At 34.6% G+C, this 57958-nt stretch overlaps 7 protein-coding genes and 2 long non-coding RNA genes across 9 annotated transcripts; all 9 read right to left on the reverse strand.

Annotated features, from left to right (window-relative positions):
• Positions 1-8581: 8581 nt before the first annotated feature.
• Positions 8582-10004, reverse strand: LOC136816433 (uncharacterized). The gene is made up of 4 exons (XR_010847929.1): positions 9940-10004; positions 9507-9561; positions 9088-9236; positions 8582-8716 (listed from the first exon to the last, which is right to left on the reverse strand). It is a non-coding gene; the product is annotated as an uncharacterized lncRNA (long non-coding RNA).
• A 462-nt stretch (positions 10005-10466) lies between these two features.
• Positions 10467-23950, reverse strand: LOC136816434 (signal transducer and activator of transcription 5B-like). Its single transcript, XM_067072758.1, has 27 exons — positions 23743-23950; positions 23119-23209; positions 21485-21541; positions 21064-21153; positions 18933-19130; positions 18752-18833; positions 18502-18554; positions 18170-18250; positions 17639-17787; positions 17201-17252; positions 16869-16978; positions 16361-16492; positions 16116-16157; positions 15870-15909; positions 15562-15615; positions 15406-15447; positions 15024-15098; positions 14674-14766; positions 14078-14225; positions 13366-13418; positions 13155-13249; positions 12747-12877; positions 12470-12539; positions 12267-12349; positions 11836-11890; positions 11659-11737; positions 10467-11312 (listed from the first exon to the last, which is right to left on the reverse strand). Exons 1-27 carry the CDS (start codon positions 23874-23876, stop codon positions 11088-11090), a joined length of 2514 nt encoding a protein of 837 aa, XP_066928859.1. The 5' UTR covers positions 23877-23950; the 3' UTR covers positions 10467-11087.
• A 925-nt stretch (positions 23951-24875) lies between these two features.
• Positions 24876-26543, reverse strand: LOC136816435 (uncharacterized). The gene is made up of 3 exons (XM_067072759.1): positions 26164-26543; positions 25926-26018; positions 24876-25738 (listed from the first exon to the last, which is right to left on the reverse strand). The coding sequence occupies exons 1-3, from the start codon at positions 26489-26491 to the stop codon at positions 25212-25214; spliced, it is 948 nt and encodes a 315-aa protein (XP_066928860.1). The 5' UTR covers positions 26492-26543; the 3' UTR covers positions 24876-25211.
• Positions 26544-28094: 1551 nt separating this feature from the next.
• Positions 28095-28632, reverse strand: LOC136816511 (interferon alpha-inducible protein 27-like protein 2A). The gene is made up of 2 exons (XM_067072853.1): positions 28475-28632; positions 28095-28291 (listed from the first exon to the last, which is right to left on the reverse strand). Exons 1-2 carry the CDS (start codon positions 28608-28610, stop codon positions 28095-28097), a joined length of 333 nt encoding a protein of 110 aa, XP_066928954.1. The 5' UTR covers positions 28611-28632.
• Positions 28633-30227: 1595 nt separating this feature from the next.
• On the reverse strand, positions 30228-31207 carry LOC136816436 (interferon alpha-inducible protein 27-like protein 1). The gene is made up of 3 exons (XM_067072760.1): positions 31123-31207; positions 30732-30890; positions 30228-30543 (listed from the first exon to the last, which is right to left on the reverse strand). The coding sequence occupies exons 1-3, from the start codon at positions 31181-31183 to the stop codon at positions 30275-30277; spliced, it is 489 nt and encodes a 162-aa protein (XP_066928861.1). The 5' UTR covers positions 31184-31207; the 3' UTR covers positions 30228-30274.
• Positions 31208-32237: 1030 nt separating this feature from the next.
• LOC136816512 (interferon alpha-inducible protein 27-like protein 2A) lies at positions 32238-34411 on the reverse strand. The gene is made up of 3 exons (XM_067072854.1): positions 34402-34411; positions 33726-33797; positions 32238-32489 (listed from the first exon to the last, which is right to left on the reverse strand). The coding sequence occupies exons 1-3, from the start codon at positions 34409-34411 to the stop codon at positions 32281-32283; spliced, it is 291 nt and encodes a 96-aa protein (XP_066928955.1). The 3' UTR covers positions 32238-32280.
• A 54-nt stretch (positions 34412-34465) lies between these two features.
• LOC136816439 (uncharacterized) lies at positions 34466-42510 on the reverse strand. The gene is made up of 3 exons (XR_010847930.1): positions 42382-42510; positions 35436-35511; positions 34466-34492 (listed from the first exon to the last, which is right to left on the reverse strand). It is a non-coding gene; the product is annotated as an uncharacterized lncRNA (long non-coding RNA).
• On the reverse strand, positions 36295-40904 carry LOC136816438 (uncharacterized). The gene is made up of 3 exons (XM_067072761.1): positions 37464-40904; positions 37116-37217; positions 36295-36910 (listed from the first exon to the last, which is right to left on the reverse strand). The coding sequence occupies exons 1-3, from the start codon at positions 37672-37674 to the stop codon at positions 36465-36467; spliced, it is 759 nt and encodes a 252-aa protein (XP_066928862.1). The 5' UTR covers positions 37675-40904; the 3' UTR covers positions 36295-36464.
• Positions 42511-45451: 2941 nt separating the features above from the next.
• LOC136816514 (tRNA (adenine(58)-N(1))-methyltransferase catalytic subunit TRMT61A-like) lies at positions 45452-52614 on the reverse strand. The gene is made up of 10 exons (XM_067072855.1): positions 52516-52614; positions 51433-51540; positions 51028-51190; positions 50302-50404; positions 49887-49984; positions 48319-48377; positions 47450-47537; positions 46896-46984; positions 46108-46170; positions 45452-45917 (listed from the first exon to the last, which is right to left on the reverse strand). Exons 1-10 carry the CDS (start codon positions 52573-52575, stop codon positions 45516-45518), a joined length of 1233 nt encoding a protein of 410 aa, XP_066928956.1. The 5' UTR covers positions 52576-52614; the 3' UTR covers positions 45452-45515.
• Between the last annotated feature and the right edge of the window lie 5344 nt (positions 52615-57958).

Raw genomic sequence — 57958 nt, forward strand, 5'->3', positions numbered from 1 at the left:
TTGTTTGGAACGCTTTATTGTCGTATAAGTGTAGTGAAAAGTGAACGGAGGTTTAGATATCACGTCTGGCTACCTTTCCAGCTATTATTGAAAAGGATTTGATGTGACAATGAGACTACCTAGAACTTAGGCAAATGAAGGGTAGGGGTATGTGCCACCTTTAAGGGCCCCTTTTTGGACCTTCAAAGTTTCGAAGTGTCGGAAAAATCACATTTTCTAATTTTAGCCCCCCCCCCCTTTCGAATTTCAAAAATCGGACGATAGGTAAATGTTTTGTGGGGGGGGGGCTTTTGTGGAAAGTGATATTAGCTAAGCCGCTGTTACAATTAGCCCTATAAATAAGAACAAGATAAGAACAATGTGGGGCTCAAAGTGCCAAAAAATAAGAACAACCGAGAAAAAATTCACTGATTCCTATAAAAAAGTGTAGTATATAATGGAGGGTTATTCACTTACTAATTACAGATAACGCCTGGGTTTGCTGCATAGAAAGGCCATGCGTTTGTGATAACGTATTCGACATATCTAAAGTAAAAATTTCAATAACAACATCAATGAATAGCTGAAGACCTACTGTTTCCACCAAGTTATTAGGTTAAGAAAGCCCCTCTTAAGGCTTAGTCAAATTAATTGAGTATTGATTATTAATCGGTCCCCGTGAATTAGAATAAGGGCCTACCTTAAGTAACTGCAAGAATTCATCACACTTACAGGTTTAATAAACTTCTTCGTTAATTTGAGCACACTTAAAATATGCTTTTTCGAATCGTTTAATTCGTTAGAATAATTGCAAAGAATACAATAGAAAGGTGACGTCATTCGTATGCAAAGTAATGAAAAAAAATTTAAATTTTAAAAATCTTTCTCTTAGTTTTCTACTCCTAAAAGTATAAGAAGCACCGACATCAAAGCCTACGATTTAGAGTTATTGTCAGATACATATAAAACCAACCATATGATTGATTTGTAGGACTTTAGGGGGAAAGGGATATGGCAATTTATACCTTCTTTTTGCTTTGCTACGATTGGTTCATAATGTAGTTGCATTTTGTGCAAGTGAATCATTCCATTTATAGATGGTGCTCCACTGCACGGCTCAACAAAGCTGTTCTGGATGAAATCAGTACCGTCTTTAACCCAACTAACAACAGATGTTTTAGTTGCACTTGCCAAAGCGTTTAACATCATGTCAGATATTCCGTTTGCATAGCTCTTATCTTTCAACGTCTCTTGAATTTCGTCAAAATAATCATTTGATCCCGTGAAGAACTGTTTGTGTATTTCTTGGTTTGATAAGAACTCTATCTGTATCATATCAAGAAGTGAATTATAAGACGGTTTGATTTTACTGGTCGATGAAGCTGCTAATGCGATTTCCCATGAATAAATTATACAATGACCATCCCCTGGTACTTCGATCACAGCATACGGATCTGGCAGGTGAAATTTCCTTGAAACAAATTTTAAAAATCTTTATTTAAACTATAATAGTTTATTACACTTTTTTCTTTCATAAGAAAGATTTTATAAGAGCAATGAGGCTCAATATCGCCAATAAATAAGAACAATTTAGGAACAGGATTGCCCTGAGGGCAATCCTGAGCCTGAAATTACTCAATTTCAAGGAAATTAGGGGTTAAAGTAGTAAAAATTGAGTATAACACCTAAAATACCTCAATTACACCCTATAAATAAGAACAAAATTTTACTGGTTCTCTATAGAGGTTTTTTATGGAAGCCGAGAAGGGACAACCAGATTTTTTTTTTCTTTTTTTATTGCTCCAAATTTTTTTTCTGCTACATTTTTTTTTTTGCTCAATTTTTTTTTTTTTTGCACCATTTTTTTTGATAAGAAATTATGAATTGAGCAAAAAAAAAAAAAATTTGGAGCAAAAAAATAAAAGAAAGGCGAAAAAAATTGGGTTGTCCCTTCTCGGCTTCCATAAACCATGGTTGCGCCTTCTTCATAGTCACTATATATGGTGGACCCTTCACTTTTTGACGACCCTAAAAGGGTCCAGATTTTAGAATTTAGAAAATATTTTAGAAAATCCCTTCATAAGTTCGGTTAAAACTGCTTGAAAACAGGAAAAAATTGTAGTTCCTTGTCATTTTTTTTCCAAACTGAGGCTGAAGCATGTTCTCTTATGATGTTCTAAATTTACTTGTAAACTAGGTTCTAATAAAAAAGCGTGTATTTTTTTAAATGAAATTGCGAGTTTTGAACAAGAGTCCTGTTTATTACTTACATTTGATAAAACTCAGTAACAATTATTCAAATCAAAATGGACGCATTTCAAAAGTATGATAAAAATAACTCACCGTTGTGATTCATGTTGCGTAGGTGGTGACGACATCTTGCAAAAAACGTTGAAAAAAATCTCCAAAAAATATCAATTTATAAACAAAATAAAGCAGTACTCGCTGTCAAAAATGAAATGAGATGTAAAAAGTGTTCACTCGTTACAAACACTATACAACATGTGAGAGAGCTACCTAGACTACACAATATATTGCCGAATAAAATTTGACAATATCGTTTTCGGACCGTAATGTACGAAGCAAAAAACTGGTGCTCTATTATAAAAAGGAATTTTCTTTCTGTAAAAATCCCCCTTCGCCCTATATTGTTGGAAAATTAAAGAGACAAACAATGGAAAGAGAAAATAGTATTTTATGACGAAAATTGAAGGTGAAAAATATACGCCACTACCCACTTGTCCATGCACGTGGGTGCAGAGCTTCTTGATAAAGTTTTTTTATAAGCAGACAAAACATCGAAAGACATCACCATTTGCCCTTTGATATTTTAAATGCATGTTTAGGTCTGCCTAGGTAGGAATGGCTTATTTTAGGATAATATTTCCAAATCAGTTTAGAATATCCATGAAGAAATAAAAAGCACTATTCTTATAAAAAACGTACAGCGGAAACCTTGAATGGTACGTCGAAATTGAATGATACGCTAAAATAGGCCTTCTTTTTCATGAATTATTTTCAGTGCAATGAAACAATTACCAATGTAATTAAATCCTATCCTTTGAGACTTCAGGTCGTACTTTTTATAAATTTTATGAATACCTCTGAAAATCTTTAATTATAACCCGGGGGGGGGGGGCAGCTGGGCAAAAGGACCGACGGGTATGTGCGGGTCCTAAGGGTACCTTTTCCAATATGTTTAAAATGCACTGTAAGGGTAAATATTCAGAAAATTCTTGAAAAACCTAGATATTTTGACCAAAAATGCTAGAATTTTGACCATTTTTTGCACGAAAGGGATCGAAGATTTGGGGGAAAATGCACTCTAAGGGTATGATTTTCACTGATTTTTGCTGCACTGTAAGGGTGCAATTTTAAAAGCCAATTTTTGGCCCGCACATACCGTCAGTCCGCAAACCCAGTGCCCCCCCCGGGATTATAACCCAGGAACATCTTGAAAACTAAGCAAGCTTTAGGGATAACTTGGACCCCCCAATATGGACCCCCCTAATATGGACCCCTAAAAAATACCACATGTTTAATTAACTGTGCTATTCATTGTTACTAAAAAAGGTAGCACATGGTAACAGGGAGTAACGAGGTGACAGGTGAAAATTTTAAGAATACACTCTTTTTATAAGAATAACGTTTATAAGCCTACTTAGGCTCAAATTCGGTAAAAAAAGCATAACGCTAAGTATCTAAACATATATATATAAAGCTGAAAATGAGATTTTGCTTTGTCAAGAAAATGACAGGTAGACTACTGCCTTTCGCGTGGAAGAAACACGTGTATCTCCTTCAAAACTTTTAAAGTTATGTAATGCTCTGTTCATATAAAATGAGTTTGGAAACTATTCTAGTCGCGAGTTAGGGAGTTGCTAGTTTCGAGTTGGGGAGTTGCTAGTTTCGAGCTGGGGAGTTAAAAAATTACCGGCTACCGAAAAAGAATAACATACATCAAAAGTACGATTTTGAAAGTAAATGTAATATGAGAGTAATATATAAGACATATAATACGTATAATACATATACCACCTGTAATATGCTTATTTGGCTTAAACACGTGCGCTGAGAGCATGGAAAGCTATTTTCTACTGTCAATTCATATCCATTTATATTTCCTGCATCACATTGAGTATAAATATAATTCTTGATTAAAGTGACTTTAGAACCATTGTATTTTATAATGTGATCAAAATTTTTATTAAAAAGTGTCAATTCCAATGATAAAAATGACAAAAGAAAGTGTCATTATTTTTCTAGCTCTATAAGCTATCTCTACGAATATTTTGAGGCTAAGATGACTGTCAACTTATATCCTTTTATACAATAAGCATCACTTGCAGTATGATCAATATTTTTTGGGGAATTTGTTTGACAATTATTGTATTTAAAGATTTTGTCAATATTTTTACAAGAACGTGTCATGTTGTCAGCATTATGACAATGCCATAACAGTACTAAGTATTTTGGCGTTGCTAGCCAGCACCTTACTATTTTCATGATCTTAAAGTCAATAATATGTTTGATACTGGCTAATTTGAAATTTGTACTTTTGGGCTACATTAGTTTAAATTAAAAAATTTTCGGTCGCCGTAAAGTTTTACGAACTCCCCAACTCGAAACTAGCAACTCCCCAACTCCCTAACTCACCAACTAGAACATTACCTAGACTCATATAAAATTAATAAAATAATAATAAAAGTACTACTATTTTCATATCTCTAAAACAGCTCTCTTGGAGCATTTAATGTTTTCATTGCATGACAATCTATATCCATTTGCACCGCCAGCATCCTATTGAGCATGAGAAAACATCTTGTTGTAAATTCGTGTATACACCTCATATTTTGTGATAATGCCATTATTTACATAATTTAAGTGTCATTACATAAAATAACCTTGAAAATGCTTTCCCGCTAGTTTTGAGTCCATATTGGGTCCACAATGGGGTCCATATTGGGGGGGGGTCCAAGTTGTGTCATCTTCTCCCCCAAGCTTTACCGAAATTTCGGTAAAAATTCGGACGAGCACGCCGAAATTCGGATGGCACGCCGAAATTCGGATGGCACGCCGAAATTCGGTTGGCACGCCGAAATTCGGATGGCACGCCGAAATTCGGATGGCACGCCCGAAACTCAGATGCACGCCGAAATTCGGATGGCACGGCCGAAATTCGGATGGCACGCCGAAATTCGGATGGCACGCCAAAATTCGAATGGCACGCCAAAATTCGGATGGCACGCCAAAATTCGTATGTCACGCCGAAATTCGGATGGCACGCCGAAATTCGGATGGCACGCCGAAGTTTTAATGGCACGCCAAATTTGGATGGCACGCTGGCACGTTGGCACGCCAAGGCACGTTGGCACGTGGCACTTGGCACTTGGCACGTGGCAATTGGCACCCATGGCACGTTGGCACGCTGGCGTTGGCACGCCATGGCACGTTGGCACGCTGGCACGTTGGCACGCCAAGGCACGTTGGCACGCAGGCACGCATGGCACGTAGGCACGCTGGCACGCATAGCACGCTGGCACGCGTGGCACGCGATTTAGCAGACTCGCTTCGAGAGCATCTGGCAAGTTCAACTCTGCTCGTTGTTCGTTAATGGAGACCTACCCAACTGGCTCTAACGGTGGCGGCGTCGCAGAAGCCACCGAAGCGGTCCACAGTGACGAACAGAGCGACGTATTCTTAAAAGACACGAAAAGTAAATCGAATTTATCAATTTTTCGACATGGCGATTTTCGATATCGTAAATCGATTTATGCGACATTATTTGCAGTATTTTTCATCGCTTCGATTTTGTTTTTGATGTTGTACTTGAGGTGTTACGATTCTTATGTTCAATTGGCTGAACAAAAAGGTATATCTTCTTATCCTTAACTCTTCTTATTTATTTTTGTTGGTTTATTCTGAGGAGCAATTATATTTGGTTACAGAAATTTTTTAAAATTGGAGTATAATTTTCCAAAGGAAATATCGTCCATATTTTGGCTAAATCTTTGGAATGGGAATGGGTCCCAACAGGCCTATGAGAAGGGTTTTACAAATGAAATTTATCACATAGTATTTTCGTTTGTTTGTCTATTTCATTCGGATTATGGTTTTTATAAGCACTAAATGGTCGTTGTTTTAATAGTGAATGCAAGGTCTTTGACTTTCAAGTCGTGTCAACTCTTGAAATACGTAAGTCATTTTTCTAGCGGAAGCAACCGAAAAAAGCCAGGATTTCACCCCTCTCTGTTACGGTTTTTTTTGGGTGCTTCTGTTAAAAATTATGACGTCATTTTGACTTACGCATATATTAAGAATTACCCAGATGATAATGGACAGACCTTAATTTTTCTTTGAAATCTTAATATTAAATATCTTTCGTTTATTTTGAATATTATTGAGATGGGACTGACCTTAGTGAAATGAGTCATTTAGAAAAACTTCAAAAGTAACAGGATAAACTCGACAAAGTCTCACCTCGTGAAAAAGTTCAAAAAAGAAAGGTCTTATTCTGTGTTATAAAATTAAGTAAAATAATAACCAATCTCCCCTTAATATTAAAATTTGACCCTAACCCAGATCATAAAAAGCCGAGAGGGAGGTCAGTGTTTATCAATTCAATTTATCTCTTGTCACTGAATATATAAATTATTTTTAATGTCCCTCTCATCTTGACTCCCTTTTCTTGAAAAAACGTGTTTTCATCAAATGGGATATTTTACAAATTCTTCTACTCCCTCCTTGTTCGCTTATTTAAAATGAAAACTATTGCAAACTCTTATCTGGAGAATCTATTTGGGATAGTTATACTGTCTTTTTATTTTCACCAGGACTCGACAAATAAGTAACTTGGAGTAGTCAAGGGGATGGCCTGTTTCGGAAGAATTGTCTTTGAGGATAGGGACTTTTTCTAGCGTGATTGCGTGATTTGAAATTTTTTTCTTCGTGATTGCGTGATCAGAGGTCAAAACGTGATCGTGATTTAAAAGACTTTTGAGCCGTGATGCGTGATTTAGACATTTCCAAAGGGGTGCGTGATCATCCAATTTTTTTGCTGTTTTATGCGTGATATCGTGATCAGAGTTACTGCTGGGGGGAGGGGGGCTCTAAGCTTACCAAAAAAAATAGTTTAGATAATAGTCATGAGAAGGTAAGATAAGGCACGTTTTGCTCTTGATACCTACAAACTTACTGTCTAACAGAATTGAAAATGTGTTGTTTGTTTTCAGAAATTTTCGAGTTGCGATATCAAGGGTGTATCGGTTGTTCGAGTTCTCGATCGTATTGTTCGAATCAAACGGGTGAATATCGATGTCATTGCAAACGAGGTTACTTCGACGACAATGGGGTGTGTCAATGTGAGTCGTTTTAAAGTCGTTTTAGAATCGTTTTAAAGTCGTTTTAGAATCATTTTAAAATCGTTTTAACTCATTCTAATAATCAGGGTCAATAGATCTTATAGGAGTTTTTGATTTTTCTAAGAAAAATGCATCATTTCATTGTGGGATTGTTTTTGGAGTATTACAATAGAATTCTCTCGAGGATGAATTCCTAAGAGATTCAAATTCCAAAGATTCAAATTGAATTTTCTTCTTCTTTCTAGATACATCATTTTCGATGAAACTCGGTAACAAAACACACAATCTGCCCATCAAAGATGAAGAGAAAGACAAACAAACTTCTATTCTATCTGTTTGTTTTTGGATACGCGCTGAGAAAGGAAGTTCAGATTCGACTCTTCAAATTCTACAGTCTAAAGATACAGACTTCTCACTCAGTGTAGACGGGGCTGGAAATCTTCAAGTTAAATTTCCTTCCTTTCGAACGCCGAGGGTCGTCGATTTGCGTTCTCCTTTGAATCGGTGGACACATTTATGTGTTTCAATGAGAAGACTTTTATCTGTTTACGTCAACGGAAAATCACATCGTAGTATGACCATTGATGTGCTAGGAATGACCAGTATTGAATCACTTTTACACTTTGGTCAACGGAATAAGGGTACATATAATTGGGACATTTCAGACTATTACCTCTTGCGACAAGAACTTCAAGGGAGAGATGTTTTGAATTTTTTTCCATCCAACACAGGGATACATCCCTATGAATACCTTGTCACTTGGAATGATGTGGTTTCTTACGCTCAAAATAATTCCATACCTTTGAGGAAATTTCTTTTGTGAGTATCTACTTTGAAAATGATCGAAGCTTGTATTTGGTGTGGCTAATATCGAATTTGTCATTACTTTGATATATACCATTGAAGATTAAAGATCGAAACGTTAAAAAAAACCTTGTGTGAAGTTTTTGCTTCCTTGTGAAGACATTTCAACAAGTAAAAGTGTTTGAATTTGTTAATCACTGTTATTTTTCTGGTATACAATCATGTTGTTGTAGATATGTTCAATATGGAAACTTTAGACGCCACGTGCGCAAACTAGAAAACTTTGTTACTACTTATAAACACTATCTGTTGCCGGAAAGTGCTGATGGCCTTATAGGATCCTCATATGTCAATCAAGAACAATTTGTGTCAAGGGTAGTTTTTCCTCCCAATGAGGTATCACTCATCCTAAATGTGGCAATGAAGAAGTCCTTGGATTTAAAGATTTGTATTTTGTTTTATTCCGGTCTGTTATTTATTTGAATTTATCACAAAATAATCATATTTTATTACAAAAATTTATATATTTATATTAATTGTCAAGTTATTTCATAAACCATGTGTAGTCCAAGCTGAAAATAAAAATGACATAGAATTTATCAAACTATCATTCATGTTTGACTATCGCAGCCCGTAATTTTGATCTACATTCTATTCAGCGTGCACTTAACGAGGAAAAAAATAACCATGGTAATCATCAATCCTGGATTTGGATTGAATGCCAGGCAAACACAGCTTGAAAACGGAGTTTATGCGGAAATAAAATGATCTACCTTAAGCATGCTCTCACGCGTTCTTCTTTGCATACTTAGTTATGATATTGAGACAATCGCGATAAATTTCATTCAGTCTACTTTTACAGCTTTAAATTCAGCTAGATAACTATAAAGTAACTGTTGCACTCACGGTGGTACTCGAATTGCTATTTGAAAAATCAACTTACTGTAGGTTTGTATTAATTGACAGCCTTCAATTAATCCTCTTCTCCACACCCTTTGTAGTGCGGTCCAGAAGCGGACGCGACGCCATTTGGGCAACATCCATATTCAGTGTGATCGCACGTGTCTCGCCCGTCGTCCCCTTCGGCGACCGCTGAAGATAAAAAGGTTTAGTTGGTAAATAATTCTACCTCTCAGTATGAATATATTCAAATATTTGATCACAGCGTCTCATTTGGGATAGGAGTTTCTTAGTCCTTTTCTCAGTTGAATCAGCTTTGACAGTCTAGCAGTGATGCCTTGAATTGACGAATTTCATGGGCTTTCTTAATACGGGAAAATTAGGTTAATTATTAATTAAGATGCTGAGAAATAATAGATATACACAGGGAGTGACTGCGCAGTACACAGATATATGTCATACCTCTTGGTAGATCTTCAAGTTTGGAGTCTTGCAATGATTTCCCTGCTGACGATTCCTAAAATAAAAATGGAAAAAAATCAAAGAAAGGAAGTCATGCAGATTTCCTCGAAAATCTTACAGATTATTTTCAACTACGAAAAATCAACCCTTCCAGATTACTCGTTTTACCTGTGGCGCCCTATACATACGCCTATGCAAAGTTTATCCGAGCTATCCTTTGGGGTATGGGCGTTTTAGTTTGATGTTCGTATGAGACACTCGTTTAGAAAGAACCCTTTTCCAAGGCAATGAGGTTTTTAAATATTTGAACAATGGTTCTAGTATTCTGCGAATAAATTCAGGTACAAATTCCTTGATATGATTGTTAGATATAAAATGATTGGTTTTGTAGCCTTGATGAATTATGATTTTTTACTGATTGAGGAATTCTTACCTTCATGAATACCAAAGAAAGGATAAGAAGTCCAATTACCAACGATTTCATCATTTCCAAAAACCTTTCTTGTTGTTTCAACCTGTAGAAACTTCAACACTGAATGATAGCAAGGAAAAAGATAATCCTAAACCAAAAACCCCGACGAATCCCACTTAACAATGAAAAGAAATATGAGTAAAACTCCAAGATGGAGTACTTTATAAGGTCTGAAGCAAAGAAAACCTTACTATTTGACCCTCCATCGTGCAGCTTGTTGATTCAGCTGTTGAGTTAGCAAGTTCATTCAAATGAAGAATTTTTAAATCAAAAATGAAAAATAGGTTAATTTAATATGGTTTTAATTACAAAATCACAAGACTAAGTTATTTTTTCATGTTGATATGATTTTTATAGTTTTCGAATTGTTATGTTTAAAGGAATTAAATTTACTGATAAATTAATACGAGGAAAATATAGTAGGGTTGCGTAATAAAGCGAGTTTGAAGGTGGGAAAATTACGGAAAAATCAAGAAAACTTATTGAAATGAAGTTCTTACAGCGCAATTTTTTTACCCTCTTTACTACCAAATTATAAAAAAAAAACAGCAACTAAAAATTCGTACGTGACCAACCAATATACAAGGTCAATGAAAATTATCATATAAAATTATTCAAGGTGAATTTAGAAATAATAAAAAAAATGATGATTCCTAAAATAAAGCAAATCGAAAAAATGAAAAAGTTACTGGTTTAAACCGCATCGTCTTGCTGTTAGTCAGCAGTGTTCGTAGGAGTTTTAGTTTGAAATTCTTTTTACAGAAAGAACTTTTTACTTAAACTGAGGAATTCAAATGAAAAATATATATATATAAAACAGGCCAGACGACTTAAATTTATTCAAAAAAATATAATAGTCCATACACACCATGTCCATCGAAAATTATCATTTTAACTTTTTGTTTCAATGTTCTGAAAAGTGGACGATTTTCACGTTTCTGCAAGTATTTTTGTGATTTCGCTTAGAAGAGCATACACAACACAAAAAGTGTTGGAAAATGTCCTCTTAGTACTGCTGTTTTTCGTTTCTTCTCGTAAAACTTTTCATTAAGCTTGCCAAATGAGTGAATCTGTTGCTCAAAGTATCACTCTAATTCCGAACATACATTTTACTGACTATAATTGTTACCAACAGGGAAATAGCGAGCGAATTCCATATTATTGGTCATATGAGCGTCATTACTGGCTTCCGATATCATGTTATTATAATCCACTCCACTGGAATCAGCAAAATCTAATTCCGCATTAGGATTCATGCCGCCCATCTCAGTACCTCCGCTCATCTGTGGCGAGAAAGCGATCTGTTGGTTGCTACCTGGAAATTCTGGTGAAGCCTGGGTATGAAAAGAAAACCAAACACCGTCAGAAAGGATTGAATAGTTATTGCAGAGTGGATTGATTTTGTCTTTGACTGAACTAAACACTATTTTGATCATCTAGCGATAGTATGGTTATGTTGGGAAGGATTTTCGATTTCCTACGGGATATAAATTTAATATTTTTTCAGTCAAGCAACTAAGTCCATTTCAAAAAAAGATCTCTCACTTTGATAGATTTCAAACGTTCACGAGTTAGCAGTAGAAAAGACTCTATGAAATTATTTTCCTTTCTCCAAGTGGTTGGGGGAGGAAAAGGGAGTCACTCTGGCAGTATAGAAAGTCAGGAAGATGGAAAGTTTACCATTGGCCATTGCTGTTGTTGGGGAGCTCCTGGTGAATAAGGATTTTGGTTCATGTAAGCTTGGTCTTGTGTTGGCAAACTATAAAAGATCACAACAGACAAATTTTATAGAAAAAGTTTCAAGTTGATTAAAGGTGCAATTTAAATTAAACAATATACAAACAAAGAGATACATACATTCGAGCGATGATACCGGCAGATACATATCCATGTGGGTCGACATCAGTGGCAACTAAAGAAAGATATAATGTATTAATGCCAGAAAATTGAATTTACATTGTTCTTGAGTGTATACACAGGAAAAAGAATTATAAAAACTAAAACGTTTCCAATTTGTTGTGTATTGACATTCGATTGGAATTTGAATAACTATAGCAAGCTGAACAAACCATTTTAAGCCGTCGAAGATCGTAACTCTCAGTTGGCTTTGACGAACGGAGAATTTGGGCGAAGGAAGAAAATGATGACAAAATGATGTACAAATAACTATAACAAGTCCAATATCGATCTCACGTAACTGGCCATTCTCGGTTACAGGAGGATGGAGAAAGTTCACATCCAGTAAAGCATGAAATGTATCTACAATGAAAACATAAGTCTTTATTTACCCTCATTCGACTTGAAACGACCAAAAGCTTGTTCTTTTCGGATGTTGGGGTATAAATACGTCAGCTCTGGAATGTCGAAGATCCTGAAAGAAAAAAAATCATTAATCAGATACCTTGCTCGATATACACGAAAATGATATAGCATTTAAATCATTCTTTTATCGGAATTTCACTCAGATTAAAAACAACGAATTCTCTCTCACCTGTCGGCTAAGTTTCGGATAGAGAAATCTTTGGAGCTCCATGGTTGCAAATACCAAATCTCCTTTCGTCCTGAGATGGAAAATATCATCATCAAATTCCGAGTCATTAGAATAACATTTGATTGGTTGGTGTGAATAAAGATATTTCGCTTTCATCAAAATGATTATGATGCGTGCTTGATTATAACGGCGTCTTATACGGTCGCGGTGACTCCACATTCACCAAAGTGAGGACAACCTTAAAAAATAACCTCAGAAGAAAAAAAACCTTCCATACCATGTCTTTCGTTACACCAGGCGATAGTTACAGCACCGAGTTCACCATCAGAAAATCGGATCAAGAAAGTGCCAGGTGTTTTTTCTAATAATTTTTGATGAGCAGTTTGACGTGACATGAATTCAAGAGTTCTGAAATGGGAAAGGTATTTGATTCAATTATATCAGGGAAATACATTTTTAGTAGAGCGCTATTTTGGTGATCAAGACATTAGAGTATCTCAATTTACAGACAATTCGATGGTAGCTAACTAAGGATAGTCTGTTCACTCAGTGTTATAAGAAGGTAAAGAATGAAGAGAGGAGGCGGTAAACAAAAATTTTGTTTAGTTGCCACATCCAAGGTTTGTATTGTCCATTTGAAAAAAAAAGTGAAAATGGAACCTCAGGATAGATGGAATCTACTTACGAATCTTTCCAGTGTTCTTTGAGATTTTTACGAACAACCTCAATGGCTCCATGGAACCATTCCCAAAATGTGAAACTCCGTCCTTTCAACGGCTCCTAAGAAAACAAGGAAATATTCTCCCAGTGAAGCATTAAGTACCTAAAAATTGTTAAGAATTATTTTCTGCCACCATCGAAATCAAGGGAAGAAGAAAGGTTCAAGAGCAACATACCTTATTGAAGAGAGCCCAAGGGATTTTCGTTTCTGGTGTAATCATTTCTTTATCTAAAAGTAATTAAATGAAAGTTTGACGTATCACATGAAACATTCATAGCTGAACTACCTGATATATCACACAGCAAGGAACACTATATCGAATTCACCATGATAAGATTTAATACTTTCAATCTAATTTTTTGAGAGTTCTTTTTAGAGTAGTTTGCCATTTTTTTTTTTTTTTGCATTGGAAAATCGAAGTAAAATTTCATGGGTCATTTATTAAATTAGGTAAAGATAATCGAAAGCTATGCTCTAAAGAAAGCTGCGTAGCCAGTATAGTATTCCAAAAGCTGCAGGCGGTAATCAAATCGTAAGGTGCGGATTCAATATGGGTCATGTGAGAAACTCTCCTCTTCAAGAACTGGTATATAAGATTTATAATGCAAAGTTCGACCGTCCATGATTGTTTGTTTGATTGATTGTTCGCGTTTTTTATAAGAACATCCAAAATTTTCAAGCCTTCATATGTTCTTGATTTTTTTTTTTTTTAAGCCTAAAAATGTTCTTAACCTGTTCTTATTTTCACCATTTTTTAAAGTATTTTTGTGCAATTTCTTAAGAACTGGAAGTGTGTGGTGAGCCTAAGGGGCCATCGTATTTTGGCCATCAAAGCCTTATGTTCTTATACAAAAAGCGTGTATAACGAATGCAATACATTCACTTACCGGCAACGTTGGAGAAGATTTTCTCTCTCAAATACATCAAATGATCAGAATGAAGTTCATTATCTGACGTCATCATCCAACGAGCGTTCAAAGCGACCGACATGTCCTTCCACGTCACTTCTTCAGGGACGTCAAATGGCTCACGGTCCTATGGTGTATATAAATACAATAGTCTCTCGAATGTATCTTTAATTCGAAGAAGTTTTCTTGTCCTTTCATTTAACATCCATCATCATCATCCTTCGACCGTTAGGTCGGAAATACTGAGTATCTCTCTCTCCACAGCTCACGGTCTGACATAACTATTTTCAGTTCTTCTAACTCGAGCCCTGTTTCCCGCCTCAAATTATCGAGGAAAGTTCGCTTCCTTGATTGTCTGGGACCAATGGGCACCACAAAATTAGTTAACAATGCTTTTTATAAACCTTACGCCATAACGCGAAATTTACTCAAACAAATTTGTGTTCCCCGTGCGTGTTCGACTCGACAGTACAGGAATTTTCAAGGATTTCAAGCTCATAGCATATTTTTGTATGTATTATTAACAATTTCAGACTTGAAAAGTATGTTTTTAAAATGACAATAAGGAGACTTACAGGTCTAGAGAACATATTATCCCAGATGATGGTTGCTTCAGAATTTGGTCCTTGGTTGCCATGGACGACGACAACGACAGGAACTGACATGCACTAAAATTAAAAGCGTAAACTGATTTAAAGTTATGGGCTAAAAAGTTCATCTGCACCTATTGGTCACAACTGCTGTGCAATATCCTAACATTGGCTAACAGTACAAGAACACCTTAGAAACCCTAGACTAAGCTATATCCACCATCTTTGATCGGAGTTTTTAGAAAAGTGGTACCCTAGTAACTCAATGTGAATCAGTTTATCACGATGCAATGATTATCAATGAGCGAATGTATTTTCAAATATAAATATGTTACCAGCACAGGTAGCTCATCACCACTGATGTTCAAGTTAGCTGAAAACACCAATGCACTCTTCGCTTCCAACACAGACTGTAAACAAAAAAATAACGACCATGAAGACTTTTTGTGGTAGTTTAAGATTCAATACACCTATCAACTGGAGAAATTGGAAAATTCTATTCGACATCGGTATTGAAAACATATATGTAAAAGCGCTCTTGTGAAAAAGCCAGATAAATAGTTTGCACTCCACCACAAAGTCCAGGAAAAAGTCTCTCTCATTATGGAGTTTTGGCGGGAGCCGACTACGCCGGGTTGATAGTGTATAGAATGGGTCAAAACAATACAAGGTCAAATGAGATTTATTTTTGTTTATTGGGTAGATGTTCATGGTTACCTCTTGACCTTTACGATCTTGACGTTTGATCTTTTTCAATTGCTGGAATGATAAAGAATTGAAAATGTTTTGAAATCTATGTAAACAAAACAGATGGAATAAACTAAACAAGTAACATTGTAAATATAATTATAAAGAATTTTTACGAATTCATACCAAGTTTTTGAATTCGGCTTGCAAGTAAGATCTATCTTTGTTCAATTCCATCACCTAAAAACAAAAAACATCCATAAAAAATAATTAATATTTAAAGGACATTATATAACATATCTCCTACCATTTGCTTGCACAGCATTTTTGAACAAAAGAAAGAACCACTTTCTTCCCTTTCGGCAGCGCGCGTGTAAAAGTTTTCAGAAATTCTATTGTTGATTCTGCTTCGTCAGCATAGCGGTGCGCCTCCTTTCCATATCATAAAAAAAATTCGAATAAATATTAGTGAGATTGTCTTCTATTCTACTTACACATTTCTCATTCAAGATTTCTCCACAAGTTCCAATTTCCCTAAAAGAAAAAAGATATGTATAAAGAAAGATTTGCATAAAAATTCAATTCGAGAGAAATGGTTTAGGATATCAGGAAGATAAAACTACGTCGAGGGTTAAAAGAACTGCGCCCGTGGTCTGTAAGAAGCAGGAAGGGTAGTGCCTTGTTAGAATGAGTGCAATGTAGGTACACGGTTTAAGACGAAAAACAAAAATGATTCTCACGATAATTTCTTTCCAGCTGCCAACTCTTTGCATTGCTTTTCACTAGAAGAAGAAAAAACACAACGTTTACAAGTCCTATCAAAGGATACTCCCAAAGCTGTTCATTCTCTTACAAAGTATTTTATTTAAGAAAGTTTCTATACGGAATGTATCTATAGAGGTCAGTGGGTGAGGCTAGCAAAGCTGTAGGGATTGGAAGTTTAACTCAGTGACAGAAAATGTAAAAAAATAACTGTAATTATTACCTCAAGATAGAAACTGTCACTTCCGTGCTCATTTGAAGGTTTAGCCTGGATCCAATCAATAAACGAACAGAGGCTTGAAACTTGGTTTGAGTTTTGAGTACTTGAGGTGGTTGCTTATCGACAATGAAAGACCTAGAAAATCAAAGTTAGTGATATCAGATTAAGTTCTTTTTTAAATAAAAAGGAAAAAATGATAAAATTGAGGCGCAAAACTAAATTCCTTTCGCAATTCAAAATAATTGTTTATTTAACTGGTAATGAGTACACAAGGAACAAAATAAAACGAAGCAAATGATAAAATTGCGAAAAACTAACTTCCTTTTAAAATTCAAAATGATGGTTTAATTACCAGTGGTCAAGGCAAGGTTCTTCGTCATGGATTGCAATGGATTTTTCACAGCAAAGTAGCACATATTCTTGAAATTTTGGTGAATTATGCAGAATTTTGAGACAGAAAAGCCTCTCTTTATACTTCACTGAGACGGATGAACTTTGAACACTAATTTACCTGGTAATGAGTGCTGTTAGCGTCCGTACAATTTCTTTCAAAAGTTGTTCAATGTTTTCCTTTTCTTGTCCGTATTTCGTGATAGGAAGCATGTCGAATAACAGTTTGTACTGAAAGTTGAAATGCGAAAAAGGTAAGGAATGTTTACGGTGCGCTTAAGAACGACCATAACAATTATTACTTATCGGCAAAAAAAGATATAGATGATAACTATTCTATGGAGAGCTTGCAACCATATTTTTATAACAATAAACAAAAAATGGTTTAGGGACAAACAAACTAGATACTGTTCAGATAAGAGTAAACAAAAATTGAAATCAAAATTGAAATACTTGTGTTGCAAGGGAGTAGAAATGCCATAAACTTTCGCTAATATTTTCGAACCTGAAAAAAGGAGAAATGTTACTGTTAAATCAAGTCCGTAGCTTATATTGAAGGTCAACCAAATATATGGGATTGTTCGTTTTTGAAATTCAATAGCACACCGCTATACAAACGTCATAATTATTACTTTTAACATTTGACCGAAATTCAATCCCACAATCCTTTTCATCTTGATTCGTAATGCGTACAAGTTATTACTTTTGTATAGTCAATAAGTTTAATTGACTTGCAAACGCAATTAATGCAAAGGATGATGGGATTAAAACTCGGACAAACAGTAATTTTGATGCCTTTTTTCAGAATCACTGCGGTATGCTATTAGCGGACTCTTGCCGCTGAAGCAAAATATAATGATTTGATGTAAAATAATTTGAGTTTTATCTTACGCTTCTTGTATATCGTCAAGAGATCCAGGTTTAGGAGCTCCACTCAACGATTTTTGTTGCATAGCTCTCCAGCTGAAGATATCTTCAATGATCTTTGTGCTGAGCTGTTGGACGCTTTGCTGAAGGTTCAACAATGTTTTCATGATGATCTGTAAAAGACAAAGGGTAAGTTATGCTATTAAAATATGACAAGATCTAATGAAGAAACTTATTTCTAATCCAATGTGGTAAAAAAAACACCGGAGTGAAAGTAAAATCTACCAAGACTTCGAGAAACGTGCCACGCGAAAACTTGATTTAATCCATCGTCCGAAATGAAGCACAATTCTTCACTTTTTCTAGCTTGGGAAGGGTTGAACAAAACAATTTTCTCTAGCCCGGCCTTTAAACGTGATGGTTCAAATATTATATTCGCAGTTAAAATACGAAGTTCTGAGTTCTGAGTTCTGGTGTGAGCAGGGTTTTAAATTTGGTTCAAGTCCCTTATATGGTGAAAGATTTAACACTAGTTACTAGAAGTAGGGAACATACATCTCTGTCTTTTAAAAGCTGTTCTGCTTTTGTTCTTAACATATTCTCGATGTCTTCCTTCCGTTTCTGCATCATTGCCATCTGAAAGAGAGAGGGAGGGGCTATCTTATAACGCCATCATTTAAATCGTTCATTCACTTGCTCAATTTCTAATTCGTTCCATTTCTCTTTCATTGATTCATTCGTCAATTCAATTATAGTGTAGAGAATTGGCCTAAGAATAATCAAATGATCCCTAAGCTCTGACATTTTATGAAACTTAGAAACTTTTGGCCGAGAGAGGCAAAATCCACAGGGCATTGGTATCCCTTGGTAACTATTATTATGTATACCTGTTGCTGGATTTGCACGCTTTGAGGGCGTTGACCGAGTTGATTCAAATCAGCTGAAAGAGAGAATAAGAAGGTTTGATTTCAACAACCTGTTTTTTATCGTCTCGTTGATTTTAATCGGAGAATTTCATTTGGGAATTCTTTTTTAATCAAGAAAGGAGCTTTCAAAGTCTCTTCATAATTAATATATCAGAGGTTGGTGTTAATCAAAATGCATTATGGGTAAGAGTAATGGATGGGCGTTCGTTACCTTCGACTTTGCAGACATCCTGATATTGAATGATGAAATCCTCTTGTCGATTACGATATTCTTTGATGTAAGCATCCAAACTCTTCAAATGAAAGAAAAATCAGACATTGAAATTTTATGCACATTAAAATGGAAAACCGAAAGGGAGGATATCTGAAATTTAAGACAAATTTTAACATACCATAACGTTGGATTTCAACTCCATTAAGGATTGTCTGACGTCACTGATCATCCCTTGCTGCTGTTGTTGCTGCTGCTGCTGCTGTTGTTGCATGGAGGTTGTGGAGTCCATGGGTTGTTGTTGTTGTTGTTGCGGGCCACCTTGTCCTTGTTGTTGGGGTGTCGATACTCCACTTTGAGAATTCAAGTTTACCTCCTCCTATTGATATACAGAAAACCATAGATAAAAGTTTTTTTACTTCTATCGTGATCTCAACATGCAAGTTTTGCTTTGTATACGAAGCGCTGGGGATTTCACAGTCAGTTCAAAGAAGTTCTACACAAAAACATCAGAGAGAAATTTTATTCCGCGAAATATAAAGATCGAAATATTTTGTAGTACAAAAATTTGATTTTCTAAGGGCTCAGTGAAAAGCATAACTTCGATAGAAATCAAAGTTGAAAAGGAATTCCATAAACAATCATGCGCTCATTCATATTTCGGACAGCTCAGAAGGACTTATTTACAAAAATCTTAATGAATGATATACGATACAAAGTGTTTATTAGTAAGTCCTAGCATGTGGACTACCTCTATAAATTCATAAATATTTTCTATTCCTTGCTTGACAAGCAGTGAAAAGTGTACATAAAATTTTGATTAGACACATAATAACTCTAGCAAACTTATCGATGAAACATAAGCTTATTTTTTCTCTACACCAGAAATAAGTTGATTTTATGTTCTTCAAAAATCATGACTGAAAAAAAATTATTTTTGAAAGTTTTTGTATGTTTTGGTCCCGGAGAACACCGCAAATCACGTGTGATTTTTCTTTGGTTTCATGATGCTTCTACAGAAAAAGAGTGACAGCTTGACGAAGCTTTGAAGGAAACATTTTTGGATAACTAAAACATCGTAAGAATACCACAAGCTGAAGCTTTTCAGTTTTAAACTCTTCTTTTAAGAACATTTTCACTTATTTTTAAAAATCTAATGTCTGACCATAAGAGAATGCAGTTTTTTTATTCAGGGTGGCCACGCTTATTTTAGATGAAAATCCAGCTTTTTTGGTCAAAAACATCCTTTTTTCCAGGTATTTTCAGTTGGAAAATGCACCTTTTTCCAGCCTTCACTCAAAAATCTGTACTTTTTTCCAGCTATAAGCCAGTGCAAAATTATTACCCAGCGGATACCCCTCAAAACCTAAAAAAAATAGAGGTACCCTCTACCTGAAAATGTAGGTGGAATTTTAGGCCGAAACTTTTTGTGTTGAAAGTACGCTGTCTGTGGTTCCTACAAAATGGTTTTTCTCCGATAACTTTTTATGAAATAGTCCTTTTGGTCTCCAATTTCGAGAAGAAAAAAATAATTTTTTTCATACCTACTATAAGTATAGGTACCAAAAGATATAGGTTTTATGACCTTAAATTCAAATGTGTAATTTCAGCCGAAAAACTTAATTTTTTGAAGGGATTCTTGATAAAATTTAGATGACTTTGAATTTTATAACACTTTGCGATAATTGAAATTCTCGAAATTAGGTATTTTATGAAAGTACATTTATAAGAGGTTGTAAAAAAGTGAACTAAACAATAATAAATTAAGTTTGGTGGCTAAGAGAGCCCATAGTGCATCTTTGTAGGTTTTAAGGGGTATCCACTGGTACTTCTAGATTTTCAAAAGACATTTCTTTCAAATCGGTCATAGAGATCTATGCTTTGACAAAAGAACGTCTGATGGACTAAACTGAAAATGGCTAAACTCATACTAGATAACATCTTATGAAAATTATATATGTATAATCACATAATGATTCTAACCAATTTCTGACATAAAGTTGAAATCAAAATTTCAAAAAAGTTTTTCCAGTTTTTCCAGCTTTCCTGTTTGGAAAATGTACCTATTTCCAGTTTTTCCAGCTGGTTTTCAGAAAAAGGCCATTTTTCCAGTTTTTCCAGGTTTTCCAGTTTTTCCAGCATGCGTGGCCACCCTGTTATTGCTGACTGGATATTTCAGTGTCTTCTTAATTTATACCTTTTAAGGATCGATTCAGTAGACAGTTGCTACAGGATTGTCTAAAGAAAACTTAATCCTAACTACCATAAGGTGTGTCTGTCTGGAAAAAGGGACAGGAAGACTTTTTTCATACCATATGTTTGACAGCCAATAGTTCTCGTTCATCTGTCAAAATATCTCGTACTGTTGCCACAAACAGTTTGGCATCGCTACCAAAACTATCCTGAACATTCATAAAAAATAAAAAGAGATTTACTATCAGTAAAAGTACATGTAATCTTAATAATATAAGAACGATTTTAAAAGAACATTTGGGTAAACTTTTGCCAATTCAATGAGAAATATTGAAAATAATCTTGACCCTCAAAGACGTCAGAAAAAGCATGATCAAGCCCAATATAACTGACTCCATAGCAGGATGTGGGATTAACAAATAACACCTCCTTTGAATTGAAGAAGTTAGTCGACATGACTTATCGCCTCGCATAGTATATTTGCAACTTATGGCTTCAAGGAAAACCACAAGGAGAGGAAATATAGTGATTAAAACTTACATTGAAAGTCCTCTTGGTTTCCAGCAGACGCATCTGGCTCATCAAATCTGCTGGTGACTAAAAAATGAAAATCGAAGTTACCGAAATCCATATTATCGAAAGCGTTAAACAACATCCTCTGATTCTAAACTCTAAATTATATGTAAAATTATTATTTTATAATGCTTCAGTTAAAGTATACCGTCCTTTTGCATAAAATTCCCATTTCCGCACTAAGATTCCTTTGTCACTTTTCTATCGTAACAAGTGATACTTTTATGGACCTACCTGGTTATGCAATTAACACATATATAATTGATATCTACGTGAGAGTGACCATTAAACAATCATTCAGAACACAAATAGTGACGATCTATTAAAATTAGTCGTTTGTTTCTTATAAAAAACGTTTAGAAACCAAAATTTCATGCTCTTGAAATATTCTTTCATATTCAAGACTTTGTGAGCAAAAAAACGTCTATCTCATCAAAAAATTAGTAACTTGGCTAAGAACATTGATGTATGCTTATTAATAGTGATTCTTATACGTAAAAAAGTAGATAAACATGCGTTTTTTGAGCCAGCAAGATTTTTTTGAAAAAATCTACTTGAGCCATCTTTTCCCTATGATGGTACCCTACTTTCATGCAAAAAATGAGAAAAAGTTAAGGATCCAATTTTTCACAAAGTCCAAAAAAACCGTTTTTTGGCCCAAATTTGCCCCCCAATTTTTTTTTTGAAACTCGGGCTCCGTCACATTCGAGGGTTTATAGTTATGCATCTTTGTGCAAAAAATCATAAAGAATCAAAGAGCGTATCTCGAGAAAAGCTAATACCTAAGTAATTGGTAATGTGCTTATAAATAAATATCGAATTTGGCCAGTTTTTCTATAAAATCACGCCAAGCAACCTAAATTTCATGTCTAAACATACACATTCTTCAAAAGTAAGCCCTCATGAGCAAAAAAAACATCTATCTCATAAAAAAATTGAGTAATTTAACTAAGAACATTGATGTATGCTTAATAATAGTGATTCTTATAGATAAACATGCGTTTTTTGAGCCAACAAAATTTTTTTGAAAAAATCTGTTTCAGCCATCTTTTACCTATGATGGTACCCTACTTTTATGCAAAAAATCAGAAAAAGTTAATGATCCAATTTTTCACAAAGTCCAAAAAACCCGTTTTTTTAGCCGTTTTTTGGCCCAAATTTGCCCCCAAATTTTTTATTCGAAAATCGGGCTCCGTCACATTCGAGGGTTTATAGTTACACATCTTTGTGCAAAAAATCAGAAAAAACTAATGTACCAATCACGAGGAAAGCTAATAACGAACGAACGAACGAACGAACGAACGAACGAACGAACGAACGGACGAACGGACAAAGGTTAATTTATAGGACCTCCACCCCACCGGGGTAGGTCCAAAAAGACTAGGACTTCGGGTAGTTGACAAATAAACCTTCGGAAAGTTAGGCAGTTTCGTGAGTAAACACAAGAACACGTATCTTTAGTTAAACAAAACCTTTCCAGTCTTGGGAAAGATAGCCGAAAGATTCCGAAAAAGTAACAAAAATCTTAGTGCAGAAATGGGAATCTTATACAAAACGACGGTAATCCACTTTAATCATTCACTAAAAACAGTAGCATATACCTTAGAGCAATGTTCATCAATTTTCTTGATCAGAGTAGATAATAATTCTTGGGCACGCATCGAATTTTCTGGAAGTTGCTCTTGGAAACTCCTACAAATGAAAAAGAACCTGGTCAATCGAGACCAATACAATTGTTGGAAGCAAAAAACAAAGCAAAATAATGAAAGTTTTGTACAAGCGATTGTAAATTTAGAAACCTTTGAAAAAATGGCAAAATGGAAACGCTGATATATAAGTGTTAGATATTCCAAGAATACACCTATCAAACCCTTAGGCCTAACGCTCCGAAACGAAATGAAGCCATTCTATTGGTTACATTCAAGTGTTACGTCACTTCTAACCAATAGAATGGCTTCATTCCGTCACGTGCGAACATGGCCTTAGGAGCGCTTTGGAGGGGACTGGTGATGAATTTACAAGTCAATTTATTTTCAACGCTTAAAAAGTTGATTAGGTATTGATTGTACTTAATTCAAAGTCTATATTTTCAACATTTGACAGCTAACAAGTAATGCCCTTCTCTATAGATTGTGATTCCAGTACTTGCAATGGCCCCATTTAATCACTTTTAGGATAGAGGAAATTCAAAGAAAAATATATAAATAATGAGTGAAAGTTGTTACCAATCTTGTTCTTCAAACCAGCCTGCAAACATATCCCGCACTTCAGTTGGGAAATTTCTTTTCTTGTAAATTTCGCTAAGTTTGCGAACACTTTCTTCGCTTCGCATTGATCTCAACTCGTTCCACATACTCATCTTGAAAGTCTTTTTCTTATTCTCTTTTATTATTATTTTGTTGTCTTTTTTTATCTTTCGTTTTTGTTGTTAGTTCACTAAAAGATATACGAAGAAATAGACATGAAATAGCTGAAGAGAAAAAACTTGCCGTGACAAGGTATTTAACAACACCAAAATCGAACCCCGCAGAATTTATCTTGAGGTAAATCTACACATTGCAAGATTACCAATGTAAACGAATAAACCTCAAAAATTTTCTTTGTTATATATTTCGCATCAAAATATTTTTGAAAAATATTTTTATAAAGCTTTTCTTTAAAAATGAAATAATTTATCTCTGAGAAAAAAAATCATAAATTAATCCTCTTTCTTTTTCCCCAAAAAAAGAGAAGATAGTTTTAATAATCTGACAACACAAAAATGTGGTAATGTTTATTATAAACTCTACAGTAAGTAAAAATTTCAAATATCTATCGATAAATAATAATAACAAAAATAAAAATACTAACAAATTCTTGACATTCATGATGTAATCTTTTATACGGAAACACTTATCTGATATTCCGATGGCGGATTGGCGGCCGCCCACGCTAAAGCTCTAAAGGGAGCGGGCCAATTTCCCATCGGAGAGGAATGATAGTCGGCCTTTGATGTACCGCACCCCCAGTCGGGTTCAACAGCCCTTGACCGTAAACCTAGAAGTATTTCAGTTGGACCCGCAAATCCCCGAAAACGAGGGCTGGGTTACCAGACCCCCCGCTGCAAACCTTCCAGATGTTGAAAATTTTCCCGACCTTCAGAGCTTTAGCGTGTCGGATGAAAATTTCACCATCTGTGGGTGCCAGATAACGGAAACACCCGAAGAACACCATTTGTGGCAAATGCCCGGTGTTCTTCAGGTGTTTCCGTACAAAAGATTACGTCATGAATATCAAGAATATAAATAAGATTCTGGCAGCGACTTGTGATGGTTTGAAACAAACTATTTAGTCTCTGCATAAATATGGCTAATTTTAATTTCTATTGTTTAATAAATTAGTTTTTGGTACGTGATTTGAATTGTTTCATTTACAGACACGTAATTTGTGCAATGTTAACAGTTTACTACAGTAATGTCTCTCTAAGGTATACTTTAGCATTAAAGGGAAGTAAAATCCTGAGCAAAATCTACATAAATTTTTGTCTAACTCTTTTTCAAACTCAACTGTTTGTAAAATAGTGTAAAATATTTGACCGTTTTAGAAATAATTAGAAATCATAAAAGAAAATCAATCTTCGAAAACAAACTTACTAGTTGTTCATAAAACTCGATGAATGAAAGCGTCACTTTCCTATTTCATTGGAGTGGTGCTTTCATAATTTTGAAGGATCTTTGGGCAAAGCTTTTAAGATTCGCCATGCTTCATTATTAACGAGATATTCTTTTGTGAATTGTAATGACAGAATACCACCGGGTGCTATTGGAAGCTTCCTCTCCTCTTTACAAAGTGAATTGAAATCATCTTCCTTTTCCTTAGTAGATTCAATGCCAATAAGATTTTTACCTACATCCATTTGTTCTGTGTTTATTCCAAAATTTGTTTTCACGTATTTTGATACTGTTGAAAAGTCGTCCCATTTCTGACCTTCCCTGTAGAAAATTACCAGCTTCATATTCAGATCTGGATTGAATACTTGTTCTTTAGCCTCGTCAGTTAATACAGCTCCGGTGATTTTACCTCCAGCCACAACTGTTGAAGATGCTGCACCACCAACAGCAACATTTCCAGCCACGCTCAAACCACCAGCACCAGCACTTTGTAGCAAAGAAAACACACCAGTTGTTGTTCCCTTGTATAATATCGGCTGAATGGTTGCTGCCAAACTGTTTGCTGCAATGCCTGAGATAAAGACACAGAAAGAATACTGATATATTGTATTTAGAATGTTTCAGCTTATTTTTTCAACAAAATAAATAAAAAGTTCTTCGATATTAATGTGAAAAATAAACATGAATTCATAATTTCCATTAGTTAAGAATTATTACATGGTATATTGTGTCTGAGAATATGATTTAAAATCTCATACCAGCTTTTGCAAATCCAAGTGCACCTAGACAATATGGAAGAACAAGGGGTGCTGTGACTCCAGCAAATGCCGCAATACCTATCCATTTCATCCCTAAGAATAGAACATGTTAAACATCAAAATGATTTCAAAAAAGATTGTGAGAGACTGCGCTAGATATTGAACTCATAAACTTGTGTGACCAAAACACAAATGCTGTATACCTCATATGCTACGGCCACTACCACACAATACTTACATGAATAATCAGCCACACTGAAATAGATTGCAGGGTAATGAAAATCTGATTGTGCACCAGAGACAATTTTGGCGAAGTCAGTTTGATTGGATTCAGAAAACTCCAAATGACCAATATCCTTGTAACCTAACTCATCTAATAAATTTTGAATTTCTTCAATTTGATCTATTGGTGTTTTGTTAACATGAAATAAAAATGGCTGACGATATCCAAGCCATCTTTTTGCATCATTGTACGTTGTATCAACTCTATCTTTCAGATAATAGTCATAGTTTTGTCTCACGTAATAATTATAATTATCTTTTGTTGTGTTCCAAAGCCATTCCATTTTTTTAATCTTTTACCTAAAAATCAAAAATTGTGATGATTTGTAAGCCACTGTCACTTCTTTAAAAACAATAACTTTAAGAACACTGTATAGCTAAAAAAAATAGAATAATTAATAAAATAAATGATAGGAAAATTAAATAGGATAATAAAATGGTCATAAATATTGTTACATTTTGCATTTTATATCATTTTTTTTTAATCATAACTCAATAAAATTCTATTACATAAATAAAAATATAGAAGTTTAGACAATAGACAATTACATAAATAATATGATTACAACTCCCATACACACAACAAAATTAAATACATCTTTAGAATATGTTAGATAAGATGAGCAACTATTCACTTCAGTAAGATTGGATGACTGTATTTACAATTTGGCATTTGTACAAATTTGACTTTCATAGAGAAAGTCACTATCGGACTCATTCACATATACCCAATCATAAAAAAATGGGACCAAATACTTATCAAACCGTGGGGGAGGGGGCGCTCATACGCCGCCCTTAAGGGTAGAATTTTCGAGACCCTCGAAATGCATTGTATCAAGTACACTCTTGATAGAATGCACTACAATGGTCTTATTTTAGCTGGATACACTGTAAGGGTGTGTTTAGGGACTGCTGAATCGCAAGTCTGACGGTAAAAATCTGATCATATCTTTATAGTCCTGACTCGCACCCATTTTGATTTATTTTGCACATTGTGTCGACACTTAAATCAAACTACACTGTAAGGAAGAGAAACGTTCGGTAAAATGTACTGTAAGGATACTTTTTCACTGCTCAAAGGCTGCACTGCAAGGGTCCGATTTTTGGAAGCCATTTTTTTGGCGGCACATGACGTCATTTAGAAATCGAGTGCCCCCCTTGTCTAAAATACTTTAAACACTTTTTAACGACCCGAATCAAGAAATTTTATTGTACATTAATTCATTTTCCACACTATTTTACTTTATTTTGATGATTGTCTAGAGATAGAATTAGAGACTTCAAGGGGAGAACCTTTGTGTTTGAAGACAGGCACAACTTTAGATATTTTTAGAGGGAAAAATACCACTGAGAAAGGAGTAGTTTATCAGCGCCGATATTGGCACAGAAATATCAAGTCTTAAAAGTTTAAGGATTTTTATAGGAATACTTTCAGGACCACTTGCTTTATTTATTGAGAAAGAGCCAATCACCTACGCAATTTCTTGATAAGTGGTTGGTGCTAAGAGGATGGAATGCAGATTTGGATCTTTCATGAAACTGCTGAAGTGATTGTAAGAAGGCGGCATTTTTTCACGAATAGAATCAGCTATAGTAGTGAAAAAATCATTGAAGGAATTGGCTACTTTCTCAGGATCTGATGTCAAAGAGTCACCTGTGATGATTGAAATGGGTGATTCTGAGTTAGCCCTATTCTGAGATAGCTTAATCTCTACAACAGATCTGGTATATTATACTTTTTGTATGATTGCTACTTAATTGCTATATGAATAAAAGATCAGAAACACAAGAAACTACATACCTCTGCCACCCTTTCTACCACAGTCAACAAAAGCAACAAAATTCATAATAATCTTATAAATCACCTGGAAACACTACACCGTAGATCTAGGTAGATGTTTTGTCTTTAGAATCAGTGCCTAAAACTTTGCATGTAGCTGCTGCACCAGCTCCTCCAATCACTACTTGTGTAGCAGCACCCATACCAGCAGCACCAGCACTTGTGGCAGCAGAAAACAATCCAGATGTTGCTCCACCATAAACTGCACCTTGAACCCAAGCTGCAGCACTTCCAGCAGCAACACCTATAATCAAAAGTAAATCAAATTATTTTTGAAAAACTGAGCTTGTTAATAAAACAGACAATTCTCTTAGAATCACTTGAATTTATCTTACTTTTATATCATTGAGTTTTTCGTTAGGGATCTAAGACATCAGGCATTTTCTAGTCAAAAATAGTATCATCTTGAATATTCAAGTACACCTACCAGAAGCTGTAAAACCTGCAGCCGGTAAAGCTACCGTGGCCAATCCTACAGCTGCAACACCTCCAGCAGTTGCCTTAGCAACATTCCTAGCAGTAAAATAATCCGACCAACTAGTCTCATCCACTTTTTCAGCCATCACTATAAAAGAATAAAAAGCTGGTTTATATTTCTTTAGTTTAAAAATGTATTACAAATGTTATAGAAACACTTTCGGCGACAATGTTAATACCTCTATATTCTAAAAAAATAAAAAGTGTCAACAGAAGAAGAGATTAATTGTTTGAAACAATAAGAACGTACCTATTTAGCCCTGTGATGAGCAATACCAGTCTTTTAATATTTCTATATACTTTTAACTTTTACCCCTGCAAAATAAAGAAATAAAACAAATTTAATGGAATTGATCATTTGCATTTTTCTAAAAGAATGACAGCGAAAAGTATCCTAAGATATTTATATTCAAGAGATTTTAAAGCTCATTTCAGCTGATTAGAGGGAGAATTTCACTATCTCGTCATCAATTCCCTCATTTGTCGATTTTAACTTCACTCAAAGCTTTTGAAAATAGCTGGTTATCTTTTTTGAACTTAACCTATTTTATACTATTCTATAATTTATATTCAAATCATCATTCTTTGTTGTGCACGAATTAAGCCCAAAATTTGCACTTTTTTGAGTTGTTCACTATCTCTTATTAGCTTTTCCATACTTTTACCTGTTATAACTCGAAAACCTACAACAATTACTAACACATTATTTATCTATAACTTAACTATAAGTAACGGCCATTTATGATGTACCATTTTAAAACTATTGCTATAGTAACCAAATTAAAGTTCATGCAGAAGATGAGATGTTGATAAACACAGAAAATATTTTTCATTTCTAAAATATTCTCTTGCTATTGCTGAGGTCGATTGAATAAATTGTTTGTTTTGGTTCGATTTTCATTCGAAAGACACTATAATCAAATAAGAAACAACTTGAGTGATAATGAATTGAAATGACTTGATCCATTCTGAGAGCTGAGTTCTAACATGAAACAAAAATGGCTAGCGGTATCCAAGCCATCTTTTTGCATCATTGTATGTTGTATAAGCTATATCTTTCAGATAATAGTCAAAATTATGTTACACATAATAATTGTAATATTTATTGCACGGTACCGAGTACATTATGGGATAAATTCGTCGAAATTTTTCTCTACCTTTACCTCTAGACAGGGGGAGGATTGTAAAAATTCTGAATAATGCACGAAAAGTTCTGAGGAAAAATTCTGAAAAAAAATTCAAAAAATTATGAAAATTGCCAATTTTTTAGTACCAAATTAGTAAAAATATTCTCAAATTTTAGTCTGGATACCACCTTTTTGGTATTTTAGCAAGATACGAAACTAAAAGGATTTTTAAGTTTTTAGGGTATACCACCACGTCATTAAAAATTATCGTAAAATTGTAAAAAATATGATCTCTAGCTTACCAGAACCCATTTTTGAAGGCGGTCTTAGCTAATCAGATTACTCGTATTTTTTATGTTGATCATAATCGTAATTATCTTTGGTTGTGTTCCAAAGCCCATCATTCCATGTACGTTTTATTTCTTACCTAAAAGAATAATTATTATGAAAATTGTACAATGCAAAAATCAGGATTATAATGTTTGAGAAAAATAAAAAAATTTAGGAAACTAAATTATACGAAACTATCAAAAGCATAAATTTATTATTCTAATTACAAAATAAAAACTCAAAAATATGGTAAAGTAAAAAAAACACAATTACAAAAAACATGGCTACAGCAATCAACAATAAATTGACGATGCAATATACCTTATTACACGAATAAGGAATCCAAATAAATCAAACTCATTCCATTTCTTTGGCTTTTCCTTCTTTTTCATCATCTCCCCAAGGTAATTGCCAGCTATACCTCCTGTCAATCCAAGAGCACACTTACTAAAAATACCTAACCCACTCACACCAGCACTTTGAAATACAGAAAAAGCACCAGTTGTCGCAGCACCATAAAATGCACTTTGAATTCCAGCAGCAAGACTACTAGCTGCTATTCCTGTAAAATAAGACAAATCAATGAATCACAAACTGCTGATTTATTTCTGACAAAAATTAAAGAAAGTTTTATTTCTCAGTTAAATGTTTCCGTTTCATACCAGACACATATTTTATATCAGGAAGGTGTCTACCTATATGATATGATGTGTGATATTTAAACTCTTATTTAATAACAAAACCTTTAACCTGCAGAAGTGAACCCTAAGGCAGACAAAACAGCTGGGCCAGCCAAAATAACAAGTCCACCACCAATAACAGCACCACCAGCTTTATACAAGAGACGGGACTCTTCCTTCTTCTGCAAGGACCATACTTCTTGCTTTTTGTTTTGCTGAAGTTTGTACACTGAAAAAGAAAAGAGAAATGATGGACAAGTAACAAATCAAAACAAAATTAACCTGACGAATTGAATTTTTCTCGTAAATCTTTTTGTGTAACCGAATTCATTGTATAACAGCTCTGAATTTAAGTTAGTCTATGCTCTTTCTAAGGTCGAAAAATTTAGAATCCAATTTCAAACTTGTAGTACTTAAAATAATTTCTTTTTTGAAACACTCAGCACGTTAAGAATACAAACCTGTAACAGCAGTCAGTGGTATTGCAAAACAAATGAGTGCAGTTTTGAATATTCTTTTCATCTTTTTATATTTTCATTCTGAATTTTCTCTAAAAGAAATATATTGAGTATATATAGTCAAAGATCAAGCAAAGTGATAAAAAGTCATCTTTCTATTATTGAAGTTTGAAATGATAAGGAATGATAACTATTGTCCTTTCTTTAAGTCTGCGATCTTATTTCTACCACGTAGAAACCACCCTCAAGGGAATTACTCTGACACGGGAACAGCAACATTAACATGGTTTTCACATGCTAGCAACAAACTATGCTTGTTGACGATAAAAAAAATATCATAATAATAAAGACTCACCAAAGTTAAAGTCTGGAAAAACAAACCAAAAATAACAATAATTATATTTCAAGATAATCACAAAATTTACAAAAAGTATACAAATACACACCTCAGACCAGCTGAAAATGCAAAAATATATCAGTAACAATTTTAAGAAATTTAAATTTAAACAACAACAAAATAACTAGATTACTGATTTAAAGACTGAACATGGATTTCTCGGGGCGATAGATATTCTTAATGCTGTCAGTGAGCGAGTCTCAAAATGAAAACACAACAAATTTATTAACACTATGTCTAAATGTCTATGTTTATGTTATGTTTTACAAAAATCTAATTCAAGTAATTCAAGTAGAATTTGGAAAACATTTTAAAAGTTGTTGTCAAGTTTTTTGGTCCCTGAACAACGACAATTAAGTTGCAGATACTTTCACCAAGGTAACAAAGTGCAAAGGAGACCATCAACAAAATCAAATTTCTTGGTAAGTTGAAAAATATTAAACTACAAAAAAAACATTGGAAATCCAATTCGGTCAAACAGTGCCACATATTGAACATCATCTTAAATTAGATGATGGTCAGTATGTGACGTCTACGTTTTGGAAACCAATGTTCTCATACATCAGAGAGAAGACACTATGTTGACTTTTATCCAATAAACAAAGTCATGCTAATGCCTTCAAATGTTTGTGTAGACACCTGCACCAAGCAGATCAAAATATTGTTAGTATAAAAAAAATAAAGAGTGACCATGAAAATAAATTTAAATTGAACAACTTTTATGCTAAGTACGAAAAAAAAAGAGAAAAATTAATAGGAAATTTTCATTCTTTGTCACATTTTTCGGGCTTGGCATCACATGAAGAACCAGCAAATTTGTATGTAGCTGCTGCAGCAGCTCCTCCAATCACCGCTTTTGTAGCAGCACCCATGCCAGCAGCACCAGCACTTGCAGCACCAGAAAACAATCCAGATGTTGCTCCACCATAAACTGCACCTTGAACCCAAGCTGCAGCACTTCCAGCAGCAACACCTTTAATCAAACCAGGGTAAGCATTGTTAAATGTTTGAATTTAAACTGTGTAGTAGTAGGGGGCAAACCCTTAACATCCGTGACATTTTTTATGATATAGAAGACAAACTAAAATAAGATAAACAATGTAGAGGACTTTTAAGTGGATATAGTCGATTTCCCAACCTACCGTTAACTGCTCTAACTTGGGACGATTGGTCAAAACATGGGACTGTTGATAATCTGGCCTATATTTTCACTTACTGTTTAATATCTTTGACGACAAATTTGTTTTGATAACTCCACCAAGTTTATCAATCATACCTTCTGTCATAATATGTCACGATAACTTTCACTGATAGCGCTCCCTTTTTAACTTTTTTGTTTCCATTCAAAATGAACAGACGTTGATTGGAGAATTAGAGAATGCCCGCCGCCTAACCGCCTATTGCCCGATGGGATAAACAAATGATGAGTGTGTAACTCGTCGCGCGAGTGACGTCAATCGCTCCATCGTGATCCACTACAAATTTTTTTCATATTTCGATTTTAAAAGCCTACTCGGTGCGAAAGAGAAATTGTGTATGTTTTAATACGCCGTTCATTAACTCAAATTAAATGACTTTGGAGGTTCGGTAAAATGGTGACCGAATTGCCGTCCCATGTTTTGTCAGATAGTCCCAAGTTAGAGCAGTTGACGGTATCTTGAGAAAATTAAAGTCAAAGTTGCGTTTTGATGTCATTTTCAGTCGATTTACTCAAGTGGCGTTTGGAAATTGACTATATCTACTTAAAAGTCATCTATATCATTTATTGATAGCTTTTGGTTGGGTATTAGTGGTTTCAGGTTTTGTTGACTTTGAAATTTCGTCAAATTTTTTATGAAAAGGGGTTTTGCCTATGATTTCAATTTTTTAGTCCTAAAAGGTTTTCTTAGGCCAAAGTAAAAAACCCCTTCACAAAAAATTCTTTAAATACTTCAGTCTTTGAAATAGACCAGGTTTGAGTTTTGTATAAAAGATGCCACAGGTCCTAAGGGTTTGCCCCCTACTATTAATGTTTCTAGACAATTGCTGTGTTGATACTAGAATTTGCTATTCACATTCCCTTTATCGCAACAGGGACTAGCCCTAAAAAATGATATAATTTATCAAATTCCCATCTGAAAAAGAATTGTTTTGCCGCTTCAACAAAAAAGTTACAATTCTTTAGTTTTTGAAACCAATATCACACTATCGAAAAGGAATTTAAACCTACCAGAAGCTGTAAAACCTGCAGCAGGTAAAGCTGCCGCGACCACAATTGGAGCTGCAACACCTCCAGCTGCTGCTATACCAACATTTTTAATGGTACAATAATCCAACCAACTACCGGGTGACCCACGAAAAAGTTCGGACCTTTCTCGGCGTCTTGAGGCCGAACAAATATCCCAAAGTGCTCGTAATTTTGGTATTTAAAAAGTAGATATCCTAACTTAAAATTTGAGCTATCACTTTTTAAATTTGACCAACTAGTTCTCTACTTATGACCTTTAAAACTCAAAATTCACTTTTCGGAAAGTGTAAAAAACACGTAAAAAAGAGGTATTAAATTAATGCAATCAATTAGAAAATCTCTTATAAATTGACTTATTTAACTAGTTTTATGACATTAATAATTATTAAAAACACCTTTGAAAGTAGTTTTTGTTTAAAACAAGACTAGTTTTTATCAAAATTGGCACTTTCAAGGAATTTTCTCAAAAACTGTATATCAAAAACGTCTAAAAATACCTAATTTGATACCCCTTTTTTACCTGTTTTTTACACTTTCCGAAAAGTGAATTTTGAGTTTAAAAGCTCATAACTAGGGAACTTGTGCGTCAAATTTAAAAAGTAATGGCTCGGATTTTAAGTTAGGATATCTACTTTCTAAATAATAAAACTCCAAGCACTTTTGGACATTTTTTCGGCCTCAAGACGCCGAGAAACGTCCGAACTTTTTCGTGGGTCACCCGGTACTTGTGTCCTTTATTTCAGCCATGGCTATGAAAAATGTTAAGATGTAACTTAATCTTTAGGTAGCAAAAAAACTTTTTCGGTGGTACTTTTAATATCTTACAATCTTAGGAGAATAACAGATTATTTCAATCCTATGGCCCCCAAAATGTAGATCGTTATTAAAATGAGGGTTATAACCCTTCGATTAGTCAGAATCAGACGATTTCAGTTTGTTTTGAAAGAATGGTGGTTATATCTAAAAATGAGTATGTTTCTGCAGGTTTCTGAAGATTTAAAACAAATTCAAAATAACATATTTTGGTCTGAAAGAAGTATTACAGCACCAAAATTGGATAAAAATTGCACATAACTTACTCTAGCTCCTTGAATATTGAAAAAAAAACTAGAAAATGGAATATAGAAAATTAAAGCATTTGTGACTTTAGAATATGAGTAAAAGATATAGCATCTTAAAGGTCAACTAGTATTTTGGGGGCCCTAGAACCAGCATTGAGAAAACCGAAAATTCTAAAAATGAGCAACAGCAAAAAATCTTTGAATTCTGTTCTTATCAAACTTGGCTTAATAGTTTTATAAGAAAACATTAACATTATACATAAAAATTTTCACTGAATCATGAATCAGCAAAAATGGCAAATCCTGTCATTTTTTTTGCAAAATATAGGAGAAAACTAAAAGGGTCAGAATTTCATATTCTCAATTTAAAGAGGTCTCTAGATATCACTAAAATTGCAAACCTATGTTTTTAGGACCATTTGAAAAAAGCTACCCATCTTTAAGCGATCAAAAATTGTTTTTGAAGTTGAAAATTTTGAAAAAGAACTTTCTGGAAATAAAGTAGAGATGTTAAAGTTTTGCATGCAGCAAAAATCTTTGTAAAACTTCTTTTCCTCTGCATTTGAGAGAAATCTTAAGTTTGAACGACGTTTTAGGGGCCATATACTGTAACAAAAAGAAAGCAAAATACCTGGTCCTGTGATGAGCAATAACATGAAAATGAATGTAATTGATCTATTTTTCATCATTTTGATATTGTCACTACACTATAATAAAAAGTAATATCATTGTATTGAATGGTGACAAAATAAACATTTCCCATAATACACCTTCTTGGCAACCAGTCCTTTTATCTACGCCCTTGTCTATTTTAATGCATTTAAAGGTTGTTATTTAACCTAAATAATAAAAAAGACAATCTTAATTTCCATGCACAATAAGATTAAAGATTTAATATCATTATAATATAAATTATTAAAAATACAAAAATATGATTCGACCCACAAACAAATTCTGTCAGTTTCTTGAGGTCTTGCAAAGTAACAAGTGTCCTACACTGCTTGAGAATACAGTATTAAAATAAAAATTGAGTTATTACTTTATAACTTTAACACGCAAGTACTAAGTTCACTTTTCTCGATAAGTGTAAAAACTTAAAGATTTCATAGTAAAAACATCTTAAATTGTGAAAGGGTACCCTTATATACGAAATAAATCTGAGTTAAAAATCTATCTGTAAAAATATTTAGTAAATAGTTAGGCTACCATAAATATAAATTTATAATAATTTTAGGATCAGGATCATGCTCTATAATAAAATGTATATAATAATTTTCTTTGAATTGACTTTAAAAATGACACTAGAAAACGTCTCCCCCTCTCCTGGGTGTCAAAAGTTCAACAAGGTTATGCAAAATCATCTGAAAGTGAAAGTAACACATTATGCTTTTTATCTAGGATCAGATTTAGCAATTCAAGAATTCCTCTAGTTCTCTAATTTCTCTATTTCTGGATTTAAAAAAATTATGAGCTACTCTTTGAGTATCTAATAAATAGAAACTTCATTAAAAGAATCATTTTTCTTTACAAAAAAATTCAACACTGACAGCAATTTCGTTAATGTACATTGGAATAAGCTTCTTTTGATGTATAACATAGTACCCCTAAACTAGTCCGATTTGTTTGCATTGGCTCACAGAAAAGTTGGACGTGCCAGAACTCACTCGAGTTTAATATAACTATCTTTAAAATATACCAAAACTGTTGGTTTCAAAGCTTCAAGAGACCCTATTGCTGTTTGAAACAAATCCTTGGCCATAATACTCCAAGGTACATAATTTGGATCTTCTTTAATTCCCAACTTCTTATCTGTAAAAGTTTTAATTTTCTTTTTGTCTTCATTTTTAACATTATTGTTATTTCTAGCCCACCTAGAAAGTATACCAATCACAGCAGGTTTTCTAACTAAAGCTGTTTCATTTGCACCAGCTCCTGCAGCTGCTGCTAAACCTGCACCAGCGCTAGCACCTGCTAAACCAATAGCAGTATTCCCAAAAATTCCAATGCCAACAGCTCCAGCACTTTGAAGTATAGAAAAAATTCCACCAGTTGCACCTCCATAAAATGCACTTTGAGCAGCTGCAGCAGCACTTCCTGAAGCAACACCTAGCAAAATAAGTTTACCTTTTTAATAAAATACTTTTTCAATATAAATAACTTGATTTGAATTTATTTACTCTAAAAACTGAAATAGCACGTCACAGAAAATCTCTCATTCTGGAAAGCTGGAATAACAAATTCAACGAAGAAGTTAAAATTTGGCTCTATCAAACCATAAGAAAACAAAACAACAAAAAACCAGAATCAATACCTCCTGATGTAAATCCTGCTGCTGTGAGAACAAGGGGTGCAGCTACAACAGATGCAAGTCCTACTCCAAATGAGATACCTGCTATTTTTCCAATACGTTTCCCTAAAAAGGACCAAAATCAACAAGGAAATAATGCAGTTGGCATAGGTGATAGTTAGTCTTTTATGTATAATTTCATCAATTTATTTATTTATAAGAAAATTATTGTTGATCTGAAATAAACCTTTTGCTTTTTATTGCACTGTCACGATTCGGCAAAGTAAAAACAAAACGTCATTGAACATAAGACAGTGTTCAAAGCATAACTATACTAATACTAAAGAAAAAATTTCCGAAATATTTACTTACAGTTTACTTTCCCTTCTGCACAAAACAAAATAAAGGGTGTTGTCAAGTCATTGCATATTTCTGTTTGAGCTCTTTCTAATTCATCTTCGCTCAGCTCTATACATTGCACATTCTCATTGAAGCCACCTTTTTTCAAATCTTCCAAAATGTTTGGGATAATTGGTTCATCAATTGATAAATAAAAAATAGCTGGGTTTTCAAATACTTCCATGCCTAGTAAAATCTTTTAAAAGTAAACAAGCTTTATTCTTATGGACCTACATGATAATAAAATTAAACATTTTTGAGAAAATAATTTGGAAATTATAATGAAAGCATACATCTATTGGGAGAACCTTGATTGGGAGATTTTTGAGAAGTTCCTGAACATTCCATAGTGTTCCTGGAACGTTCCAGTACCTCCAGGAAAAACAGGTACAGCTTTTCCTAACCGAGGATTTGAAGAGGTCAGGCTTTAAACTGACAATTGAATTTTAATTATAAGTGTGTGCACCAATTCAAATGTTATGTTATCATTATCATTGTCTTGATATATATCAATGTCTTCAAAATTTTCAGGGTGGTATAATAGCATAAATAGAAAAAACATAATTAAAATTTGAGAGGATTCTGTTTGACAGAACTTAAGAAAATTTCAAAAAACCAACTTTCCCCAAGGAAACACAGGCAAAAAACGGGTTTCTCCCAGAGACCAAACTGTGGAGAGCAACAAAATATGCACTAGTAACCGTTTTGCAAAATATGGGAAGTGTATTATGTAGCGAGAATGGGCCTTCGGGCCTGATGTCACTTAAATTTATAGATAGATATGGATTATATTATCTATCCAGACATTGTCAATCAAACAAGTTCAAAAAACAAAAATCACAACACAATAGAAACAATCGAACGGCCGATTACTGGATAATATTTGATTGTGTTTGAACAACGTTCTATTTGTTAAATTGATTCTCAATTACGTTTGATTGTGATGCAATATTGTTTGACAAGATTGATTACAATTAATTTGGCCCACTCCTTTAGAGCATTAGCGTGGGTAGCCGCAAATACCCACCAATACGTCATTGGAAAATCAGATACAAGTGAACGGATAAGTCAGTTAGTCACACTGGGAAATCAAGCTTTCAAAAAAAACAACAGTCATCTACAGGATGTATTTGCAACAACGAGGATAAGAGTTGCCTAATCAAGTTCAAGATCCCAAGACAATTAATTAAAACTTGAAAACTTGAAACAACCCAAAATGACAGATTAACAACGTGCAGCAGCCAGCTAACAAACCAACCAAAATTTGTTATTCAATTCCTAAGATAGCTCTTTGATTTGTTAGGCCTTGATTACAGGCTTAAGTAAAAATGAAAAATAATTCCACACACGTAAATAGGTTAGTTAGTTAGTTACTTGGCAAGTTGTTCTTCAAATTAGTAGTTTAGGAGAGCGCAATGATCAACAGTAACTAATTACTCCACCTAGATTACTCTCCCCCAGTCAGTATAAATGTGATAAATTATCGTGGCCCTAGGTAACTGCTGTGTTATGAAGGACAAAACAATCATATATATGACATTATCATTAAAAATATTTTTGGTGGGTTTTGCTGGAGTAATTAGTTATTCAAGAGACCGTTGCGTTCTCCCGAACAACAATTAGTTTTCAAGGTTGGCTCTGATCAAAATTTCTTATATACGGCTCAAATTTTAACTTCAGTTTTTGAAAATGTTAACTTCTTTAAAAAAAAGTGCCAGTTTACTTTTTCCTGATGGTGGTGATCCTTTAGACAGTCACGGAAATCCTTGCATTTGCACAGGGTTCGACATGCAGCAAATGCAACAGGTCAAAAACGAAAGTGACAAAAAAACACCCGTTGCATTTACACAGAGTGGAAAAATGTTTGACTTGATTATAAAAAAATGCACAGATCAAAATTTTAACTCGTAGACAAAAATTTTCTAAAGGCTAAAGAAAAAAATGTAAATGCCATTTGTCTTCGTTTTAAGTCATTTTCATTTTAAATTTGAGATTTGTTAATTTTCGCGCATTTTGCTTTACACCATAGTGTCCTCCCCCCCCCCTTTATAAAGGGGGGGGAAATCAATTTTCCAGTTTTGAATGGGTGAGGGGGGAAAATGAAAATTTGAATAGTAAAGGGGGGAAAAAAAAGAGGGGGGAAAACATCAATAGTTGGCAAATTTGGTGGGGGAAGTGTGAAATCACTTCAATTTTATCTCAGCAACCAAGGTCAGTCCACATGATATCATGTGATTAGATCATGATTGAAAATTAGCCAATTTTCGTCTATTTTGTCTAGTACTCCTTTTGCAGCAAAATTTTACGTCTGTGTCAGGTTGAAATTTGAGAAATTTATACGGGTATATGGGGGGAAATGATATTTTCAGAATTTTCTGGGGGGAAAGCAAAAAAGAGGGGGGAAACTAAAAAACTGAAAAGTCATAGGGGGGAAAAAAAGAGGGGGGAGATTTAAAAAAATCAAGAATTTGGTGGGGGGAACAAACCCTGGAGGACACTATGTACACGTTCTAGCTCATTTGCACAGGGTTGGAAAAAATCGATGAAACCGTTGCAAATGCACACCCCGTGCAAATGGGCCATTCCAGAAAATTTTTGTTATATACCCATCCGTCGGACGACATGCATTTTTAAATTTTTTCTAGCCTCGGAAATAATTTTTCTTTCACAGTGCCAGACGATCTCAATTGAACGGAATCCACGATCGAACCAATCGACCAATTGAAATTCGATTGTTGAATGCAATCGAATCTCAATCGAACATCAAAATTTTGGGTAATATTCAATTGGTTCGATTATTGTTCGACTGGTTCGATCTTTTATTCCGTTCGATTGAGATGTCTGGCTTTATTCTTGCAGCTTCCCAACATCCAAGCTCTCAATCATCACAAGCCGAATGAAATTACTTTCGATTTCCCGTAGAAATTATGCGATGAACAATCCGGGATCAATGAATCGACGATCGAAACGCAATCAAACGCAATCGAACATAAATCGAACGCAATCGAATATCAATCGAATATCAATCGAATCTGAAAATTGCGGTAATATTCGATTGAGATTCGATTGCGTTCGACAATCGAATTCTAATCGGTCGATTGCAATCGATTTGGTTCCACTGGTCCGATCGTCGATTCTGTTCGATTGAGATCGTCTGGACAGTGGTGGTCGGAAATTCCGATAAAAATCCATGTACTTTTGCAAAATGCATCGGAAATTCCACTCTTTTTTTCCTTTTTTAATTCAATTGCCTTGGAAATTCATACATTTTCTTCTCTCGCCTTGGAAATTTCGAATTTTGGTGAAAACTTTTGCCCTCGGAAATCCTGTGTCTTCCACCCCCCTGTCAGTGTAGACCTAACTCTTCACACAAAAATTACGGGAAACGCATGTTTGGACTTTGTACCCTATGCTGCACTCAAGCACTTAAGCCAAAGTCCCGCAAAGGCGGGACAAAAATCAGTTTTTTGAAGTTTGCAAAAAAACGCCACATAGAAGATCTTTCAAATTCAGTATGTGAATAGAGCAGTAAAAAATACAACTTTTCTATTTTTCCTTTTTTTTGCAAAAGTTCTAGGAATGAAAATAAAGGGATAATGATGATTGAATACTATCCATTGATGACCCGCGGCACTATCGTACAGCTAGAATCGCTTCGCGTACTCTTCGCTTGAGAAAATGATTGACAGATTGAAGTTCTCGCCGGCGCTGGAGTTCGCGGTGCGTTCTTGGCTCAATCCTCGGACCGCGCTAAAAATGGTAGACTGAGCTGTGATAGATCATTTTGATGGAAGTTGTTGGAATGTTTACAAGGCTCTTGACAGAAAATAGTTTGTTTTATTGTCAATGATGACAGTGTGGTTATTAATTTTGTTAGATCTGACAAATTGACAGTTACATCAAAATGCCTCGAAAATGTCAATATGAAAATTGCGTAATCAGAGAACGTATGTCTCGCTCATTATAAAAAGGCTGAGACAAACTTTCAATAATTGGATTGTAACATCGAGTTAAGTCTCTTTTGTTAAGTCACCAGGGGGTAAATAAAACAGACCTTGATACATTTATCGTTCGTTTCAACTTGATGATTCGTTTAAAACTCAGCCTCCTAAATATTTGGGGTAGGTAAAATATGTACAAAGAAATTCATACTTTTCCAACCCGGCGAATCTTTAAAAAAGAAGCGAACAATAAAATATAATTACCCTTTCCAAATAAACCTCTTCGGTGGCGAGCGTAGTTCTACTCTGACGTAATTGTAAAATTTATGTGATGGAGTTTGACATAGTAATATAATGTTGTTTGGGGAATTATGAAGTTCTCTGGAATTTCGATTGCATTTATTCAGGTTGATTTTTTATGACTTCTAATGGTACTTTTTCTAACGAGTTTGATTACTCTGTTCTCACACTTATGTCTTTTTTTTTCCGTCCTTTTCCGTGATTACTTTTATTTATATTTTTAAAGACAGGTAAGAAGGCATATTGATGTAACTGATTGATGTTTGTAAGTGCACTTTATAGTTTTGATTCACATTGAAGAATCATATTCTGGTTTTCATGTTATTAGATGCTGGCTTAGAGCTTTAGGTCTACACTGCCTGTTACAGACAAATTCTGGAATTGATAATCTGATAACGGCGGTCAATTTGTTCGATTGACACACCCTCTGGATGGACATGACATCCTGACTAAAATTGATTCCAAATGTTTATGGTGAGTCTTGGGTCCTGATCAAAAAAGATTGAATGTCTATGCAAACAACGAATCTGAATGAAAAGCAAAAAGTTGACTAAAAACGTCTATAAAGTCAAAGAAAAAACAAAATGTCACAGTTTTGATGAAATCTGATAAATTCAGCCATAATCATATCAAAATAAAAGCACACTTACCAGCTTACAGCCTCACCTAGAAAAGTGATGACGAGTAATGAAAAAATCATGAAATTTTATGAAATTTCCATTCCCAGAATTGATGAATTTTTTTTCCTCTTTTCGTATTTTCCACCATACAAAATTGAGGTTTCGACGCCATTTTACCAACTGCGAGAATTCTTGGAAAAATTCCCTTCCAAATCGTCCATGTGCGCATGCGTCGGGGGAAAGTACCGCATATACACGGGCGAAGTAAATTTCGTTTAGGCGTTACGCCCGCCGTAAAGTGCGTTGACGACGGTTGGACCGGGGTATATATGGTGTGTGTGGCGCGAATCTATTATCAAGAGCAGCCGCCGGTAGATTTGTTTGAAATATATGTTCTTTTTTTCCAGGAGAGTAAATTTTAGGGATAAATCTAGGAGAGACTTTCCTCAAAACACCCGGTAAAATCCTACCGTGAGTATCACAGCGCGAATAAATTCTCTTTGAAAACTTGACCTCTGATACTCAGGGTAGTAAAATCCAGGGCATCGCCTTAAAAAAATCCAGGAGCACATTTTGAGGAAAAACACATACAATTTTCCAGCGGACAATCTGTTCAAAAAATCCAGGAGCTAAATTGTAAAAAACATAACCAGATGCAAGATTTTTTTCCAGGGAGCTTCATAATTTTCTTAAAAGGTCTCATTTTCTAGGAGCATTTTAACTTTCTTAGAGAATAGCTGTTATATTTTCCCAGGAGCATAATCAATAATATTTCTAGAAAACAGATATACATTTTCCAGAAGTCCCATTTTTTCCCGGAACAGATGATATAATCCAGGAGAGCCCAGGACAGAGCAGATAATTTTTCCCAGGAGAAAGGGATCTTAAGATATTTCATACTTCCTAGCCGGTGACTGTTCTTGTATGTATTATTTATTGTCACGACACACAGCACAAAGAAAGTTAAGGGGGAGAAAGAACCAAAGTCGCAACAACAAAAAATCGATTACAAAACAATCAATAAAGAACGACAAATTTAGCCATCCCACCCAACCCACGATTGACCCTAGAACTAGAAGTGACATCATCCCAGCGATTTCATCATCCCTCTTTGTTTGTTCATGACGCGGGAGATTAACTGCAGGATGGTAAAAGAACGATAAAATACAGCAACAGCAATATGGCTTCTCCGGGGACGGCGTACTATGGTTTGCGAAGTGACGAGCCACAGTTATTAAGGGAGTGGTCATAAAGTATCTACTAGAGGGGCTGGAGGATTTTCCCAAAAATCGGAAAAAGGTTTCACCCCCCCCCCCTTAACCAAGCCAAAAGATTTTCGCACCCCCCCCCCCTAAGAAAAAATCTTAAATCCCCCCTCGTGCATCCTTGCCTTGTTCATAAGTTAAATGAAAGTTGCTGAATTTGTGAAATTGGATGTCAAACATCCCTTCCTGAACTTTAGAATCTCATTTATATCCTTTAATTTTTCTGTGTTCTTTTTGGAAAATTTTTATCGTTGTAAGTGTTATAACCGGTTTGCGCTAAAAGACAATATTTCAAATTTTTTACTTAACCCTCTCATTTAGCTAAAACCTGAAAATTTATGTTCTTAAAAAGCCTATCAAAAAAAATATTAAAAATGACTATAGTGCAGCGCAGTGCAGGGACAATGCACCCCTAGGTGCTTCCTGTTGATGCGGAAGTTATTGAAAATAGGACTTAAAAATTGATTTTTGACTGAATAAATATTTTTCGAATTTATGACGTTCTAAGATTGAAAAATCTCTGATATAAAAATGAAGATCATAGCATTACACGTTTTTTTTAAGAAACTAGTTTTACCAAGCAGCCTCAATGTTTCTAAACTTTTTGACATAATCAGCCTATTTTTCAAGCAAAGAAAAAAAAACATTTGTTTTGATTGGAAGGTTTAAAAAAAAAAAGAATTAAAAAATTTTCTCATTCTCAGCCTCAGCATGTTTATATATTTCTTAGTTTTTAGGCATTCTGAGCCTCATGTTTCTTAAAAGTGTGTTTCTTAAAAAAAAACGTGTGTTCTTCAAAAAGTTGATTTTCTTCTTCTTCATTTTTCTTATTTATATTTCCATTTTCAAAACTTTTCTTTGTTTCAAATATTTTTTAAATCATCTGCAAAAGATTGAACTATCTAAAAATTTTCGGAAAATTTCCTAAATTAGTAGGGGGAATTTTGTTCGATTTTTTGGAATCGGTCGACTGTTTTGTTAGAAGCACTTGTTATACATTTTTGGAAAGCTAAGGGGTAGGGGAACTAACTCGAGAAATTAACCCTTGAAAACTGTGTTTTTCAGCCAGAAACAGCTATTTTGTCCAGTTTTTGCGCTTTTTGAAGCTCAATATCTCGAATTAGGTACTGAAATCACCTATACTTGCAATATATCTCTAATCTTAATTTTTTGAGAGCTTTCCAAAAATATACAACAGGTCTCCGTTTTCTCGAGCTAAAATTTTCATTAATTTTTAACCCTATGATTTTTGCCTGAGACCGTCATATTTGTCCGAAAATCACACCAAAGTGTCCGAAAAAAAATTGGAAACATCGTAATTTCGATTCCCTTACCCCTTAGCTTTCCAAAATGTATAACAAGTGCTTCTAACAAAACAGTCGAGCGATTTTACAAAATGCCCTCTACTAAATTGGTGTATCAAGAGTTATGACTCCTTTTGTTTTTGGGATGAAAAATTGGTCAAAAGCCACAATTTTCTAAGATTTTTTCCAAGATTGTAGACGAAACGAATGGTGGTTACTATTTATCAAAATTTCAGGTCAAAAACTCCAGCTCCTGTGTTTCAGTAAGGGCCAATGTGTATTTTACAGGCCGGTCTGCAAAGTAGCAAATATTGCTGGGACCAAAGTTTTTTTGTCTTATTTATTTAACGAACTAGCCTTCAGGAACAAGTTTTAGTCAAATCGGACAAGCCAATCTGTTAGTATGTGATTACATCTCAAAAACAGTTTTAAAAAGTTACTATGTCGGGTTAAAGAAAACAAAGAGATAGATGCGTACCTTCCGTTAAGAAACTATAAAAAGGAAATATAATAATATCGAATGAGAAGATCTAAGAATATCGAAACAACACAATCGCGAGTATTCATTTTAAATGGATTTTATAATATATAAAAACTATTCTTCTCTCTTAACTTCACTACTACATGAAGGATACCAAGATGCAAAAGTCAGATAACCTGTATGACCAGGCATTTGTTTTCCAGGTTTACTCGTCAGAACATTGATATTACCAGGCTTTGTTCCTGCAGTTAGCTTAGCTACCATACCATTTGGTAAAAGTCCTGCAACATTTTCGCTTTGTACTTTTGAGGATTGTTGATTTACCGGAGAATTCTTAGAATTTTCAGACGATTCTTGGTTAGAATTCGTATTAGCGTTCACGTTTTCATTTGATTTACTTTCGGTTTCATTTTTATGATTCGTCTCATCCATTTGTTGATCGTTTTCACTTTTCGAATTCTCTTTTGCTGTGTCGCTTGTGGTGATTCTGTCTGACCCACTTTCTGCATCTGAGACCTAAACAAGTTCAATCATAATTTAACAGGAGGGATTCTTATCGTGTTGACCGACACCACAGAACTTTGTTTGTGTAAAGAATGGGCATTATACCCAACAAACCTTGTCCTTTCTCGTTTTACAAAGAAGTTATCACTAAACTTTTTTATCCATCAAAATAAATTTGAGTAGAGATATCAATTCAACTTACTTTTCTCATTTTAGATAGTGGTTCATCTTCGCTAGTTATGCTGGTCGTCTTCTCCACTTTTTCCTATATAGAGAAAAATGTGATATACAATGAAATATAAAGAATCATTAAGTGCTCAAAGATTAGAGAAAATGCCCAGCGAAATATGGTGAAATAAAGAAGCAGCTTACGATTGCAACACGATGTTTCATGCATGAAAAGAGTATAAGCAATAAAATAAAGTGAAGTAATTGTGAGTTATTTCTTTATTTTTTGATAAAAAATTGGGCCATTCCATTAAATTTCCATACAGGGGGGGGGAGTGGATGAGCCTTTTCAAATCAAAAAATATTTCTTGGAAATATTCCCTGGAAATTAGAAAATTTTCAAAAAATCCCTTGGAAAATTTATTTTCATACCTTAAAGTGACGGTGGACGAACTAAAATCAGTCTTTTTTTTTACCCCTTGGAAATTTTGAAATAATTTTAGACCCCCTGGAAATTCTGCTCAAGTCACCCCCTGGAAATGTTCGTCCACCCCCCATGTATGGACATAAAATGGAATGGCCCATTGATAATAGATAGATATAATTATAAAGAAATTAACGTTTTTAATTTAGAGGTATACTCAATTTTCAGGGATATGTACCAAAAATATGATCACCCTACCCCACAACCTCCAAGGTCATGCGATATCCTCTTCTGGACTTCATCAGAATGAATTTACTACTAAACTCGGTGATTATCAACTGAAAAATAACATAACAATATGTGGGCGGACTAAAGTGGATACATTTTCAAACTCTTACCCATTTGAAACCAGCTCCAGTGTTGGCTTCTGGCATTGGAGTCGTACGAACGTTCATTGCTCGAACCAAACACTCGACTGTTTTCACTTCTACAGAAGAATAAAAGCTAAATTGAACTTGGTTTTGATAACTAATAAGGCATATAAAATGTAATGACGATGATAGGAATTCATCTGGAGTTATCAAGGACAGTCGATATATATATAGGATTCGCTAGAGTATAATTTCCCTTGACTTTTGATTAAATCTTTTAGACCCTTTCTTCATTAAAAAGAGCTGTAAAAGGTGTAATGTTCCAGGAATCTTTCTTTGAAAATTGGTCTTTTTTCTCGAATTAGAACTGATATGACTTCATCTTGTGATGCTATTAATTTTTAATACAATTTTAAGGTGTGCTGATTATGTGATTGTGTTTATTTTGGACGAAGAAAACAATGAAAAAGATCCTGAAGAAACCTTTTAAAAGAGGATTTTCCAGGTTTTTTAAGACCATTTGGAATCCCGGCCTCCGGCCTGGGTATGACAAAATAAACATAAAAAAGAAATTTATTTACCACAAAAGCCCAATCTTCTAAGTACAACACATGAGCGTTGAACTTGCTCGATACACGGTGAAAATGAACAGATACGGCCACCAGATTTCTAATAATTAAAAAGAAAATATTAAAATGAAGAAATAAACTTTGATAATGACCCTGACCTCTGAAAGTATTAATGAAATGTTTGCGTGAGAGCCAAAATCATAGTGTCCTCCCCCCCCCTTTATAAAGGGGGGGGGGAATCAATTTTCCAGTTTTGAATGGGTGAGGGGGGAAATGAAAATTTGAATAGTAAAGGGGGGGAAAAAAAGAGGGGGGAAAACATCGATAGTTGGCAAATTTGGTGGGGGGAAGTGTGAAATCACTTCAATTTTATCTCAGCAACCAAGGTCAGTCCACATGATATCATGTGATTAGATCATGATTGAAAATTAACCAATTTTCGTTCAATTTTGTCTAGTATTCCTTTTGCAGCAAAATTTTACGTCTGTGTCAGGTTGAAATTTGAGAAATTTATACGGGTATATGGGGGGGGTGGGAATGATATTTTCAGAATTTTCTTGGGGGAAAGCAAAAAAGAGGGGGGAAACTAAAAAACTGAAAAGTCATAGGGGGAAAAAAAAGAGGGGGGAGATTTAAAAAAATCAAAAATTTGGTGGGGGGAACAAACCCTGGAGGACACTATGCGAAAAATAGGTTATCAATCAAAGGGCAATTTTATAGTGTCGTAGGCATCCCCCCCCAAGAAATATTTTCTTTATTGAATGGATAATGAATCCCATCATCTTGGCAAAGACATCCTTTGAGGATGTGGATATTGAATCTCCTCAAAAGATTTTTAATAAATTAACAATAAACTTGTCAATATTATGTTTGAGGAATACCTTTAATGCTTTTTTCGCGTGTGGTATGGCATCCCAGGGCTTTGGTAGATCCAGAAATACTAAAATAAATAACATTTCCAAAAGATAAATTTGACGAACAATATTTAACAAGCAACATGCTGAATGGACCTACCTAATGATTAACATCAGATGAAAATAAGAAAAAAGTGACAATAATTGTACAAAAATTCAGAATGGAAAAATAAAGCTTGTGTGTTGAATAATGTAAAATGGTAAAAAGGAATTTCCCCAAATACGAAAATCACTTAAACTATTCAAGCGCAAAAAACCTTTTAAGCTGTTTTTGGCCCAAATTTGCCGAAAAAAATTTTCCTTAAAAATCTGGCTCTGTCACATTTTGGGCATTGCCATTTTGCATCATTGTGCAAAAAATCAGAAAAAAATTATGAGTCAACATTGAGAAAAGCTATATTTTCTTATTTGGTTAAAGGGAATTTCCCCAAAATACGAAAATCCGTCTTTTAAGGTGAATAAGAATTTTCCAGGAAAAACCACTTCAGCCATTCTTTAGAGAATCTTGCCCTCCATCTTTGTACAAAAAATCAGAAAAAAAGTAATGACAGGATTTTGCACAAAGTCCAAAAAACCCTATTTGTAGGCAGTTTTTGGCCCAAATTTGCCCAAATATATCTTTTTCGAAAATCGAGCTCCGACACATTTTATAGGCATTGCCATTTTGCATCATTGTGCAAAAAATCAGAAAAAAATAATGAGTCAACATTGAGAAAAGCTATATTTTCTTATTTGGTTAAAGGGAATTTCCCTCAAAATACGAAAATCCATTTTTTAAGGCGAATAAGAATTTTCCGGGAAAAACCACTTTATCCATTATTTAGAGAATCTTGCCCTCCCTCTTTGTACAAAAAATCAGAAAAAAGTAATGACAGGATTTTGCACAAAGTCCAAAAAACCCTATTTTTAGGTAGTTTTTGGCCCAAATTTGCCCAAATAAATTTTTTCTCAAAAATCGGGCTCCGTCACGTTCTGGGCATTGCCATTTTGCATCATTGTGCAAAAAATCAGAAAAAAATAATGAGCCAATCCTGAGAAAAGCTGGTAACAGACAGACGGACGAACGGACGAACGAACGAACGGACATGGGTTAATTTATAGAACCTCCACCGGGGTACCCGAAGGTAGGTCCAAAAAGTATCGCAAAAATTAAACTATACATCTCTACAAGTAGCTGACAGTGATGTTTAAACTTATGGTAGTTAATCAAATAGTTGAACATGCGCAACGCGGCCTGATTGTAGCAAAACAAACAAACCATTTCAGCCAAATCTGACCATATTGTTGGAAGTCTCCAGGCTGCCTCAAAGTTTTAGCCTCGTTTTGGTGAAAAGCTCGTCCTCAGCCCCCAAAATCAAAATTTTTAAACAATGAAAAAAGCAACCCTAGATATTTACCCAAGAAACAAGTGTGCCAAACTTCAGTCAAATCCAACAATTTTTGAAGTCACACCGGCCGGGCTGCCGCAAAGTTTTTGTGACAAACAGACAGACAGGCAGGCAGACAGACAGACAGTCGAGAATTGAAATTCTTACCTGCATCAGCGCAGTCTTCCAGTCCAAACCCATCAACACATGCATCAGCGCATTTAGAGGTAATATATTGGGAAATACCATGATGCTCAAATTCTTCCCTAAAAAAGAAAACAAAAGTCGACTAGGTCTACCAATAAGACTACATTTGATTTATACCCAGACCCCCGTTTATATTCAATACCCCATAATACAATATCCCCTTCTTAATTTTTTTAACGAGCTGTTTAATTTGAAGAATTTCCGTATATAAAACATGAATAAAATGTTGACGCTGCCATTATTGATTTGGAGAAAATCATACCACCACTTTAAAGGTTTTCTGAAAGGTTGAGCTATGCAGTTTGGTTCCATAATCTCTGACACTCATAAATCAAATTAGTGATATATGCTAGCAGAATAAAAACGCAATTTTTACCTTGCACTTTCTACCCTCTTTTCATGGAAATCGAAAGTGTGCAAATGACCATTAGGTTTTATCGTTCTAACAATAGAATGTGACAGCGATCCGCTTCCAGTACCTAAAATATATTGAGAATGAACAAGTTAAAACGCTATGATTGATTTACCAGAATCTAATTCCTAAGGGAATGAAATAATTGCTAAAATTTTCTAGCAACCGTACTAGACTCACCTTCAGCACTTTTTCCATTGCTCAAAGACCCTAAGGCTGGGCTTAAAAAATTGATGGTTTGCCGTCACCCGACCCTAGATTTTGGAGGTGGGTCGGTCGGTCGGAATTTTTTTTTATTTTGGCGATTTATGAAATTTTCGTCCATGGAAGGGTTGACAGTTTGTTTACATTTAGGTAATTTTGAATAAAAAACAGAAGTGCTAGCAGGGAATTTACGATTCTTATGCTTGAGACAAACAAGATACGAGTTTTGATTTTTTATTGCTTGAAGTTTTTGAAGGAAAAAAAATCTTCTTTAAAATGGCAATAAAATTTTTTGGGTCGGCAAGTTTCGAGGTAGGGTCGGTCGGGTGACGACAAACCAACAATTTTTTAAGTCCAGCCTAATTGCAGTTTTTTTTTACAATCCAGTCCTAGGTTTAAATTTATATTCCTCGAGAAACTTCATCCAATGCAGTTTTCAGACAAACATTCATACAATATTCTAAATTAAAATAAGTATTTACTTGCCTGATTCAACTACGATAGAGCCTGGTTTCAAATCCAATTCCATTGTGATTTGGGAGATATCCGTGCTATACAAGATTTGAGTTCTGTGTGGTAGCGTCACTGTCCATAACTCAGGTGTGGGATGCAGTAAGTAAGCAAACCCTTTTCCTTTCATGGAATATGCCTGTGATGATGTGATTAAGATTAGGTAAATAGAACATTTCATTTCCAAGTCATTGTTTTAACTGTTCAATTAAAAAAAGTTCATTCTTTATGCTATGATGTACAAAGAAATTCATAAAAAGCTTCAACGACCAAAGCTAATGAAGATTTTATTTTTATCCAGGCTCACATTGATTTATAAATAGAATTTCTATGCAATTTTTCAAATCAATATTTATAACAGAAAAACCAATATCTTCCTACCTTGGTTCCAAAGGCCTTACCGATTAGATCTTTGTGTGGGAAGGCCCCATATTTGGTTTGATGAGTTTTCGTTACATCTATTTGAAATGACAAGGCTGAATTTCTGCCCTATATTGAATAGAAATATCCCTCCTTAATTTCTCCTGTTTTTCGAAATCTTCTTCTATGACTAAGAATGAGTATGAATGTTAAGACATTACTGTATACATTTTATTCCAATGGAAGACTTGAATGAAGGTGAAGACCCCACTGGAAAAATTGGCTAAAAAATCACAACCTATTAGTAATTAAGTGGCGAAAATTGCATTCCAAAACCATTCCCATGGCGTTTTTGATATGGAAACAATATATATTCCATGGTGATTTCGATAAAAAATTTTCATCCCCATTGAGGGAAAGCGTTTCCTCTGGAGCACTAAGACAGGGGTGGACAGAAAAGTCTAAACATGATTAAAAATTAATGTATCAGGAGCAGCATCAAAAGTTTCTTTTTATTTATATTCTTAGTTCTATTGCAAAAATATTCAGTCTCCTTAAAAACCTTGAGAAAACTGAATACATTGCCTTGCCTTTTTTGTGGTGCACCCCTACCCGGGGGTGATACTAAGGTAAAATGGGTGCCGTGCCGGATATGTGCTAGTCATAAGGGTCACCTTTTTCACACCATTAAAAGTCCCTCAAAGGGGTACAAAAACCATTTAAAAGCATAATTGAGTCTCTGTAAGGGTTCAAAAATTACGAAATCAAAAATAGTATACCTAGGGTCATGATCTTTTTTGAAATTTGGACTAAAATTTGAGAATTTTGGCAGACATTTTGGGGAAATAGTCTCTCTAAGATTGATAAAAACGTCAAAAAGTGGACAACATTTTCGAAATCCAGTCTCTCTAAAGGGTCTATATCAAACTTTTCGGACAAACCTGTCATCTCGCAAACCAAACCCAAGATTTGGTTTGCACCCGGGTGCAAAATGCTACCTGGCATTTTGTGAAATAAGTCAGAGTGAGCAAGGTTCATTTGAATGGTAAGAATAAAAACATCAATCTACACAAAGAATCTTAATTTTTGGAAAAAGTAACTTACCAAGTATAGAACAACAGTATCCCCTTCTTCCACTTTTTCTTTGTATTTATCAAAACTCATTTTTGAATTAAATATGCTTTTTAATGGTTTGTTTCTATGGTAAAGAATAGTTTAGATAAAAGTAAATCTGCAAAGGCGGTTATGTCTACTGAAGTTTATACTAACAAGCGATACTTTTATGAACCTACCAGTTTATGCATTTAAAACATACAATTGATATCTACGTGAGCATGACCGATTAAAACAATCATTCAGAGCACAAATAGTGACTGTTTATTAAAATTCTTCGTTCATTTTCATCATTGATTGTCCTCCGTGCTCATTGGGTGGTATTAAGGGTATTAAGGTTGGAAGGAAGAGACTATCTATCTCATCTAAAATTTGAGTAATTTGGTTAGGAACATTGTTCTAAGCTTATAAATAGTGATTCTAATGGATAAAGATTTTTGTGTGAAAATCTGCTTCTTTTACCAATGATGCTACTTTCATGCGAAGTATCGGAAAAAAATAATGATCAATATTATTTCACAAAGTCTGAAAAACCCTTTTTTAGCCGTTTTATGGCTGAAATTTACCACCAAAATATCTTTTCTTCAAAATCAGGCTTCGTCCAGCTCCGTCACATTTTGGGAATTACCATTTTGCATCATTGAGTAAAAACTCAGAAAATTCGAATGAGCCAATCCCGAGAAAACCTCATAACAGACGGATGGACAGGCATAAACAGGTTGATTTATAGGACCCCCCTTAAATTAGGTCCAAAAACACAGGATGGCAAAACAATAAGCGGTACAAATGTTGCTAAGTCTCCTTTGATAAATCTATAAAAAAATATATACAAAACTTGAATGAATGTTATTTGTCAATTCCAAGATAATCAAACAATGATTTTGGCAGATTTTGTTTAGCCAAATATTCCTCACTGAATGAAGTCAAAACAGCTAATCTGGCAAAATGCTTCAAAGTGATTTGATGTGAATTTATTCTGGATACTTTGAAAAGATGTTCATTATCAAAATATGTCAATGAATACTCTCTTGAATTCCAATTCAAGTTGAAATTTCCATAACTCATTGGATCTTTTGGAACACAAAACTCCATCACAGTTTCGTTTGTTTTCAAATCAACAAAATGAAACTGACACAAACCATTTTCTTTGAAAATACGATATTGTGCTAAAATCTGACCAAACCGATTTAAAATACCATCAACAATAAAATTTTCTCTACGATCAGGCTGGACAAAACCAGTTAAAACACCATTATCCCATTCTACTAAAACTTCCACTTTACCATGTCGCAATTTCAATATACGTCTGAGCTCATCATCATTTTCCCCAGAAGATAAAACATGTAAGTAATGGTTATGATGGTTCAAGCCATTAATACCATCAACAGGAGCTAGAGAGCAGTATGATGTTATATATTGTCCATTTAAATCAAACTGCCAGGTTTTAAAAGTTTTATTGACAATATTACCATACACATAAAGCATATCCCTTGTTAAAAACAAGTTAACATCACTAAAACTTGATATATACCTGATACAGACATTTAAATCAAGCAAGATTGTTCTTGAATGCCAAATTTTACCATTTGATGTATGAATCAAGTCAACTCTTTGTTTTGTTCTATCATTATTATGACAAGGTAATCGGTTAAAAGCATGAACCATCAAAGTGGTCACTTCTCTATGACGACATTGATAATCAAATTTCACAAAAGAAAAACGTTCAGAACGAACATATTCTAAAGACAGATCAGCTTTTTGACTGTTATCAATCTCAATATGATGATCACATTTGGTTATCAATAGACCATAAAAACAAAAATGATACAAATCAACACGATCTACTCCATTTTTTGAATATCTTTGGATAGCATGTACAACTTGTGCTCCATGTTTGTCAAATAAAAAAGACCTGATTGGATTCTCAACTTCAATTTCTGGGAATTTGATTTCTATAAGATTGCTCTTCAGTTTCAGTAACTCGTGATCAAAATAAACAGCTTGAATAATGCACATCTGGTCAAAATCGTCTTGAAATAGAAGATAATATTGACCAGTTTCATCAAATCCTTGATCAACAGAATCCAAATCAAATTGATCCCATAAAGCAAAGGGTGAAATTTCTTTGCCTCCAAATTCTGGTGGTATAAACATGCAATGTTTCATTGTTGACATCTTTAATATATTCAAATTTCTCCTGGTCCAGGGAGTGAAATATAGAGAAATTGTAAATTGCAGACATACATTTTTGTGACAAAATTATTTCAAAGCGTAATGTTAGTTGATAACAAAAATAATGTTGTTTTTAGAGTTTCATCAATTAGACCCCTATAATGATCCCACTACCCCCAAGAAACTAAATCATAGTAATCAGTAATAAGTGTACATGGCCTATATATAATCAAGCTGAATCAGGCATAAGCGTGTATGAACAGGGGCACCCTTAGGGGTTCGGAGGTTGTTCCAGGTTGCACTCAGCAGCAGTCAGACACTCCCAGGCTGCATTTGTGGGTAAGGTAATTTTGCGAGACTTGCCACAACAAGACCTAGCCCGTGTGGTGAGCCCACATTTTCAAACCAAGCTCAGAAGATAAGCCTTTAAATATACAAATTGAGACCCAAAGAGCTTTTGACAATTGTTTACATGTTTACAAGTGGTATTTTAGTAAACATCTACTAAAAAATTTAAGGACACTTTGACACAGAGACCACCCTATTTTGGTCCTCTCAGGACCATGCTTCGCAAAAGTGTCGATTTAGCAAAATAAAATTCCTTTGTCGCACTAATTTATACTTTAAAATGCAACTGCATTGTCAAAAATCAATGCTCCATGAACGGTAACTGCTTAGCTAAAAACACTGTTAACGAAGCCAATCTGACAACAGACAACGAGAATTTACAACCCAAAAGTAAAATTTACATCAGTCTTGCAGAAACAACTTTAAACAAGCAACATGCTGAATGGACCTACCTGATAATGAAAGCAATTTCCGGTATTTTCAACCGGAAAAATTTTTTTCTCAAAAATCGAAATCGACCATTTTTTGAGCATTGCGAATACGTATCTTTCTGCAAAAAATCAGAAAAAACTAAAAATGAAAATTCGAGAAAAAGTCAAAAAACCGGTTTTTCCAGATTATTTCCGGCATTTTCGGCCTGAAAAAAATGTTTTTTGAAAATCGGGCTCCGTCACATTTTAGGTATTGTCATATTGCATCAGTATGCAAAATTTCATAAAAATATATAAAGTATATACAGCTTGAGAAATTCAAGAAATACCGTTTTTCCGGCGAAAATAGGTTTTTCCGGCGAAAATAGGTTGTTCCGGCGACTTTTAAAATAGTTCCGGCTTCAAAAATCAATTTTATTGAACATTGAAGCATGCTTGATGGTGGGCATTGCTATTAATAATGTTTTTGAATGAAAAAACAACCATTTATATGGAAAAAGTCCAATGAAAATCCAGAAAAACGGCGATTTCCGGCATATTTCCGGAATTTTTATGAAATTCAAGAAATACCGTTTTTCCGGTGAAAATAGGTTTTTCCGGCGAAAATAGGCTGTTCCGGCGATTTTTAGAAAGTTCCAGCTTCAAAAATCAATTTAATTGAAAATTGAAACATGCTTTATGGTGGGCATTGCTGTTAAAATAATGTTTTTGAATGAATGTATGTATGTAATAGTTTATTTCAAGTTGACGAACAGGTAGCAACAAAGGCTAATAAAAGTCAACGCTACTTTACAATTTGTAAGGTGATTACAGTTGAGGCACAAGGGCCTCTAAACCGTTCTTGTACAAAAAATCTTTTTAAAATATAATTTTTCACGAGGGCTTCCTCGTACCCTCCATTTAAAATCGTCATTCGATCTGGCTTTATTCATCTCGTCTGCTCTCTTTTTCCACTCTTTGATTTGTTCCCTCTCCATTTTTGTCAAGTCGTCGGTGATACTTAATTTCACATACTTCTCGTGTTGTTTCAATTCAGTCAACTTCTTCATGAATCTGTATTTGTTATGACTGTCTTTGAATACAACTTTGATTGGGCGCATAACCTTAGATTCTTTTCCAACACGAGAGACGTAGGTTGGTTGAGTCTTTAAATGAAAAACAACCATTTATATGGAAAAAGTCCAATGAAAATCCAGAAAAACGGCGATTTCCGGCATATTTCGGCCAAAAAATTGGCCCGGAAAAAATTTTTCTCAAAAATCAGACTTGACCATGTTTTGAGCATTGGTAATACGCATCTTTGAGCAAAAAATCAGAAAAAACTAATGATAAAATCTCGAGAAAATGCCAAAAAACAATTTTTTCCAACATATTTCCAGCATTTTCGGCCGGAAAGTTTTTTTTTTCCAAAATCAGGCTCCGTCACATTTTGGGCATTGCCATTTTGCATCATCATTGTGCCAAAAATCAGAAAAAACTAATGAGCCAATCCTGAGAAAAGCTGGTAACAGATGTTTTCAATGAACCTCTGGGTTATTAATCCCAAATCACACTCCAAACCATGTTATTACTAGTACTTATAAGGCTTAAGACCCTGTTACTCTGAAAGTTCAAAACTCCTTTGGACGACGATCAACAAGAGCCACGCACAAAATTCCAACACACTGAATTATTTCTGATGACATGATTGGAAACTTAAAGATGATCTCAAATATGTCAACTGGCCAATGAGTTCGATTGAGACCAATGTTATTTTGGAACCTTCAACAACATATGCTACAGACTATGCGAAAGCAGTTCCCGTGAAGGCCAAGACCACATCAAAAACGAAATCAAAAGCGAGAGATACCGTCACTCTCTTACAAAAAGAAGAAGAAAAATTACAACAAAACTTTTAACACCAACTCAAATCCAAAAGACAAGATAAAGATGAACTTTTACAAATGAGAAAAAAACTTCAAAAATCTTTAATGCAAAGCGTCACGTTGAAGCAAGTGATTGACTCATTAAAAAGATTCAAATATTTCTTTACCTATGCAAAAAAATCGAAAATTCGGTCTAATCGACCCTATTGAATGCAATGGGAAACTTACACAAAGAAGCAAAGAAATGGCTGATTCTTAGCCGACCAATATGCTAAAGTGTTCAGTAACCAAAGCAACCACAACCACAACCTAACCAAGACAAAACAAACGTCAAGATTGATGAGATTAACATAACAGAAGACTCCATCGTTAAAGCAATAAATGAGCTGTCTCCATCATCTTCTTCAGGACCTGATGGATTTCCAGCTATGTTTCTCAAAAAATGCAAAGATGAGTTATCCGTTCCACTGTGTTTAATCTGGAAGAAAAGCCTAGAAATAGGTCTTGTTCCAACTGAACTGAAAAAATGCACCATAACACCAATTCAAACGGAGGAAGCAGATCTGGCTGCAACTACAGACCTGTTGCACTCACCTCGCATGTGATAAAAATTTTCGA

Source organism: Clytia hemisphaerica, unplaced genomic scaffold (assembly GCF_902728285.1).
Source record: "Clytia hemisphaerica strain Z4C2 unplaced genomic scaffold, Clytia hemisphaerica genome assembly, whole genome shotgun sequence".
Lineage (NCBI taxonomy): Eukaryota > Metazoa > Cnidaria > Hydrozoa > Leptothecata > Clytiidae > Clytia > Clytia hemisphaerica.

Coding starts and splice junctions, on each gene's coding strand:
- LOC136816434 (XM_067072758.1), bottom strand. CDS start 23,876: ATGAGTATGTGGAACGAGTTGAGATCAATGCGAAGCGAAGAAAGTGTT. Junction 16,493..16,868: donor CTAACAGCACTCATTACCAG/GTAAATTAGTGT, acceptor TTGATTTTCTAG/GTCTTTCATTGTCGATAAGC. Junction 12,540..12,746: donor CTGGTGTAACGAAAGACATG/GTATGGAAGGTT, acceptor TTTCCATCTCAG/GACGAAAGGAGATTTGGTAT.
- LOC136816512 (XM_067072854.1), bottom strand. Junction 32,490..33,725: donor TGCAGGTTTTACAGCTTCTG/GTAGGTTTAAAT, acceptor GTTTGATTAAAG/GTGTTGCTGCTGGAAGTGCT.
- LOC136816514 (XM_067072855.1), bottom strand. CDS start 52,575: ATGAGTTTTGATAAATACAAAGAAAAAGTGGAAGAAGGGGATACTGTT. Junction 49,985..50,301: donor AAGAGGGTAGAAAGTGCAAG/GTAAAAATTGCG, acceptor TTTCTTTTTTAG/GGAAGAATTTGAGCATCATG. Junction 45,918..46,107: donor CACTATCTAAAATGAGAAAA/GTAAGTTGAATT, acceptor GAACTTGTTTAG/GTCTCAGATGCAGAAAGTGG.
- LOC136816511 (XM_067072853.1), bottom strand. CDS start 28,610: ATGGCTGAAAAAGTGGATGAGACTAGTTGGTCGGATTATTTTACTGCT. Junction 28,292..28,474: donor TGCAGGTTTTACAGCTTCTG/GTAGGTGTACTT, acceptor TTTTGATTATAG/GTGTTGCTGCTGGAAGTGCT.
- LOC136816436 (XM_067072760.1), bottom strand. CDS start 31,183: ATGAAAAGAATATTCAAAACTGCACTCATTTGTTTTGCAATACCACTG. Junction 30,891..31,122: donor ACCACTGACTGCTGTTACAG/GTTTGTATTCTT, acceptor TTTCTTTTTCAG/TGTACAAACTTCAGCAAAAC. Junction 30,544..30,731: donor CTTAGGGTTCACTTCTGCAG/GTTAAAGGTTTT, acceptor CTTATTTTACAG/GAATAGCAGCTAGTAGTCTT.
- LOC136816435 (XM_067072759.1), bottom strand. CDS start 26,491: ATGGAATGGCTTTGGAACACAACAAAAGATAATTATAATTATTACGTG. Junction 26,019..26,163: donor CAGTGTGGCTGATTATTCAT/GTAAGTATTGTG, acceptor TTCTATTCTTAG/GGATGAAATGGATAGGTATT. Junction 25,739..25,925: donor ACTTGGATTTGCAAAAGCTG/GTATGAGATTTT, acceptor TCTTTATCTCAG/GCATTGCAGCAAACAGTTTG.
- LOC136816438 (XM_067072761.1), bottom strand. CDS start 37,674: ATGGAAGTATTTGAAAACCCAGCTATTTTTTATTTATCAATTGATGAA. Junction 37,218..37,463: donor TGCAGAAGGGAAAGTAAACT/GTAAGTAAATAT, acceptor GGTCCTTTTTAG/GGAAACGTATTGGAAAAATA. Junction 36,911..37,115: donor AGCAGGATTTACATCAGGAG/GTATTGATTCTG, acceptor TTATTTTGCTAG/GTGTTGCTTCAGGAAGTGCT.